We start from the raw sequence: 72,089 nt of genomic DNA on the forward strand, positions 1-72,089 counted from the left end.
GATTTTTGAAAAAAAAAAATTAGGGTCTGTTTGTTCATGTTTTGCAATGCCTATTTTTAAGTTAAATAACAAACAACAACTTTATAGTGTTTTGTAAAAATAAGAGTATTCAACATGATATTTTTTTTTAAATGTTTTTAAAAACAAAAAAACAAAAAACTTGTTTGTTAAAAATGAAATTTGTTTTATAATTACAATAAATTAAAAAATAAATAATTTTTAATAAAACATGAATAGAAATATTATAATAAAATCATAAATTATGTTTTTTTATATATGAAAAAAAATACTAGTTTAGTATTTGTTAGAACATAAGGATCTTAATAATTTTTTTTGTTAAAAATGAATAATCATAACTTTTTAAAAATAATTATTAATAATATTTTATTTTAAATGAATAACAAATAAAGTTTAATTTTTAAACATTTAAGGAGTCAATTTTTTCATTACATGCATCATTTAGTACTTAATTATGAACATAATATTCTAAAATGCTTTTATTTAATATGCAATTAATTGGATTTGTTTTCTAAATTTCAAATTATTCTTAAATTTTTTAAATTTTATTAAAAAATTTAAATTATTAATTATGTTTTATCTGAAGCCTCGCCTATAAATAGAGCCTCAACGTTCGAATTAACTCCTTCTCTTATCATGGATTATGGAGTTCTTTATCAACTAATTTTCTCCCATCCTGATCAAACCGATGGATTTGGAAGAAAATTAGCAGTCTGTGTTTCAACATTCAAAAAATCATATCTTCAATCAATCTTCCAGAAGTCCTTCTTCTTTTCCAGACTCAATTTACTTATCTTGTTGATAAGTACAAAAAAGAATATGTTCTTGAAGAAGAAGCTAGACGAACTTTTGAAAAATATTTCTTAGAAATGCTCAGTTAAGAGATATCAAGAATCTTTTGTACATTTGTAATTATCCAGTAAAAAAAAAAAAAAAAAAGGTGAATAGTGTTTTTTGTCTTTCACTATGACACAAAAGTAACCTAGTGACTCAAATGCAACGTAATGAAAAAGAAAAGAAACATAATTATATTGTATTAATAAGAAACATAATTATTCATGCCTATAATTTAAAAACCTCACACAAGATGCAAGAGAGGGTGAGAAGCAATACTCATATAATGACTATTGTGTTTTGTAAAGATGCTTAATTTAATAGAGTTTCCTATAAAATAACTATGATGAAGGAAAACCTTTTAAAGTATATTTAAGAAAGAAAAAGAAAGACATAAATAAACTTTAAGTCGGATTAATATTAGTTAGAATTAAATTAGAATTAGTATTGGTTAGAATTAAGCAGGATTAGTATTTGGAGTCAAATTAGGATTAACTAATTAGGTTATAAGACAATTAGAATAAGAGTTATAATGAATTATTAGAATTTTAATAAACTTTGGATTTCTTAGACAAACCTATAAATAAGGCTAATCAATGTAAATCAAAGTAATTTTGATTGATGTTAATAATATTATATTTTTTTTTGCAAGTGTTGCAATCCTTCATATTGAGACTCCATTGATTCTCTTCTAGATGAGATTCCTAGAAGGCTTTAATGAGACTTTTAAGGTTTTTATCCTTTTTTTTTTTTTGGCTTTAATGAGACTCTTAAGGTTTTTATCCTTTTTTTTTTTTAAAAAAAAAGAAGTTTATTTTCTCTACCATAAACTTTATCCTTGTTCATCTCCTTAAACCCTAAAAGTTAAAACCCTAGCCCATTTATTTGATTGTAGGCAACCATCTTAGGGTTGTCCTACATCAGTTTTGGTATTAGTGCAAAAGTTTCTAGCTTGAAGGCCTATGTAATTTAGTGGAGCAACTTATGCAAGATGAGTTCCTAAAATACTTCTAACAATCAAAATGTTGCCATATATATAATACGCTTAAGGGAAATTTTAGCCATACAACAATCCCATCAAAATGTTATAAATACAAGAAAATGGAAAAGTTGATGAGATCATGAAGTTATTAGAAAATAGTCAACAAAAATGACCAATTGAAGATGAGACTACAAGCCATCAATTTAGACAATTGCCAAGTAGACCACGCGAAGAATAAAGCAATTTTATGATGGGGAATCAAAGGAAAGACAAACTCTTTGAGCAACACGATGATGTGACAAAAAAAGTAAGACTTAATGTTGTTGAATTTTATGAAAAATTAAACCCAACAACTTTTTATTTTTTATTTTTTATTTTTATTAGATTATGTCGATGGAAGATTACTTTAATTGGTTTGCAATACCTAAATATAGAAAAATTTGTTTTGTAAAGGCAAAGTTGAAAATAGTAGCACATCTATAGTGGCATAATATTGAAAATCAACTTAATAAAATCAGACAACCACCTATAGACACATGGGACGAGATAAAGTTAAAGATTCTCCTAACTGATTATAAACAACTCATGTACACAAAATTGTTTTCTCTTAAACAAGGTACTAAGTCCATTGAAGAATATATCGAAGAATTATGTGAATTGAACATTCAAAATCAAGTGAAAGAAAGTGATGTTCAACTTGTGGCCCATTATAAAGTTGGACTTTGAATAGAGATTCAACTTGAAATGATAGTTGCACACACTTGTATCGTAGACAATGTTTATCAACTAGTCCTTAAAATAGAAGAAGGGATCAAGTTTTAGGCTTTTAGAAGTCCAAGTTCATAAATTGGGTGCACTTTCTCCAATCAAACAAGTAAACTTTTAAGCACATCAAGCTTTAGAACTTATAGTCATGGGAATGGTAGGGGTAACAATTAATAGACTTTAGATATGGCTAATAAAGATGGGAATAAGGATAAATCATTAATGAGTATTGGAGATAGAAAAATAGACGTGACTACTTTATGCTTCAAGTGTGGTAAGCATGGTCATTATGTTATTATGTGCCTAAGAAAAGGTTTACGCTTTTGTTTTGAAGAACTAGAATCTGAATTGGAGAGTTACCCAAAGGAAGAAGAGACTTGCAATGAAGATGAACTTAGTGAAAAATGTGATTGCAATGATGGTATGATGGAAGGTCATGGTCTTGCAGTGCAACCTTTATTAGTTGTCCCAAAGGTAAAAAGAGAAAAAGATTGGAGGCATACTAGCATTTTCCATACGCGTATTTCATGCCAAGGGAGGTTATGTACCATGATCATTGATGGAGGTAGCAATTTGAACATACTTCCCAAAAGCTTGTTAAGAAGCTAAACCTTAAAATAGAGAGACATCCAAATTCATTCTAAGTAACATGGGTTAATGAGACCTCTATTCCAATAAGTTTTCACTGCTTAGTCACATTCCTTTTCAATAAGGACTTTGAAAATACATGACAACTATGAAAAAATATATATTCTTATAAACAATGGGCGTAAGAAAATCTTTTGTCTAATTAAAGAAGTCCCATCAATTAAGAATCCAAACAAGGCACAACCAAAAAAGGTACTTACTATGTGTCAATTTGAAAAGGCACTAAAAAAAATAAATCAAAATCAACAATGAGAACTATAAGGAGGCATCATATGCACATCGAAGATACATGCAGTTCCAAGAAGGTGATCTAGTAATGGTTCGTCTACATCTAAAAGGATTTCATCCAGATACATATTAAAAGCTTTAAGCTAAGAAAGCAAGTTCATTTTAGGCACTAAAGTGATTGGGTAAGAATGCATATTTACTAAAGCTTCCTTCATAAGTGCATTTTTGTCCAATATTTAATGTGGAAGATTTATTTATCTCCCGTGGTCATAAAAGCAAGGCAAGTGCAAAATTGGATCTTCAATTGCCCCCAAATCCTAACCCACATCCTAAATCGAGTATGTTCTTAAATATCACCTTGTCAATAAGGTGGATACCAAAAATTTTCTATGAAATGGTGAGGTAAACCACACTTTGAAAATACGTAGATTACAATAATAGATTTTCAAAAACTTAACCCCGATCTCTATGAATTGTATCAAGCATCTAACTTGTTGGAGCCTAGTTCTTTCAAGCCGATAGGAGAATTGATGGGGGAAATCCTTTTAAAGTATATTCAAGAAATGAAAGAAAAGACAAATAAACTTTAAATAGAGTTAATATTATTTGGAATAAATTCAAATTAGTATTAGTTGGAATTAAGTAGGATTAGTATTTGGAATCAAATAAGATTAGCTAATTAGGTTATAAGACAATTAGAATTAAAGTCATAATAGGTTATTAGGATCTTAATAGACTTTGGATTTCTTAGAGAAACCTATAAATAAAGCTAATTGATGCAAATCAAGTAATTTTGATTGATGTTAATAATATTACTTTTTTTTTTTACAAGTATTACAATCTTCAATGGTAAGACTCCATTAATTTTCTTTTAGGTGAGACTCTTAGAAGGCCTCGATGAGACATTAAAGTTTCTCTCTTCTCTTCTTATCTTCTTTCTCTCTATTTTTATTTTATTTTATTCTCTACCATAGACTTTATCCTTATTCATTTCCTTAACCCCTAAAAGTTAAAGCCCTAGCCCACTTAGTTGATTGTAGGCAACCATCCTAAAGTCTTCCTACATCAAACTTTCTTATCATAATGGGTTCTTATCCCATAACTCTCTTATAAGGGGGCTTCATCTAATAGTCATTATGAATTTGTTGAGTCTATCCACATTCAATGATTTTCATCCAATAATGAAGTTGATAATGATAATATATATATATTACGAGCATGGCTCGTAGCTATTTGAGTTTGTTTTGTTTTGTTTTTTAATTAAATATAAATCATAAAAAAAAGAAAAGAATTTAACGTTAGTTTCTAATTTTAAATTGATTTTTCAAAGACATGTAACTTAAAAAATATTTAAAAAGATTAAAAAAAAAACACTTAACAATAACTTCTATATTGGTTTGTAATGCCCATAATAGTGTTATCAAATTATTAATGCTACCAAAGGTATTAATAGAAGTCCTTTGGTGATTTAAACCATAATAAAGTTAAAAATTTTAAAAACAAAAAAACAAAATCACTCATTTACAAAGAAAAACTTATTTTTTTCCCAATTATTTATTCTATATTTTAATTGCAATTAATGATTGCAACTAAGCTTTTATTTTTACAAATCATTAAATATAATGAAAAGAGACATATATCTAATAAAAATATAGTAAAGTGTGCATTTATCACACTTCCATTCTAAATCGATTTTGGGCCATTAATAAATATACAAATGATGATTTCAAAAATGAAAACAAATCCAAGCTAAAAAGGAAAACTTTGAATTAAAAAATCTTCCAAATCACAAATATTTCTAATTTCTCAACATCACTTGCCTATAAATCAAAAAACCTAATTCCCCTAACTCATTGCATTCGCACCATGAAGAAAACTTACTACTACAAGTTCCTCCCAACCAAAGCAGAAGAAGAAGCGGCAAAGGCCAGTAATACACCATTTCAAATCACCCGTGAGCTAGTTGAAATAAGAGATTTGTACCCAGCTCCTGTGTTAGACCCCTTCAACCCATGGCAAATCAAGAAGGTGGTAACCGATGCTGATATCCTTACTGGAAAGCTTGTATTGTCGCATCAAGAGGTGTTTGAGTATGTTTTTCGATACTGGACTTTGGAGATGTGCAACTATTTGCTAGCGGGTAACAAGTTTTATGCTGTGATATGGGATCACACTGATGACAAGAATCCAGTTAGGTACCACAATGAGAAAATATATCTAGAACAAGGGCCTCAAGATACTTATATGTTGAGGTGGTTGGATTTGGTTCGAAACTCTAGCATTAATCCTAGCGATGAGATTGGATTCTATTGGCAAAGCAGATCTGGAACTTTCCAATTTAAGGTGTTGCGTCGTGGTTTTTGAATAAGTTCATCAAATTCCCATGTAAGGTATCATGTGGTGGGATTAGAATAAGTCGATATCATATATCAATTTCCTTAAGAGTTAGGTTGTCGGTGTCTCTATGTGTGTTGTTTGGCTATGAATTAGCTTTGCTATGGAGCTTTGGGATCTATTTAATTATTAGTGCATCTTTTTAACCAAACCACATACACACAAAGTAGAAAATAAAGAAAAAAAATTGTAACGTGGTTTGACAATCAATATAATCCCCACGTCCATGGAGTGCATCAACACTTAAGAATCCATTAATCAAATGAAAAAGGAGTACAATGGTGAAGTTCTCACTCTTCTCTTAATTACAACGACACACTCTAAAAAACAAAACCCTAAATCATAAAATATATAATGAGGGCAAACTTGTCATTCATCAAATAAAAAGAAAATAAATTTCCAAGGGGCACCGTCCCTTTCAATCCTCGCAAGTTAACCAGATAGCTTAATCCCCGTGGCCTCAATGAGAAGCTTGACGCCTGACATCCCTTATGAAATGCAATAAAACTGATTCAAGCTTCACAATCCAATATATTTCTTTCTGATAATGGTAATTTTAGATTATGTCCTATATAGTTTTTTTTCCCCAAAGTTCCTTATTAGAATTCAATAGTTTTCATAAGAAAGCAAATAAAAATCTACAATATTGGAAAAAATCTATTTATAGCAAACAATATTTTGTATATATATCTTAATAAATTCAAAATTTGATAAAGGGGACCTCTAAATTTTGTTTGTTATGCTTTTAAAAGGAAAAAAATATACCAAAATACTACAGTGGGTTAAAGGATAATTTTTTTTAAAAAAAAGAAGACAAAAAAGATCGAATCTCCACTATGATAAATGCTTTAATTATAATTAATTAGAGTTGTTACTAAGAATTAAATTAATCCCACATTTTGGAATCATGATTTTTATTATATTTTAAAAATGCTTTTTTAAGATTGAATTTTGTGACAACCACAAGAATGCACAATATATGTATATTAATGGTTTCTTTAACTAATTTTAGATACATTTTCTCTCTAAGAAATTTTTTGCAAAGCTTTTAGGTAGAAATAATAAATTAGAGTAAATATGTTAATTCTAAAAGAAGAAAACATAAAATTTTGGAACATGATGGAAGACATATATTTCAAAATTCAGAATAAAATTTGGGAAAAAATAAGAACTACTAGATGATGACTATGATTCATTCATTAAGGACATTTATTACATATATCATATACCCTTTATAATTAACTCAAAGATTTAATTTTAACCACCCCTTGAGCTTGCTGAGCTTGTTTACTTTAAACCATTAGTCCAACATGTAAACAGTCCTAACTATTTGGCTCTCATGTCACTTTAATGCTTACAACTCTGTTTTGTTTTTCTGTTGGGTTTTCCTATAGTACCAAATGGTAAGTTTTTGGTATCTATAAAAAAAAATGCACCATCAACATGTGCAACTCGGGTCTTATTGCTTTGTTCCCAAGTCTCATTCACTTTTACCACATATGAGATCTCATTGCTTTGTATCTTTTCCATCTTATTGTACCTTGGTCTCATTCTTTTGGAATTTAATCTCATTTGTTTCTAACTTGGTTTCATATGTTTGTACCCTTATTCAACAACCTAGGTTTCATCATACACTTTCAATGGTCTAAATTCAAAGTTTGGTAGATATTGATTCAATACCTTTTTTTTTTTTTTTTCCGAGATAGCATATCCTTAGGTCTTTTTATTATGGGCTATTTATTATGAATATTTGTAATATTTAACTTTCATGCATTAAATATGTTAATGTATTAGTTTAAGATTGACGATGTTGTTCTATTTATTATTGATTAGGATACACCTATCTCCTTACATTTTAATGGTTGTCAAAAATTTCGAACTTACTACAACATTGAGTGTAGGAACCTATTTGGCATAGCAAACCTCTTGAAATAGTAATTACATGAAGTAAATTGAATATTACATTAAAATTCTTTCAAGTGGTATCAAAGTAGGTTGATTTTCCAAAATCATATTTTTCTTTTCTAATCCTTACCAATCTTGATAAATGTAATTACAAAGATGGGGTACTTCTATAAACTATACTCTATTTAAAAAAATAAATTATTATCCCCATTGGAAGGTTAGAATGGAGTTCTGCTTGAAAATTTAAGGAGAATGTGTATGGAACACAATGGAGTTTAGGTGGCTACCCCCAATAAAGAATGGTAGTCACTCTAAGTTTGAGTAGGAATGAAATGGAAGGGATAATGAAAGGAATAAGTTGAATTTTAAAGCCCTCTACTATATATTCAACGGTGTTAGTCTTGGTGAGTTTCATAAAATTATCATCGGTAAACATGCAAAAAAGGCTTGGGACATTCTTGTTATATCACATCAAGGCACTTCTACAATGAAGTTGTATAAATTGCAAATACTCACTATAAGTTTGAAAATATTCAAATGAAAGATGATGAACCATTTATTGAGTTGTATACTGAACTCAGTAACATATTTAATTCTTGTTTTAGGTGGTGTTTGTTTTTTGGCTGAATAGAAAAAGTCAAATATTTTGGCTTTTTCTATTCAGCTAAAAGTAACATGTTGATATCATCCAACATAGCTAAAATGAACTTGTTATCAATAAGCTCAATTTAATTATATTGGATGATGTTAACATGTTACTTTTAGCTGAATAGAAAAAGCCAAATATTTTGACTTTTTCTATTTAGTCAAAAAACAAACATCACCTTAATCTTGGAGAAATGATTCCTAAGTCTAGGGAGGTAAGAAAAATCTTGGGATATCTCCTTGAGATATTTAGATCAAAAGTTACCAATATAGAGGAAAGCAAAAATATGGACTTAGTGAGAGTTTAAAAACTTGTAGGTTCACTTCAAACTTATGAGATGACTCTACCCTCAGTTAGGAGGCCTATAGAGGTAGCCCTAAAGGCCTCCTCAAGAGATAAAGAGAAGTCTAGAGATGAGAGTAAGCAAGTTCTAACTCAATTCAAAATATCCATGTTTATGATAAAGTTTAAAACTTTCATGAAATTGAAAAAGAAGACAAACTTAAAACATGAATCTAAGTAAGGAGAGAAACCTTTCTCCAAGCAAAATAAAGATACAAATCCATCCAAAACTTCTCAAGTTAAGTGTTTCAACTGTGAAAGGAAAGGACATTTCAGTAGAGATTATCTTATACCCAAAAAGAACAAGAAATCCATGCAAGTAACTTGTAGTGACTTCGAGTTTGATAATAATAATTTCATAGGCTTAACTAAAAGTGAAAATAACAATAATCTTGTTGTCTTCATTACCTCAATCCTTTCATCTTTTTTTATATTGAGAATCTTGTTGAATTAAGTGTTAAGGAAGAAGGCAAATTTGAGGATTTACAGGATGCATATAATGCCACATATTAAGAAAGCTATGGAATCAAATATGAGAATGTGAAACTAAAGAAACTTTTGAATAAAAGGAACTCTCACATAAAATCCCTAGAATTTGAAAAAACTAAATTGAATGAAAACCTAGATTCTTATGACATGAAGCTAGAAACTCTCAAATGAACATCAAAACTTTACTAAAATGATAAAGTTCCTTAAATCTAAATTTCATTTTGTTTTAGAAAAAAAAAATCCTTAACATCAAAGCTTCATGGATGGAAGAAGAAACTAAGAAATAGATTAACATGACCTAGGCTATAGAAGTCATATGTTTGGTTAGTGTCAGGTTCCCTTCTTTAATGAGATCTGACTATTCTCATTATATGACAAAGTGATAATGGAATCAACATGAAAAAAAAAAAAAAAAATAGAATCTCCCACTAGCCTGCACAACTAACCTTGGAATTGAAGTTAAGGTAAGTATAATCCCACCATTTAACCATCTCACTTATTGAAAACTTTGTAATAAGTTATAAAAAGTGGACTTGGAATCTATCTACAATAATTGGTGAAATTCACCACTAGATATTAAACAAAGAGAAAATGATGTATACTTTCTTTTCTCCTTAGGTAAATCAAGCATTTTATTTCTTGTGTCCCAAAAGGCCACAAAGGAATTACCTACCCCTAAGCTTTCTCTCTTATTCATTTCTTGAATTTTCCTTGTTTAGTGTTGCTTTTCTTCTTCTTGATAAAAGATCCTAAAGAACCTGTGACTCTCACATGAAGCCTCTATGTTCTTTAAGAATCCTCTTAGCCATCCCAAAGGAAACTAACAAGATTTCTAAGATCATATAAACTCTGAATGACTTGTTCATAATAGTCCTAAGGATGACTTGTCTAGCTAACTTGCTCTTATCACCAAATGATCCTTGTAGACTAGAAAGAGATGATCAAAGTCCTAGGTATAGATATGTGTTACTATTGCAACACATTATCTAATGATCCAAGTATGAGACACTTGGTCTTCTGATATGTCCAATACCATAATTGATATACCATTCTTTCTTCTTGCTAGGTTAGTTCATAAAGAATAACTAGTTGTACCTAAACTAGCTTCTATGCAACTAGTTACTATATCCAGATTAATATGAAATTTTAGTCTAAAAGAATAGTTGGGCTTGGTCCAAAGTGAGAAAGAGAGTGATAACATAATCAACATGATATCTAATAACAAAGAAAACAACCATGCATATGACATAATTGAGCATTCAAAGCATAACAATAGTTTTGCAAAAATGTAGAGCTCTTAGGACTACATATCCTTTAGCAAGGTATTCTAGTATCATAAGAATCAAGTCTACGTGGGACAAGTCATAACCTTATTACTAGTTAGAGACTCTCCCAGATTGATCTCTCTGCCTTAACCATAAAAAGGTACCTAAGACAAGATCAACATACCTTAAAGTTTGGTCCTTGGACTATGCAAGTAGGATCATGGTAGGTGATTCAACTACTTCATATTCAAGTTAAGTGTATAGCCATTGTCCTTAAACTATTAATGTCACCAAGTACGGAACCCCATCGTAAGGGTGGTCATTCCCACTATAGAAATATCTAGTCTAGTCCTTGTGAAGAGTCCATATCTCCTAATTCTTAGAGCCCAACCTATCGTGAGGGTGGTGATGAACCCAAATCAAGATGGGCTCGTCAATGAAGGTCCTAGGCTTACCTAGAGCCATTTCCTACTTAATCTTTTAAAATAAATAAGAGCATTTTAAATCCTTAATAATTACCTAGATGAGTAAATTATCTACTTTGAGAATTTTCAAAAATATTTATTTCCTAATTGGAAATCTAGTGTAATAGGAGAACGTCAATTATGAAAAAAAATTTAAATTTCATGAGAGTATTTTTCAAAAATAATAAATTTTAATAGCTACTCTCAAAATTTAAAAAAAAAAATTATTTTCACAAAATTCTCATTCTTTTACACAAATCCAATTAATAAATATTTTATCTAGAAAATACATTCAAAGAAATTTATTTTTGTCAAATTACTAAACCTTTTTGGTAATAACCTTTTAATGATAAATTATCTCTAATGAAAATTTCCAAAATATATATCTTTATAATTAAAAACTTTGGTGTAATAAGGAAATTACCAATTTATGAGATTTTGAAAATCTTGAGAACACCTTATCCATTAAAGGAACTTTGCTTATCATATTCAAAAATTTTCATAACATTTACTTTCCTTATTCCTTACACCTTTCCAACTTAATAAATATTCTCATGGAAACTTCATAATAATTTATTTCATTGAATGCTACCAAAAACCTAACCTTTAGTGATTCCTTAATGATAAAACTTTGTGAAAAACTTCTAGAAATGTATATTTCCTTAAAATGAATTAAACAATCTATTTAGAACATGTTTTCAAAATATTTTAAATCTTCATTAAATTACTAAAATTTTTTACAGAAATTTTGGTAACCTTTCTTATCATAAATCCTCTATCATGAGATTTTACAAATATGTTATTTACTTCTTAAATTAGGACTCTTATGTTATAAGAATTGTTTCTTAATCCTATCCTTGAACTATATAAAACCATCCAAAGTCCTTCTTGGGAGCAGGGGTGAGAACTTGAAAGACTTGGTGATTTCTTCTCTCTTAGGTTGGGAAAGCCTAGAGAACCACCATTACTATAAGTATCGTTCTCCTTCTCTTAGAATGGGAAAGCTTGGAGAACTACCTAGTCAAAAAACTAAATTGATAGTTCGAAAGGAATAGAGAACCACCTATTAAAAAAACTATTTGTATAGTTCAAAAGGAATAGCAATTGACTTTTAACAAAAACCAATTCATAGAAAAATGACATTGAAAAAAGCTTCCCATGAAAACTTATTACTTAATAAAAAACCAAACTTACTATGTAGTTATTTTATCATTCTTTAACACATGCTAAAATAAAAATAGCATAAAAAATAATGAAATAAAAGTTCTCACGACCTTAGGGATCTCATTACATAAAAATTTTGTAATACCATTTGGATAATATTCAAATTTACCAAAATTTTAACCTACAACTTAAAACTAGGGTTAGTAGATAAATTACAACTAAACCCTACATTATTGCATAAGTCCCTAAGTCGCCATGACCATCTATTGCCCTTTCCGTACTACTAGTAAGTTGTCACCAGAGCTTGAGCACCCAAAAATTTTGAAGGGTCATTAGAAGCAACTTGAACCACTAAAAGCACCGCTCAAGCACCCACTTGAGTGCTTTTGTAGAAACCCAACTTCCAACGATGGGATTTTGCATCTCCAACCATTGTTTTCACCAAAATATTAGATGTTTTTGGTTAGGGACTATGCATGAGCATCTTATGATTACCCGAATTGTTTCCAAATGCTCTAAGGATTACATAGATTGATAAAATTGCAAACTTTTTATATTTGAAAGAAAAAACCTATGCTTCAAATCAACGCTTATAACCCAATCTATGAATAAAAATTTGATTTTTAAAAATAAGAAAAATCCTATACTCTTTCAATGATGCTTATCCCAACAAACAACAATCACAATTATGACTATCAAATTAAAATATCATAATATAAAACTCATGTTTTTATCCCTAGGGCCATGGGATAAACAACAAACCCCACAAAACCAATATTAGCACACCCTAGAAAGGTTCTATCATGCTTTTTGCTAACCTAAGACTCTGATACCAGTTATAGGAAACTCTAGATAACTCCATTCTCTATCCAAACCCAAGTTAGGTGCATGAAACTTTTCCTAGGCCTCTAAATCCTAAATAACTAAAGCAAAGCAAGCAATTTTAACATAAACAAACCTAGATTAAAGTGCAATAGAATACATGACCTTGATTTCGATGTTCCCAAATCAAATCCATGTAGTGAAGTTAAAGCCTGAAATATTCGGAGGTCTCATACACCCAAGAACTTGTGCACAATGGCTCTAACTAGATCATGGCACTCCAAAGATGGGTCTTTGGAAGAAATGAGACTATGACTCTTTTCTCTCTAGAGGTGGAAGATGAGTCATTTAAAAAAGTGATAAAAACCCTAAACCCTAAAGGGGTATTTATAGGATTCCCTAACTTAGTTTGAGTGATGTAAGCCCACCAAGGGCTTATGTCATTTAATTTAGCCTAAATTGCATCCTAATTGATTAATTAACCTCTTAGGGCCATCTAATTAATCAATTAGACCAATCTAGAGACCTTGTTCACTAATACATCCATAACCTCGTGTAATTACCAAAATGCCTTATGCACAAAAAGTGAACTTAAAGTTAATCCAATCCTACCAGGTTGTGTTATCAAGGTATATGAGCTCGAGTAGGACCCTATAACCCATAGGAATATTAGCTCCCTCAAAATCTAATTTTGAAGTTGATTTAACATCCCTTTATATCAAATCAACTGCACTCCAATACTCTATGTAAATAATAACAAGACAAAGCTCAAGTCTATGATATACTATCTATTGAATGCAGATTGCCCATGAACCAATGTCCATAGTCTAATAAGATCGGACTATCACCTATCAAGATTACCTCTCTAATCCTTGAGTTACATATCTCACTTATTATGTAATCAATTGACATACTCTAACTCCAAGGAGTATATGTCAAATTTCCACTAAAGGAAATGCTATGACCATAGTCTTCTAGATCACATGTCCTTTGAGTCACCCAATGGGGCACATTGTCTCAAACGCATGAGATATCATGGTGTTTTTCTTGAGAATACCTATTACCAACCTCCATTAACAGTTACCCAATCCATAAGAATATGTGACTGCCTTAAAGTCTCACTTATAAGTCAGAGCTTCCTGTTGACTTTGGCATAAACTCAATATCCTCTCAAGGTTGAGAACTTATGCAGTATAGTAGCTTGGTGAATCATGACATCTGATAGCCTTATGTCATGATTAACCGTAAGTCCTATCTAGTATGCATCACATATACTAGTGCATTCACCATGAGAAAACCATCCCAATGACCAAGACAAGTCATCCCTCCAATTAGAAGGTAGTGTACTATAGTTTCAAATAGATTGCCCAAATCCATGAACCGATTATGAACAACTCATCATCTTGCAAGGAACCTATAACTTATATCCTTTGTGCAACTCGTAATGCACCTAAGTCATGTACAATGCAAGTGATAAGGGTTGAATGTTCAAATCGATGTCAATGCATAAAAGGGATAACCTAGGGATATTGAAGTCTAACTTTGTTATATCATGTCTTTCTTTTAGGGGCTCAATCCCAATAGACATTCTACTCATTAGGAATGATGTAAGGCTATTATTATCAATCAAGGTCTAGTTATATGCTTATTTCTAGAAGAAAATAATGGGTGAGACGTAGTATATTATTAGGATTAAGGTTCTCTCGGATTAAAAGATAATAATATCGTGTTATCCTAAGCCACATACACAGACAAACTTTTGGTCAAGTATGTGATGCAAGACTCCAAAAAGGGTTTACTACCTTTCAAGCATAGTGTCTCTTTCTCAGGATCAATGTCCTAAGACACCTAAAGAGAAAAGACTCATGAAGACAATACATTATCTCAATAATGGGTAGCCTTATGTATGCAATGTTATACACTAGATTGAAAATTTGCTTTGTTATAAGGATGATGAGTAAATATCAATCCAATTCGAGACTAGAGTATAAGATGACAATCAACCATATACTCAAGTATCTTAGGAGAATGAGAGATTATATAATGGTGTATCATTGTAAGGAGTTGGTACCCCTTGGATACATGGATTCAGATTTTCAATTAGATAAAGACTTTTGCAAGTCTACCTCATGGTTTATCTTCACTTTAGGTGGTAGAGCTATTAGTTGGAGAAGTGTGAAGCAATCTTGTAATTTTACTATACTATAGAAGTCAAGAATGTTATTGCTTCTAAAGCAATAAAGAAAGTCATTTGGCTTAGGAAGTTTCTCATGGGACTTAGGATAGTACCCTTGATTGTATCACCCTTAGTACTATTTTTTTTATAATAGTGGGGTAGTGGCATAGTTTAAAAAACCAAGAAACCATCGAAAAAGTAAACACATAGAGAAGAAGTATCACTTAGTACATAGGATGGTAATGACAAGGATATCACTGTGGAAAAAATTGCTTTGGGAGAGAACCCAACAAATCACTTCACCAAGACTTTATCTACTAGAGTCTTTAATGGTCATAAGGATAACATAGGTGTTAGATATATTCTTAGCATGCTTTAGGGCTAATGGGAGTTTGATAGGATAAAGCCTTAGAAAACATGACATGATGTAACAATTTTAGATTCATTAATAAATTTATTTATTTATGATTCTAGTTCATTTTTATTATCTCATATGCATTAATTGGTTATCTAAGTATTCATGCTTATATCACTTGCATTGTAAATGACTTGAGTGCATTAATCCTATCAAGGTGATAAGTGGTTCAAAGTCGATTCATAGATTTAAGCAATATAATAGAGACTATAGTGCACTATCTCCTAATTGGAGGAATAACTTGTCTTGGTTGTTAGGATGCCTTTCTCATCGTGAGTGTACTAATGTGTATGGTTACACACTGGACAAGACGTATGATGAATCATGACATTAGCTATTTGGTAGTTATGATTTACCAAGCTACTATACTATGTGGACTCTCAACCTTGAGAGGATATTAGGTCTGTGGTGAAGTTAATAGGAAGCTTTAACATATGGATAAGACCCAAAAGTGGTCACATATTCCTTATGGATTGGGTCCCTCTTGATGGAGACCAATGGCAATAGGTATTCTCAATGAAGACATATGATATCTTATGGGATTAAAATAGTGTGTCCTCTTGAGTGATTTTAAGGACATGTGATCAAGATGACTATGGTCATAGCAATTCTTTTAATAGAATTTAACATATGCTCTTTGAGAGCTAAAGTATGTTAGTTGATCATATAATAAGAGAATTCTTAACTCAAGGATTGAAAAGATAATCTCAATATGTTAATAACACTACTTCGTTAGATTACAAACACTAGTTCATGAGGAATCCACATGCATTGGATAGTAGGTTACGAACCCAAGCTTTGTCTCATTGTAATTACATAGGCTACTGGAATGTAGTTAACTTTCTTTAATGTAGTGTTAAGCTAGCTTCATAATTGGATTATGAGGAAGCTAGTATTTTTCTATGGGTCTCAATGGTCCTCGCTTAAGCTCTCATTTCATGGTGACACATTTATTAGAGAGTTTTTCCAAAGAATAACCTTAGCCACTCTCAAGAGAGAAAAAGAAAGTCATCATTCTCTGTGTGATTAAATTTGCTAAGGAAAATATCATATAGAAAATCATTGGGTAGATGAGATCTATGATGACTACTATGGATTTGGCATCTCTTTAGATTAGATTCGATTTAGGAACATCCAAATCGTTGATATCAGCTTTTCTTTCTCTAAATCTAGTTCTTTTAATGGTTTTTAAAGCCATTGTTTTTCTACTGCTTAGATCTAGAGAGCTTAAAACTAAATGCATGTGCCCTATTAATCCAGGGTTAAGGAACAGAGTAATCTAGAGTTCCTAATGATTAGATCATAACTATCATACTTGGGCAAGTTGCATGCACATACTAACTTGGTGAATCTACAAGATGTTGCTCCAAATTATCCTAGTTCCTGACTTTCAATAGTTTTTTCCACCTTACACAGGTTTCCTCCATGAATTATAGAGATTAGTTGCTTTAAGATATCTATCACTGGCTTTTTGCTAGCATGCTTCATTGTCATTGCCTTTTATATATAATTGATTAGATCTGTCAAGAAAATGTAGTGACTCATCTTCTTAATACACATCTTCATGATGTGTTTTAGACTTTGACACCCCTTAGTTATATGTCCCTAAATGCAATGTTACACATAGTATTCGGTAGAATATCTCTTAGAGTTATCCCCTTACTATTGTGAGGCTAATTGAAATCTGATAACTTTGAAAGTTCCTTGAAAACCTAGGCTTATGTTGTCATTAACTTGGTGAAATCACATTTGAATGTGTTGAAATCCGTGCAACGATTTATGGTGAAAATAATAGAAAAACGAGAAAGAAGAACACGCAAATTTAACGTGGTTTGGCTAATTGCCTACGTCTATAGGAACAGAGAAGAGGATTTTCACTATGTTAAAATTAGGGTTACATAAAAAAGGGTATTTATACTAAACCTTAGGAATGAAATTCCAAAAATACCCTTGAACCGTACTGCAGGGGGCAACCCCCAACCTATCATTCGCCTCACAACAAAAGAGGTACAAGCCTGAATGGCAAATGCCTTCGCTCCGACATTTGCCCATTTTTCTCCATATGTCTTTTTGCTCAAATATGAGCCACATACTACAACAAAATACTTAAAGGAGTTTTTAGCAAACACCCTAGACTTGCTAGAACCTTGGTATATCTTTTCTCCTTTTTCTTTTAAAGTAGATGTCGAAAGCTTCTCCTCATCTTCATTCATTGCAATTATAACTCTCAGCACAAATGCAACCAAGTCTACTTCCAAACTAACGTACTCATATGATCTAGTGAAGGCCTCTATGCTTGCAAGCATTTCCTTATAGAGGGATCTGCACAAATTTGAGTTAATCAACAACCCTCACTTGAAAGCAATGTGTGTTGTAAAGTCATCAAATTCTTCTACCTACACCAAAGTGATGCTAAACTACTTTACATAGTCCCATATACCTTCCATCTCCATCATAGTAATATTAAAGAGAGAGTCCATGTCACTTTGTTGCCTAGAAGAACACATGTACTAAGACAAAAAGGTAATATAAAGATTCAATGAATGAAGATATGGAGCTAGTTAGGAGGAAATCATATCAAAGTTAGCCCTTGTAGGCTTGTTGGGAATGCATTGCAAAGAAGAGTGCCATTCTCTTGCACTAAAATTATCACTTACTAGAAGTGTATAAGGTGATCACTAGGATCTCTCACTCCTTCATAGACATAAACCCCACAAGAATGCTAGCTTCTACAATGTTGTTAATGAACGGGTTGCTCGCAAATCCCTTCATAATATGATTAGACAATTGTTGAACGGGTTTCTACAATCTTATTCTTTGCTAAGTAGTCTACATCGTGATACTTACCCATAATAATGATCATTATACCTCTACTCATGGTTCAAAATCTCGGTCTTAAGGCGCATCAGTCTTAGCGTCTCAACTTGGTATTAGATGATACGCAAAATAAAGATAAATAAATATTTTAAAAAATATGAAATTATAAAATGTTATAATAACTATAAAAAAACAAATAAATATAATTAAATAAACTTAAAAATTAATAAAATAAAATATTATGACAATTGGAATTGTTTAATAATTTTTTAATATTGAAATTGAAAACAAATCAACTCTTCAATTACCAAACTCAAATTAACAAAAATAAAATAACATGTCACAATTATTACCACACATTAGCATTTAAAAATTACAACAATAAAATAACACATATGATCATGCTATTTATATTATTGATATTAGTAATTAAAACAATAAAGATATTAGTAATTAAAACAATAAAGATATTAATGATATTGACATTTAAAACAATAAAATAATGCAGTAACTCTAATTCTTAAACACCACCAACCCACCCATGGATAGAGAGAGAGAGAGAGGGAGAGAGAGAGAGTAAAAAAAAGAAAGAAAGAGAGGAGAACCGTAGAAAAAGCAAAGAGCTTCCTCTACAACCCACACCACCGCCAATGACACCATGGAGACAAAGTAGAGAAATGAGATATTAGCGCCTCAGATCATCATCAATGGAGAATGAGGGATCCACGAAAGTGTTGCAATCCACCCCACGATGAGGTTAGCAAAGAAATGCCCTCAACCTCCTCTTCTCATACACCTTTAAGACAATTATGGCTTGGACTAAAAAACTTTTCAAAGATTTCATTGGGATATCGTCTTCTTCTCATAGTCAATTGTGTGTCATGATTCTCGTGAAAATTTTTTCCTTTTGAAGAGAGTAATTGATTTTTCAAAGATTTCTTAGTTATGGTTATTGTTTGCTATGATTTGGAAGAAAAAATTTTAGTTTTGAGTTTAACTCAAAAAAAATTCAGTAACTCGGATGATTCGCCCAAGTCAACTTGGTATCTTGACTAAGTCAATTGAATTTAACCAAGTCTTGACTAAGTATGCCTGAAATGGTATTAGGTATTGGACTCAGCGCGAAATGAGCCAAGGTAGATACAACTCGGCCAAGTCCGACAAGTTGTATCAAACTCAATCAATACTTTGAACCATGCCTCTGCTCAATCATACCTCACTGCTATCTATGCTTTGTCTAAATAAAACTAAAATCATAAAGAAATAACCTCACACCTTTTCTTTAAAAAAAAAAAAAAAAATTGTGTATTTATTTCAAAATTAGATGCATATGCAATTTCATGATTTTTAATTGCAACCATTTTAATGGTTTAAATAATTTAAAATTTAGAATGGTAAAATTGGTGTTGAATAACCTTTCCATAGGCGCATGACTTTTAGTGTAATAGTCCTAAGATTCATAATAGTATTATGGGTACCAAGAAGTTAATAAAAGCCTCACTAATTTATACTTTATTTAATTATCAATAAACTTTAAAAAAAAAACTTTATTTAATTTATCAATAGAGGATTTTTCACTCATTTGGGCAGAAAAACTCATTTTTCCGATTATTTATCCTCTAAATTTAATTTTAAGTAATGAATGCAGATTTCTTGTGATCTGCTTTGCCTTATTTTGATTTACATGAATCCTATTTTGTACATATCATAAATGCAGATGAAAACTACTTATCTGCTAATAATATAGGAAAGCATACATTTAATACATTTCCATTCAATAAATTTCAAAAATGGAAACAAATCAAAGCAAAAAAATAAAAAATAAAAAGGGAAATTTCCAATTAATAAGAAATAAATAAATAAATCCTTCAACTAGATACATTTCTAATATATCTCTCAACACCCACTTATCTATAAATCCAAAAAACCAATTGCCCTGACATTGCACTGGCACCATGAAGAAAACTTTCTACTACAAGTTTATCCCAACCAAAGCAGAAGAAGAAATAGCAAGGAGCAGCAACACCCCATTTCAGGTCACCCGTGAGCTGGTGGAAATCAGAGATCTGCATGCAGCTCCGGTCATAGACCCCATGAATCCATGGCAGATCAAGAGGGTGGTAACCAATGCTGATATCATAACAGGAAAGATTGTTCTATCGCACCATGAGGTGTTTGAGTATATTTTCCGATACTGGACCTTGGAGATGTGCAATCACGTGCTGTCTGGCAACAAGTTTTATGCTGTGATATGGGATATCAGTGATGAGAAGTCTCCAGTTAGGTACCATAACAAGAATATATATCTGGAACAAGGGCCTCAGGATACTTATGCGTTGGGGTGGATGGATGTGGCTCGAAAGGCAAGCATAAACCCTAATGATGAAGTTGGAATATTCTGGCAAAGCAGGACTGAGACTTTTCAGTTTAAGGTACTGCGTAATGGGATTTGAATAATTAAGTAGATATGATATGAACTGAGTTGAATCATGTATGTCTGTTTGTGTGCTAGGGTTTGGTTTGGAGCCTTTGGATATCCTTTCATGATGATGAATTAATGTCTGAAGTTGGTTTTGCAGATTTATGATTTCTTTGTCTTTTACATTTTTGTGTTCTTAGATGTCAATGGAGAATCACAAGGTAAAGATACCTAATTAACAAATAATTAAATGCCTATGTGAACATCAATCTTAGATGTTTTTTTTAGAATAAAAGTATGTTTGAAAGCTAAAATGTTTTTAAGCTATTTTTAATATTTTTAAATATATTTTAAAAATAATTTTTATATTTAGTATTTTATTTGTAATCATTTTATATATTTGAATAATTATTTGATTAAATAATCATTAGAAAACAAGTCAAAACAATTGAAAATATATTCTGAAAACAACTTATTTTTTGTTCTTAAAAACATAAAACAATTTTCTGATAACCAAACGTGTTTTGTTTATTTTTTATTTTTTAAAGAATAGAAAACTAATCTTAAAAGTAGTTGTCAAACAAGTCTTTATATTCCTTTATTTTCAACTTTGATTATTTAGGATCATTTTTCATTTTTAAAATTAAAAAAAATAATAATAAATTGTATACTAAACTAGAATCTCTGGTTAAAAAAAGTATTGATTTATTATAAATTCAAGATTTAAAATAATAAAAACATCTTTGAAATGTCAATTTTTTTAAACACTTTCAAAAATCATTATTATAGCTGCGGCCAATGCCCCACCAAAGATTATGTAAATGGTCTGATTATAATACATTACTATTTTATAATTTTAAAAATAGAAAATTGAAAGTGCATTCAAATGGACACTTACACTTATCTTTCTGAAAATCAAATTAGTAAAAATATTGGGATAAGTAATAAAAAAAAAAGGAAAAAAGAAAAAGAAAAAGAAAAAGAAAAAGGGCAAGCCCGGCATTGCTTTATTTATATTCAATTGGCATTGCTTTATTTATATTCAATTGGCATTGCTATTAGCTTTGCTTAAATTTATTTACCTTTCCAAAATTAATTATATCTTTTAAACAATTGATTTTAATTCAATTTTGAAAAGAAAAAAATGGATTAGATATGGTCATAAGGATATGGATGGAGTTTTTGGGCAAAAATGATTCCTTTAAAATAAAAATTCTACAAAATAATTTCATTTTCAAAATAATTCTTGAACTTGTACTAGGCATCTATATCATAATATTGTAGTTAGTAACTATAGTTTTGAATTTTTTTTAAATAGTTAAAACCGTAGTTGGTGACTATGGTTTTAAATTTAAGCCCAAAACAACCATAGTTACTAATTATAGTTTTATGACAAAAAAAAAATTCTCATGTCACGTGGTTGTCCAAGTGGTTATGTTGCAATATTTTGGGAATTATTTTGGTAAAAGGTTTAGTTTGTATATTTCTTTTCTTCAAATACATTATTTTTGCTCAAACCTCAATATGGACACATATATGTATAAACATTTGTTTAACTAATTTTTACATTCATTTTTCTTTTGGAAAATGATTGTCTAGGTTAAAATTTTCAAGGAATATTGAATCCTATAGCAAGCATACGAATCCATATAACCCTTTGTTTAAAGTTGATAACTATTTTATATACTATTTTAAACTCATTTCATTTATTTTAAGTCTTTTACATTAAGGCTATGTTTAGTTCTTGAAAAAATTTAAGGAAAAATATAAGGAAAAGAAGATAAAGACAAAACGTAGAAGAAAAGAAAGAGTGAAGAAAAATCAAAAATAGATTTAAAGTCAATAAATTATTTTTATATGTTAGTTTAAACTTATTTCACTATTTAACACTTTGATATAAAGATTCAATATTTTTGAAATGCATGGTTTTTATTTAATTTTAATTATATTTTATTTTCTTTAGTATTTTTCATAAGACAACTACATATGGAAAAAAAAATCATTTTCCTTATTTTTTTTTTCTTTCTTTAGTACTTTCGAGAATTAAACATTACGTAAAATTAAATGTAAGAATTAATGGGACCCACGCCTTTTTTGGCCAAATTTGTTTGATTTGAGGGGAAGGTAATTTGAAAATGTATAAAATTCTAATTAATTTTAATTATCTGTTATTTTCTTTTTTATTTTTCATATTACAACTAAACATAAAAGAATCATTTCTCTCAATATTTTTTCTCAAAAGAAGAAAAATACTAAGAAAAATGATTTTCCTTAATTTGGATGATATGAAAAATAACGGGGAAATAAAATGGTAAGGAAAATATTAAATAACATATTATAATATTTTTCCTAATACTTTCCTTAAAAAATGATGAGGAAAATATGCAAGAAAAAGAAAAAAGAAAAAACTGGAGGAAAAATTTCACCAACGTCAGTAAATTTCCACTTCTAATGGTTCCCACAATGAACCATGAACATGTTTAGAAAAAATCGTTCATTGTGGCTTTCCTCTTGCTCCACACCTCCACTATAACCACTATTTATCAACCCCTTAGCCTCTTGTCCTGATAATGGAGAAAAATGCCTCTTGGGTAGGCCTTGCACCCATGAGAATCATAGGTGGAAAGCAATGAAAGCTTGAAGGTATGGTGGTTCAAGCCCTAGGAAGCTAAATGAGAAGACAGATTTAGGTCGCGCGCGCACCAGATGCGCACCAAGCGTAGGCTGCACACGCACAAGACACGCACCAGGTGCAGGTCGCTCGCACTCACTAGGCGCAGGGCATGCGCGTACCCGCATGCATCAGTCTAGAGCCCTCACGCGGACTAATCCCGCACCCATACGCTCACCAGGCCGTACCCACGCGCACACTTAGCGCACGTCCTACACATAAGGAACGTTAGTGACAATGCAGATGGAGGGTGAGGTTTTTATGAAATATAATTATCATTTATTTTAATATTCCATTATGTCTTCTCCAAATATCTTGAGAATGGCCTGTATTGCTTTTTAAGGAAGGGGTAGGTGACTCAAGGGGACACCATGGCATGACCTTGGGCGTGCCTAAGACACTTGGATGGCACACTAGCACGCACACATGGGCTCCACAACATGTGTGGTGTGCACCCCATGGCTGCAACGGCACGAGACTTAGTGCAAATTATCTCTTCTTCATGCTGACACAAGGACGCTTAAAGTCTCGTGCACTGAGCTGGTTCGAAAAGCCATGGGCACAATGCCATGGCTCAATAGGGCACTAGACATGCAACAGACTCAGACTCATGACGCCTATGCATGGCATAAGGGCACACTGCCCTATTTAAGGTGATGTAATAGCCATGGGTGCAATGCCATGGCTCAATACTGTGGATCAGTGGCTTGATGGGAAACTGAGGCAACAAGCAAGATTGGTAGTGCATGGCATGGACAAGGCAACAATGAGCCTTGACTGATAAAGGGAGTTGACACGTGCCCTAAGCCATGGACATCTTGACATGTCACGGGCTTGAGCATCAATGTAAGGAAGACACATTAATGCACCAGACACACCTAATCAGCTAATGAAAGCATGTTGCTGGTTTAGAGAGCCTTGGTTAGAGACACTTTGATGAGCATATGAGGCACCTTATGAGAAAGGGGCATCTTGTTAGGGAAATCACCAACAACTCTATGAGAAATGGCTTAAAGAAACAACAATTGGCTAGTGGCTATAGGTTAATTAGTGCAACACATGAGATGGCAGTAGCTAAAATCAGTAGCAGGGAACTAGCAGATAGCTAAGAAGTTGGTGTCTAGTGCAAAAAGACACCTCAGTTTGGAGGGGTGTCCCTAGTTGGGTGGTTATGGGTGGTTACATAATCACCAATAGGCTCTCCTGGTTTGAATTTTGAAAGGTAACTGCAGGCTGGGTATGTTATAAAAACCCCTTATAGCCTTGAAACAAAGTGTTGTAAGAATTTATTGAATGCTTAAGGGTGTAAACATTATAGCATTTGACTCTTACAAAGTGTTGAGACACTTTGAAGCGATTTTGTATCTTGTAATTGATTGAAATAACACAAGTTGGGAAGCATTCTCGTAATTACTTAGGCTTGATTACGTTGCTTTTATAAAGGCTTAAGGGAAAAGTTGGCTAAGAAACGTGTCTTAGCACTGCACACTCAATGAAAAATTTTGGGTGATTCCCAGGGGTGTGACAAGTGGTATCAAAGCAAGTCTTAGAGATGGTTAACAGTAGTGCAATGAAAGCCTGTGGGAAGGTAGTGCACCAATAGGCTCCCCTGGTTTGAATTTTGAAAGGTAACTATAGGTTGGGTGTGTTATAAAAACCCCCTACAGCCTTGCGACAAAGTGTTGTAAGAATCTATTGAATGCTTAAGGGTGTAAACATTGTAGCCTTTGACTCTTGCAAAGTGTTGAAACACTTTGAAGCGATTTTGTATCTTGTAATTGATTGAAATAACACAAGTTGGAAAGCATTCCCATAATTACTTTGGCTTGATTACATTACTTTTATAAAGGCTTAAGGGAAAGGTTGGCTAAAAAAGGTGTCTTAGCACTTCACACTTAGTGAAAATTTTTGGGTGATTATCAGGGGTGTGACAAGTGGTATCAGAGCAAGTACCAAAGATGGCTAACGGTAGTGCAATAGAAGCCTTGTGGGAAAGGTAGTGCACCAATAGGCTCCTCTGGTTTGAATTTTGAAAGGTTATTGTAGGTTGGGTGTGTTATAAAAACCCTTTACAGCCTTGAGACAAAGTGCTGTAAAAATCTATTGAATGCTTAAGGTGTAAACATGTAGCTTTGACTCTTACAAAGTGTTGAGACACTTTGAAGCGAATTTTTTATTGAAATAACCAATGGTTTGAAAATCGGACCGGACCGACCGGTCCGACCGCCGACCGGTGGTGTTTTCGGTCCGGTCTGGCTAATTAGACTGGGATGGAATCGAACCGGGGTCAGACCTCTTGAACCGGCGGTCCAATCAGTGAACCAACCGGTTCAATTAAAATATATTTTTTTTTAAACTGCATCAAAACAATGTCGTTTTAAAGGGTATATATATTCAATCTGCTGGTTGACTGTAAATCTCAAATCTGGAAACCCGAAACCCTCCCTCCCTACCTTAGTCCGCCCCCTACAATTGTTGTCGCAGTGTCAGTTCGCCCCCCACAACTGCTGCCGCCGTGCCAGTCCGCCCCCTACAACTGCTGTCTTCGTGTCAATTTGCCCCCTACAGCTGCTGCCGCCGTGCCAGTCCGCCCCCTACAGGTGTTGCCATCGTGCCAATCCGCCCCCTGCAGCTGTTGCCGCCGTGCCTCTTCGTCGACCCTCGACATCCGACCGGCCGCGACAACCAGACGACTTCCACCGACAGCCGTTATAGGCCGACAACTTGCTGCGTTGGAACTTAGAAGCCGACAAAGCTCGTCCCCTGCTGTTGTTCATCATTTTGAAAAGGTATTAACTAGTTTCTTGAATTGCAAGGCTGTCATATATTTTTTTTCCGTTGGAGAGACTCTTCCTGTTGCATATTTTATTATTTTTCATAATCTTTGGCTTTGATTCTATGTATTGATTGTATTCAGTTAAAAAACTGATGGGCAGTATGAAATAAGTGCTTAAATTAAAATAATGTTAAGTATGTTTGGTAAAAGAAAAATAATGTTACAACTTAAAATTAATAATGCCTTCAAGTAATAAATTAAAATATATAAGGGATCTATTTAGCAACATTTTTAAAAGTAGTTCTCAAAAATCAATGTTTGAGAATAATTTTTAAAAACATTTTTAATTATTTTTTAAAACAACATTCTGTTTGAGAACTCAAATATAAAAAATAGTTTTCTCAACTTTTTTTTTTCTATGAAGTTATTGTTCACATATGTAATGCAAAAATTTCCAAAATATTATTTATATTTTCAATTGTTTCTTAGAACATCCTACAAAAAACACTAAAAAACACCTCAAATTTGTTCCAAAAACAACGTGTTTTCAAAAAAAATTCTCAAAAAACTGTTTCCAATCAAGTGCTTTTAAGTTAGAAAACTTTTTTTTTGTTTTAAAGAACACAAAATTGTTTTCAAGAAATAGTTTCCAAATAGACCCTAACTTTTGCTAAATCCTAACTATCCTTTACTTTAGCTAACCATGTTTCTTTCTTCAACGTGTATATATATCAATTTAATGGTTTAGAAAACATTCAAAGTGTTGTCACCAAACAACATTAATGCTTAGAGTACAACTTAAATATTTTTTTTGATAGGTAAATGAGAGAATATATTAAAAAGCGCTAACAAAAAGGCACATCAATGTACACACAAACGAACGCCCAAAGCCTAAAATGAAGGTCTATTTGAAGAATATGTTTACCCATTGATATGTGATTGTTATAAATTGTTGATGACTTGATTATAAATAATTAATATGTGATTTTTGTTTCTAATTTGATAGAGAGAAAAAAAAATGGAATCAAACTTGACTCCATTCTCTAGTCAAGATTCAACTACCAATTTACAATCAACTAGAAGTAAAACCGATCCTACATGGGAGCATGTTTCTGAAGAAAGATATACAAATGGAAGGAAAGCTCTTATTTGTTTGTATTGTAAAAAGATTACAAAAGGTGGGGGTATTCATAGAATGAAACAACATCTTGTTGGAATGAAAGGAGATATTGGTCCATATAAATCGGTTCCTCCTGATGTCAAATTTCGAATGGAAAATTCTTTGCAAGAGTTTGTGAATTCCAAGAAAGCAACCCAAGAAGCATATGAAGAAAGAAATCCTTATGGTCCTAATGTGTCACAATTTGAAGAGGATATGGCAGAAGGTGAAGAAGAGGTTCAAGAAATGCAAAGTCCTATGGCAGCTAGTAGTGAAAAAAGGAAAAAATCAACAGCAGATAAGTATTTTGCACCAAGAAATACTCAAGGAGCTCAACCTTCCATGAGGAGTGTATTAGCTAGGAAAAAAACTACTTGGAGAGCGAATATGGTGGTTGGAAGATTCTTTTATGATGCATGCATTCCTACTCATACTGTGAATTTCTTCTACTTTAAGCCAATGTTAGATGCTTTATCTACAATTGGTCCTGGATATAAGGGTCTAAATTACCATTGGCTGCGGGTTAATCTTTTAAAGGATGCCAAGAAGGAAGTTCAATTACTTGTGGACTCTTATCGTGCAATTTGGGTAAAAGTTGGGTGTATTATAATGGGTGATGGTTGGACAGATAATAGACAAAGAACACTCATCAACTTCCTTGTGTATTGTCCTGAAGGAATATCATTTGTGAAATCTGTTGATGCTTCGGACATTGTCAAGGATGCAAGTAATTTGTTTCTGTTATTTGATGAGGTGATTGAATGGGTGGGTCCACTCAATGTAGTTCATATTGTGACTGATAATGCTGCAAATTATGTGGTCGCGGGGAAATTGATTTCTCAGAAGAATAAACACATCAATTAGTCACCTTGTGCAGCTCATTGTCTTAATTTGATCTTTAAGGATATTGGTAAGATGAATCATGTTGCTGAACTTGTAAGATGTGCATCAAAGGTGACAATTTTTGTGTATAATCATGTTGCTTTGTTAAGTTGGTTGAGAAAAAGAGAAGGATGGACAGAGATTCTACAACCTGGTGCAACTCGCTTTGCTACTACATTCATTGCACTCAAGAGTCTTCATGATCATAAACATGACTTGCAAGCTTTGGTGACTAGTAAGTTCTTTGTGGACTCTAGATAGTCAAAGGATAATAAAAGTAAAGTTGCAGTTTCCATCATCTTGGATAATAGATTTTGGAATGATTGTTTGATTGTTGTGAATCTTATGTCTCCACTAATGAACTTATTGCGTATTGTTGATTGTGATGTGAAACCTTCGATGGGATATGTGTATGAAGGCATGTATAGGGTTCGTTTGGGCATAAAGAAATTTTTTAACCACAACAAAAGACTATACAAGCCTTATATAGAGATCATAAAGCAACGTTGGGATCAACAACTGCAGAAAAACATTCATTCAACAGTTTATTGGTTTAATCCATGTTTCCAATATGATCAAGAAAACTTTTGTAATAAGCCAACTGTTATTGGAGGTGTCATGGATGTTATTGATCAGAAAGTTCTGAAAGGCAAGCTTGAAACAATGAATGAAATGAAGTTGTTTCGTGATTGATTAGGAAGTTTTGGAAGAGACCTTGCTTATTCTTCACGTGAAGTACTTCAACCTGGTAAAAGATATTTTCATTTATTAGTGTGTTTGTTCTTTTTTATTAGTTACCTACTTACTATTTAATATTTTAAACTTGCTAATGTGTTTTATTTTTTATTTTTCTTATTTTTAATGTGAAATGGTAACTAGATGAATGGTGGAGGCTACATGGATATAGTGCACCACATTTGCAAAAGTTGGCCATTCAAATATTGAGCCAAACTGCATCGTCTTCTGGATGTGAGAGGAATTGGAGTGTCTTTGAACGTATACATACCAAAAGAAGGAATAGATTAGAACATCAAAGGCTTAATGATCTTGTATACATTCATTACAATTTTCGGCTAAAAAATCGGTATAAATGCTTTCTTAGTTGTTTTGAATTTAAATTATTTTATTCATAATTATGAATAATTATATGTTTTTCTTTTTTAGGTTTTATAACAAGAAAAGAATTTATGATCTCATTGACCATGCATGCATTGATGAGACCGATTTTTGGATAGTTGATGACGATTAGCCAATAGAGCTAGATGTTGAAGAATTGGAAACTCTTCTATATGAAGAAGGGTCAATTCCAATAAATGAAGAGGAAGGTTCAAGTTCTCACGTTGGTTAGTAAAATATTTAAACTTATAAAAGTTCAATAATTATATTTTTTTCTTCAAAAATGATTTTTTGTTGATATATATTCAATATTTTTGTAGATAATGAGGATGGTGGTGACGTGGCTATAGAAGGGCTTGATGTGGAGAACTTTGGTTTTCCAGATGCTTATTTTCAATCTCTATATTCCAATTTCCAAAATGAATGAAGACATGATTTTTATATTTATTAGTATGTAAAAATCTTCATGAATATTCAAACATTGACATGTTATATTTTTATTTTGAGTAATTATTTAAGTGTTGTGGACCTATGGTTGACATTTGTATTATCTATTATGGACAATGTGTTAAGTTAACAACTCTTTGATAATTTGGTTATTATAGGATAGTAATGGTTTGATTATTTGATAAATATTGAGTTTATTGACATTATGAATGTATAACATCTTATATTGTATTATAGATATCATATATGATAATTGATGACTTCTACAGGTAAAAAATTTTGTGACAAAACTCAACAAACAAAGTAGATGCTGTCAAAATTTACATAGAATTTATTACTTTTTAAATTTTTTATAATTTATAAACTAATAAAATATATATTTATGACGTCACCGGTTCGATAGCGGTTCGACCGCCGATCCGACCAGTGAACTGTGAACCGGTAACTTTTTCGGTTCAATGACCGGTCCGGTTCTGAAAACATTGGAAATAACACAAGTTGGGAAGCATTCCCATAATTACTTTGGCCTGATTATGTGGATTTTATAAAGGCTTAAGGGAAAGGTTGGCTAATAAAGGTGTCTTAGCAATGCACACTCAATGAAAAATTTTGGGTGATTCTCAAGGGTGTGACAAGTGGTATCAGAGCAAGTACTAGAGATGGATAAAGGTAGTGCAACGGAAGCCTTGTGGGAAAGGATTGCTTGGATGGAAGAAGTGTTGGGAGAATGGCCAAGTGAGGATGGTAGTGTGACCTCGTGGGTAGAGCACACTATGAAGGAAATCCAACTGCAGAGGAGTTTGCCGAAGACGCATGACCAATTCTTTGAGGAGAAGGTTGCTAGTTTGAAGGTAGATATCTAGTGCCTGATGGATCACTTCAAAAGCACTCTATAGTCTTATGGAGAAGACATTGTAGTCCTTAAGAATGCAGTGTTGCAAGGATCTTCCTCAAGCTCTAAACCCTTCCCAAAATCCGGGTCCCAGAGCCTAAGGGCTTCAATGGTAATAGGAATGCAAAAGAGTTAAAGAATTTCTTATGGGGCATGGAGCAATTCTTCAAGGCTGCTTATGTCTCTGATGGTGAGAAATTTTTCATTACTAGTATGTATCTGACTGGTGATGCGAAACTGTGGTGGCGAATGAGGATGAAAGATGATGCAAAATCTGGAAGGCCCCAAAATCATCACTTAGGAGACTCTAAAGGAGTTTAAGGACCAATTCCTCCCCATCAACACTACATGGATGGCTAGAGAGTCATTAAAGAGACTCAGACACACCAGATCCATGAGGAAATATGTCAAGGAATTCAGTTCCTTGATGTTGGACATCATGTTAAAGGATGACAAACTCTTCAATTTCATATCCAGACTATAGGGATAGGCTTGGACTGAACTTCGGAGGCAAGGGGTTCATGATCTTCCTGTTGTCATAGATGTAGTAGATTGCTTAGTGGATTATAAGATGGGTGGTGCTATCTCCACTATGCAAAAATCTAAGTCAAAATGAGGCAGAAAGGCTAACACTAGGATAAGACTTCTAAAAAGTCAGGGTGGAAAAAACTGAATAGGAAGGGTGTTGTAGTGGCCAAACCATTGGAGAAAACCACCAAATTCATGCAGCAGACCACCCGAAAGGCAAGATGATTCATTTGCAATGTCCCACACAGAGCTAGAGACTGCCTCAAAAGAGAGATACTCTTAGCCTTTGTGACTGCAAATGACAAGGGAGATTCTAACTCAAAGACCCTTCCTAGAGTCAACCCATAGCAACTTTTAAATGCTATTCATGGTGAGATTCCTGTCCAAAAGTCCTTAATGCATGTTCATGTAGTTGTGAATGGTTTGTAGGTTAAGGATATGGTAGACAGTGGTGTCGCTCACAATTTTGTGGCCACCAAAAAGGCAGCCAAATTGGGACTAAAACTGGAAGATGACACCAGTCATATCAAAACAGTCAATAGCAAAGCCCAGAAGATCCATGGTGTATCCAAGAATGTCCCTATGCAAGTTGGTGACTAGAAGGGCACTCACAGCCTACTTTGTGTGCCCTTGGACGATTTCGATCTAATCTTGGGCATAGACTTCTTATTGAAGGCTAAGGTGGCCTTAATCTCGTATCTTGGTGGCTTAATGGTATTAGATGAAATTTAGTCCTACTTTGTGCAGGTCTTGAGGGCAAAGGATGGTGATAGGGTCAACTTGAGATGTTATCTGCTATCTAGTTGAAGAAGGGTTTGAAGCAGGGCTAAAAGACCTATGTTGCAACCTTGATCGAGATCAAGGAGGGGCAATCTATGGAAGTCCCTGATTCAGTAGTCGGGATTCTAAAGGAGTTCAAAGATGTGATGCCTGTAGAACTTCCCAAAAGTTGCCACCTCGGCAGCCCATTGACCATAAGATAGAATTGTTGCCTGGAACAAAACCCTCAGCTCAAGCCCTTTACAGAATTTCCCCTACAAAATTACTGGAACTACGTAAATAGTTGAAAGAGTTGTTGGATGCAGAACTAATCTAGCCCTCGAGGGCTCCATATGGTGCACTAGTGTTATTCCAAAAAAAAGCATAATGGCTTTCTATGCATGTGTGTATACAATAGGGCCCTCAACAAAGTCACCATAAAGAACAAATACTCAATCCCGTTGGCAGCCGAGTTGTTTGACATATTGTCAAAAGCTTCATACTTCACTAAGTTGTATCTAAGATCGAGTTATCGGCAGGTGCAAATTGTAGCATGAGATGATGAGATAACCACCTGTGTAACTCGGTATGACTCATACGATTTTCTAGTAATGCCCTTTGGGTTAACAAATATCCATGCTACTTTTTGTAATTTGATGAATGGTGTCTTGTTTGATTACTTTGATGCATTTGTGGTAGTTTATCTAGACGATATTGTAGTGTATAGCCAGACTCTAACAGAACATGAAAAACATCTGAGGATGGTGTTCCAACGGTTGAGAGAGCATATGTTTTATGTAAAACTAGAGAAATGTGAGTTTACTCAGGAACAAATCTCATTTCTTGGATACAAGATCAATGCAAGCCTAATCAGAATGGATGAAAGCAAGGTGCAGGTAATTAAAGAGTGGTCAATCCCTAGCAAGTTGACAAAATTGTGATCCTTCCTCAGTCTAGCCAACCATTACAAAGGGTTCATCAAAGGGTACTCAAAAATAGTGTCTCCCCTCACTGACCTACTGAAAAAGGATAACAAGTGGGACTAAAGCATGTAATGTCAGATGGCCTTTGAAGGCCTAAAGGAAGTCATCTCCACTGAACCCGTATTGCGATTTCCAAATCTTGACTTGCCATTCGAAGTCCAAACAGATGCCTCAAATAGGGTCTTGGGTGGGGTCCTGGTGCACGAAAGGCACCCTATGCCATTCTAAAGTAGGAAATTAAACAGTGCTAAACAAAAATACTCCACTCACGAGAAGGAGATGATACTAGTGGTTCACTATCTGTAGCAATCGAGGCATTAACTGCTTGGGAGCATCTTAACAATGGTCACCGACAATATGACCAACACCTTCTTCAAAACATAGAAGAAGATGAGTTCCAAACAGGCCCGATGGCAGGAGTTCCTAACCGATTTCATGTTTGAATGGCTACATTGACCAGGAAGACACAATATAGTGGTTGATGTCTTAAGCAAAAAGGAAGTGATTGCTTATGTCACTATCCTCTCAGAAATCAACTTTAACTTCAATGAAATGATCAAGCAAGCTACGGAGCTTGATGCTGCCTATGGTAGGCTAAGATAACAAACTAAAAAGTGAGGAATCCGGAGATATTAGCTTGAGGGAGACCTCCTTTTGGCTAAAGGAGAAAGATGGTATGTCCCTAAAGGTGGCTTAAGAAGGGAACTATTGCAGGAGACTCATGATGCTCGATGGGCAGACCATCCCAGTGAAGAGAGGACTCTAGAGCATTGTTAGCCAAATTCTACTACTAACTAAAGATGGGTGAGGATGTGCAGGCTTTTGTGAGGTCCTACCTAGTTTGTCAAATGGACAAGATCGAGAGAAAGAAGGTTGTAGGGTTGTTGCAGCCCCTCCCCATTCCAGAGAAGCCTTAGAAAAGCATCTCCATGGAATTCATCACCTAATTCCCAAAGGGTCGTGACTTCAAATCTATCTTTGTTGTTATGGATAGATTTTCTAAATACTTTGAATTTATACCTACTCCTGATGCATGTCCTACGGAGAAAGCAACTAGGCTATTCTTTAGCAATGCTGTGAAGCATTTTGAATTGTCTCGAGACATAGTGAGCGATCGAGATGCGCGATTCACAGGCCAGTTCTGGATTGAGCTATTCAAACTCTTGGGTTCGGAGTTGAAATTTTCTACAACCAATAATCCTCAAAGTGATGGGCAGACAGAGAATCAATGCCTTATTGGAGGAGTATCTCCGATACTATGTGACGACAACACAAAAGAACTAAGTGGATTTTCTTGACACTGCCTAGTTGTGTTACAACCTGTAGAGGAGTTCAGCAACAAGGATGAGTCCCTTTAAATTGGCTATTAAGGTGTAGCCAAGGATGCCTTTGGAGGTGGCTAAGTAAAAAAAACATGAGGAAATAACCCTACAACATACACATTGGCTCAGTCTTGGTAAAAAATGTTCAATGAGGCTCGATATAGTTTAGAAAAGGCAGCCAGACGAATGAAGAAGTATGCAGACCCCCTTGGAATTTCAGGTTGGGGACAGGGTTCTCTTGAAATTGACTCCTCAAATATGGAAGAAGATTAACAACAAAACAAGGCAGAGAGGTTTTGACTTCTAAATATAAGGTGATAAAAAGAGCAGGACAAGTGGCTTATATGTTGAAATTACCATAAATAATTAAGTTTAACCCGGCCTTCCATGTTAGTTTCTTGAAACCATACTATGAAGACCCGGACATAGAGAAGGTGCAAACAAAGTGAGCCCCTTCCTTGGTCATGAAACAATTTGATCAAGAGATGGAGCAAATCTTGGGTCATAAGACCATGGGACACAGTAGAAAGAATCGACGAATCAATTTTCTTATTCAATGGAAGTGGACCTCAAAATTAGAAGCTACTTGGGAGAGAGATGTTACCTTGTGGCAATTTGAGAAGGCGGTTCAAGCGTACTTACAGTCGATGAGGGTGGGTTTTTCAATCTCTTAACCTCTTGACTTGATAATGGAGAAAAAACTTGTCTCTGCTTACCAATGGATGTGCCAAAAACCTGTGGAGATTACTTATAAGGAAGCATAAAATTAAGAAAAACCCGCTCACAAGAGGAAGGAAAAGCATCCTACCAAAGCTGCAAACAAATTGTTTGATCCTCAAGGTACATCGTTTTTGACAAAAAAATCAATCCCAATGGTAGCTTGCAATTACCAAAAAAGAGTATCAAGAGAATGTAACTAATTTAAATTTTTAACTCCAATAGACAAATTACCTAGATAAACATTTTTATTTTTATTTTTTTGCCATAGCCATTGGAACATTCAGCGCATTGCAAAATCGTTGAGAGGTAATACCTAAGTTTAACTAAGGTAGTACCTAAGTTAGATTAAGGTCGTACCTGAGGGCTATTAAGGTAGTACCTAAGGTACAATTATTGGTTCATCGGGACCCAATACTTTAAGAGTCTCTCATGCTTCATTTTCTACATTGTTTCCTCTGGTTCTTCAAGGGCTTTGTCGATTTAATGGTCTAGGAGAGATGTTTGGTGTTATTTCTTGCTGATAGAGCTATCTTGGACACAGATTTGCGAGTCTAGGATGCATTTGGAGGTTAGGGTTTCAATTTTTGGGTACCTACTCTTTCCACCCGAGCTCCATTTTGTTTTTCCCGGATTCCCTTGGACTCCCATGGCTTCTAGATGAGTCGAAAGACGTGTTTTGACACCGCCTTGGAGTTTTGGATTTGGGTTTTTGAATTGAAATGAGAGAAATTTTGAGTTTTCGAGAGTGAAAAAAGATGAGAGAAAGCTTCCAAATGAAAGAGGGTAACAAAGAGGTTGGAATGATGTTGAAGATGCTAAGTTGGAGAAATAGAGGGGTAATTTGGGCACAGAAGATGAAGCCGACTCAGAGTGCACAAAAATGATAATACTTTTCATATTAAAAGCTTATTCTCATATTTCCCATTGTTGGGTTTCAAAAAAATGCTATTATATTGGGACGAGAAGTCCAAAGTACAACTTTCCCTAAGAAAATACTATGCATTAAAAACAACCATTTTTAATGTATAGTTGTTTTTTTGTTTTTAAAAATAAGACCCTCTTATGAATTTTCAAAAACAATTTTTTTGTTTTTAAAAAGGACTAACTGATGTTTAATCACACCATCAAATAGGCTTTGAAATGCTGTTAATCAATATTTTATATTTTTAAATATTTTTTAAAAATAACTTTTATTTTAAGTATTTTATTTTCAATGATTCTCCATGTTTATATAATTATTTTTTGAAATAAAAATAAAATAAAATATAGTTAAAATATATTATAAGAAAACACTATGCATTAAAAACAACTATTTTTTGTCAAAAAATAATTAAACATGTTTCCAATTTTCCATTTTTAAGAATAAAAAAATGTTTTTTTCTGGACACACCCTATGTTTTGATTGAATAGGATCAAAAAATAATTAAACATGTTTCCAATTTTCCATTTTTAAGAATAAAAAAATGTTTTTTTCTGGACACACCCTATGTTTTGATTGAATAGGAATCACTTTTAGTAATTTTATTCATAAGAAATGAAGTAAACATGGGGTTTAACTTTATTTCGTTGTTAATTTTGTTTTATAATATGCATATGATAGAGAAACCCTTAATTTGGCCAGTATTTACCCTTTATGCCATATGACATAAAAATCCTTAATTTGGCTATTATTTGCCCTTTATGCCATTGAGTGAGTCAGAGAGCACAGAGCAGAGAACAGAGAACCGTCGAAGTGGCACAAACATTTCAAACCAAGAGACTTTTGTTTGTTGGAGAAACGAGACCCAAGCAGTTGGCCGCCTAATTGGTAAGAAACCACTTTACTTAGCGTTACAACTTACGAGTGAAGGAAGACTCTCGTTTCCGCGAAATCTCTTCAAACCATTTCACGAGAGGACAAAACAAAACACAGCCCCTGCAGCCAGCCCTCCCTTTTAAAACTTTCAAAAAAAAAAAAAAAAAAAACCTCTCCCCCTTCCTTCTCTCTCCTCGTCCCAGATCAGAGCTTCTGCCCCATTTCCCATCTCCCACTCCACCTTCCTTTCCAGATCCGATCCATGGCTCCTGTCTCTGCTCTCGCCAAGTACAAGCTCGTCTTCTTGGGAGACCAATCCGTCGGAAAGACTAGCATCATCACTCGATTCATGTACGACAAATTCGACAACACCTATCAGGTCAAATCTTTATGGATCTGCTTGTTTATCGATTTTCAGCAATTTTGTTGGTTTGTGTTTTGGTTTTAGTTTTGGTGCGAATTTGTTTGATCCCGATCCTAGATGATCTGTTCTGTTTTTTTTTTCTTTTTCTTTTTTCTTTTTTTTGGTGGATTCAAGCGTTTTCATGTCTGTGGATTATGAAGATAGAGAGAAAAGAAAAGGATCTTGGTTTTGATGATAAGATTTTGACGTTGTATGTAAATTTCTTTGGTCAGTTTGATTATAGATATGGACCGAATTCCTATTGCATCTGGAAATTCATTTTTTAATCGACTATTGGTGATGAAGAAAATGTTATTCACACCACTGCTTTAACCTGCTGACAATGTTGCAATCAGTGGTTAATATGCAGACGATCTTGGCCAGAAAAAAATAATTGTAAAAGCTTTCTTACGTTATGTAATCAGAGTGGATGGTGAAGTGGTCGTACAGATTATATTTTCCAAATAATAAAGAAGACGCTGGTCTTATCACATATTTTTTTCCTACCTGACATGGTAATTGAACTATAAAGCATTTCCAATTGGATAGCTTTCTGGAACGACATTTATATTACTGTTTTTTTTGTTTGCATGGGCTCAATACAGTTATCTACTGCTGTTTCTTGCATACTTTGCATTTTCTGAAGTCCGCAGAATTTTGATTCTTTTAGGCTTTGTTTGGTTCATGGAAAGTTTGAAGGAAAATGCAAGGGAAAGAAAATAGAGGAGAAAAGTAGGGGGAAAGAAATTCCGAAGGACAATAAAAATAGATTTAAAATCTAATAATTTTTTTTATATATATTACTTCAAATTTATTTTGTTTATTTAACTCTTCTGTATAAAGATGAAATAATTTAAAAATACATGAATTTCTTAGTAATTTTAATTATATTTAACTTTATTTTGTATTTTTCATGGTAAAACCGAACATGATAAAATAATTTTTCTTAACATTTTTTTCTTTCTTAGTACTTTATGGGAATCAAACATAGCCTTATTAAATAATCTTGTTAATCATTGTGTGTATGGTTGTTCTTTGTGTAAATAAACTTCTTTGAGATTCATTTTTTTCTTTCTTGTATCCGTGTTCTTAGATTGTTGGTCAGAACTTATTTTTCCACAATCTAAATATAGGTAGCTGTATACACCTAGCTTATTCTTCTCCATAAGGTGCTTTTGTTTTATTTTCTTTTTCCTAAGCTTGTGTTATTAATTGACATCCAGGCTACTATTGGTATCGATTTTCTATCAAAGACGATGTACCTTGAAGATCGGACGGTCCGTTTGCAACTCTGGTGAGATTTTAGTTCTTGATGCTTTAGACCTGTTTGTATATATTGCTCCCACAAATATATTTTTGTCTCTCCCATTTCAAAAATATTTATTTTCTGAAGTTTTACCGCCATGGTGGCAAAGGCATTAAGATCTGGATGAACTTCTGGTTCAATTCTAATGTTGAACCAAAAAAAAAAAAACGGAAATTCTATTTTTGTTTATTCAAGAATCCAGTTTCTGCCATGCATGTGAAGTTTGTTTGTATGCACATCAATGAAACTGTACTCATGCTTGGAACTGTTTTTTTCCTGATAGGTAACATCTTTTTCCTTTTCTTCTTGTACCTGTTGAGAATTGAACCTGGAAACTTCCCCACCCTCAACCCAATACCATACCAATTGAGCTAGGCCTCAGGGGCTGTGCTTGTGATTGGAACTTTGTTGCATTATGTTAGTGATGGTTCCTTGATATAGTTTTAGGTCTTTAAAATTGTATATAGGCCGTATTTACATTTACAAGTTTGATCATGCCCCCGTGTTGCATGACCACTTCTACATAAATTACATATCCAAGTCAAAAGGGTTCATATATAGCTTTTCTAAATTAAATGCTACCAGCTTTCTTAAAATTCCTCCTGGTCTGTGAAGCCATCAGTGTTAAATCCTTTGTAAGATTTTTTTGATAGGTAAAGTCCTTCGTAAGATCTACTAGGGTCTGATGCATGACATAGAATATTACAATTACATAAAGCTTCTATTTGAATTTCACAGCATTTTTTAATCCTACAAGGGCCTTTCCTCATAAATGTATGGTGCAATTCCTGGATGTATTGGTGTAAAATCTAAATTATTGTACAAATCTAAATCCTGTCAATCACATAACTGCTCTATATTTCTGCATCCACAGATCATACCCTTTTTTCTCCTGTTTAAAATCCTATATTATGCCGCATCAGATTGTGACCCCATTCCATAACAATAATGTTGTGAGGGCCTTAACATTTAACATTCAACCACGACTGGGTAGAGAACAGGATTGTGTTCGGTTGATAGGCAGGATAAAAACCTCTGTGAACATATTATCATTAACATTAAGGCATGTTATTTTGATTTCTTGTCCAAGACAATGATTATTTATGTAAAGTTGGAGATAACTTTAAAGTAAGTTGCTTTAGTCTGCTGGACTTACCCATCATTTTCATTCATTCATTTGATGTAATATGTATTCATATCAAAGAAACCTGGGATCTTAGGATGTGGGATGCATTTTTATTTTCCTCCAGACATTTTTTTTTTTTTTGAGCACATAGGCTTGCCTCAGATAGGAAGTGTTTAAACGTGCTTATTGTACCATTTTTACATCTTTTGATTGAAGGAACTAATGGGGAAAAAAACAAACCTAGTTTTGCTCCAAAAAAAATGAATAATCCCAGATAAACCTAGTTCTCTTTTCTTTCTGTCATGCTCTCCATCACTAGCCTTTGTACAGCAATATTGAGAATAATTTTCATAATTCCAATCACATCACATACAGCACTAGTTCCCCAAACCTTTGATGTGAATGGAATTATGAAAATTATTCTCAATATTTTTGTACAATCTCATGTTTTGAAACATCAAATCCAAGTCTATAATCTGACGATGGCTAATTGTCTGTTTCTTTTCTTTTTTCTTTTTCTTTCAGGGATACTGCAGGACAGGAAAGGTTCAGGAGTCTGATCCCAAGTTACATTAGGGACTCCTCTGTTGCAGTCATTGTATATGATGTTGCAAGTATGCATTTTTCGCTTTTATTTTCCATTATGGAAAAATGTTTCTCATCTATTCATGTCTTTTTCTTTCTCTCTTTTGTTTCCCTCCCTTTTGGGTACTTATTTATTTATTTATTTGTCATGGAAGGTGGAGCATTCCCCATTATTGTTATTATTATTGTTTAATTTTTTATTTGCCTTAAATTCAAAGGTGGAGCTTTCCCCTTCCCCACTCCTATCTCAACCCATAATCACTTGAGCCCAACCCTTAAGCGCATCTTGTCTCATTCTTTTGTATGCTTGTACTTTGTTCTTGTCAAAAAGGTACATAGTTCATTTCCTGGTAGCCATCTGAACAAATTCAGCTTGTATGATGTCAGAATGAAATGTTTGTTAAATTTTATATTTTCATATGAATGATCTGGTTGCCTCTCTGACATGTTTTGGACTAATTTTGGCATTGGCAAACTATTTTTTGTATATGTTGCATCTGTGATGTGATTTTTTAACTACTCTGGCACCTTTTTGTGTTTTAGGCAGGCAGTCATTCCTTAACACTGCCAAGTGGATTGAGGAGGTTCGTACTGAGCGAGGCAGTGATGTTATCATTGTCCTTGTTGGGAACAAAACAGACCTTGTGGACAAGAGGTGATGACTTATTGTCTCATTTGCTGTTTATATTTTCTACTTCAATCTTTGATTGCTTGTACCAGTCAAGGGCTTGTTTTTGACTCCATTAAATATTATAGCTGATCTGTGTTGGCAACTGCTTAGTAACTGGCACCATAGTTATTCTTCTTCATGAAGCAAGCTAAATTGCTTTATGAAAATGAGAAACGGGATCTAATATTGCAATCCTTGTCGCTGAACCAGTAGGATATTCTTTGAGGATAAAAATATCTGGTGTTTACCACTGCAAATGTGATGACAGGAGTTTGATTGGAAGCTCTTACTGAACACAGAGAAGTAGATGAAACTTATGAAGGCATGGAAAAAAAATCATAAAACTATTGTATTTTTGGATGATTTTTGAGATCAAACTGTCACTGCTTTTTGGTATTTTATTTTTGAGGATCTAAAGAAAGGATTGTCAATCCAAAGGCATGAACTTTGGGAAACTAGAGAACTTAGAAGTATTTTTTACTCAAAATGCTGTAATATAAGGAGAAGTTGGAGACTAATGAATAAAGTAACAGCAAAGAGGTATTCCAAATTTTCTGTACATATGGCTTAGGTTTATTTTGGTTAATAATTCAACTAAAGAGGAAGAAATAATTGGTTTTTGTTCATTTCCAAAATTGCTGGAAAGACTATTTTAATCCTTATGGTAAATCCACCAGGAGGTACCAAAGAACTAGGATTGAATCCTGTGTTCCTTAGGGTTGGGGGGTGTTTATGGGTGTGAAAGCAGGCTATCCATTGTGGCATAGTCCATTATTGCTGTTGTAAGAAAATTGCTTTTAGTCTTTAGAAAAGTGGCAAGATAAATTAAAGTGTAATGAAATATGAGGTAGTGTGGGCCACTTTAGAACTAGCACAGGCTTCGTAGAATATGTTGTTGTCTTATTGGTTGCAGAACTGTTGTTTTTCATTGATATTGATGAAGTTGCTTGGCAAAAGCTAGTGTTAATATCTATTTGGATATAAACCAACAAAGTACTTTGATAGTATTTTTGGTCATATGTTATATAACAAGAAAGTGATTTTTGAAGGGATTGCCTGCCAAGTGATTATTTATGAATAACATCAATTGATTCTCTAGATTTTAAAAGTGATTTTCAATAGTTTATCAAACACCACTTAGAGTTTGTTTGATAGTGATTCTAGAAAACACTTATAATCTTTCTAACACTTAAAATTTTTTATCATTTAAGTATTAGAAATGCTAGAAACACACTCTTAATTTGGTAAAGAAACACTAGTAACTTGTTAGTATTAATAAGCGCTTTTGACCTCTTTGAAAATCACTTCCAAATAGAGTGATACTTTATTCTACTTGCATCTGTGAAGTACAAAACTATAACCAAAAGAGAATTCACTTTATATTGAATAAAAATTATTAGATGATTTAAAAGATTAGAGAGAGAGAATTGGACTTATAGGTTATTTGAAATTAAAACCAATATGTCTATTGGCCTTCTAATTCCAAAGTTTATGGGAAGTAAATATAGCAAAAGAAAACCATAAAATAAAACAAGTATGGGCCTTTTTTTTTTCCTCTTTCTTTTTCTGCCTGCTCATTCACTCACGGCTTTGCTATGCTTTGACAGGCAAGTGTCTATAGAGGAAGGAGAAGCTAAAGCTCGTGATCTAAATGTTATGTTTATCGAAACTAGTGCCAAGGCTGGGTTCAATATAAAGGTAAACATGTCTTCATTATTAGGTAGCATTTCTCATACCTAATATTTACAAGGTCATAGAACACTAAGGTGTGAAATTGTGGTACGGCTGCAGTTGCAACTCCACCTAGCTTTCTCTGAATTTTTCTAGTATTTGGTTTTATTGGAAAATGCCAATGATCTGCCCTATGACCATTTTGGAGCACAAGATAAGCCAAAGCTCCAAAATTTTCAAATATTTTTTAGAGTGAACTAGGACCACTATATCTTCACTATTGGGGAAGAAAAATGTTCTGCATTTTTGAATATTTTGTTATTTGGCTTCATTCAGTCCTGCATGGCTTAACTTTTCTTTCTTAGACAAACTATTGACCATCCTGAATGAATCTTTTTCTAGGCGCTATTTCGGAAAATTGCAGCAGCCTTACCAGGAATGGAAACACTTTCTTCAGCAAAGCAAGAAGACATGGTTGACGTCAATCTTAAGTCTAGCAACACAAACGCATCTCAGTCACAGCCACAGGCAGGCGGATGTTCCTGTTGATGATATACAATGTTGTTCTAAGCTCCCACTATGCGGTCCCATTTCCTTCTCAGCTCCTGCGATCCTACAAAACGTCTGTAAAGTTTTCCTCGCCCATTTCGGTAAGCTTTGAGCTTTTGGGTATGGATGATGGTTTAAAAAAGGAAAAGTGAAACAGTAGATTATTAGATTCCTTGGTTATTTCGGCAGTTTTGTCAGATGCATTAGAGTTTTTATGGTTGAAAATTAATATCAGAATCTCTCAAATAAATTAGATTTTGAAGAAGAAATTTGGAATTAAAAGCATCCCTCAGTAAGGAACTTGTGGGGATTGATGGTAGTCTATACTTTCTATATCACACAATTAGCCGAAGGGGAAAAACTATTGGTTGTATGTTGTCTCTGTTTACTCGTGGATTTCTGCGCTTATATCCAAGCATAAGCCTTGATATATATATCAATGCAGGTTTCTGATAGGAATGGCGTCCATGTCCCATCGAGGTTCATGTTTGTTCATTTTTTTTTTCCTTTATTTATTCTTTGTTTCTCATTTCAATATGTAAACTCTTTGAGTACAAAAACTAGAAATAGAAATAGGGATTGTGATAAATTAACCTTTACTTGTGGATTTCTATTTTTTTTTTTTAAATTAGAAATTGTTTTATCATGTATGTAATAATGTAAACTTATTATTTCATTTAACATTGTAGAGTTTAAACTACATATAACTAAATAGAATAAGTAATAAATTGTTAATCTAATCCTAAAATTTTATGAAACTTCCTAGCTCATTCTTTATGGTTATGTTTGGTTCCGAAAAGTAAATATTAAGAATTTTTTTTTTTTTTTTTGTTTAGTTTTGCTATGAAAAATAAGGAAGAAAGTCAAATTTAATTAAAATTATTAAAAAAATTCAATAAATTGACTAAGATTTGAAGTTTTGGGGGACAACATCAAGCTTTTATACATTATTTCAAAAATTAATAAAAACCCTCCAACATCTACTTGCACAACGTTTTTTCAAAACTAATTTTCTTTGAAGTTATTAGTGTCATTCCAAAATTGCCTATTGGACTTGTTATATAAATTCATCCAACTTTCTAAATGCACTTGTACGCACAAATTTTGTAAAAGTCCTGTGAAATTAGCAAAATAATAGAAAAATAATGCGAATTAAAATTGTTGGGGTACAATCTCAAAAATAATATTTTTTTTTTATAAAATGATATTTTTCCTTTGATTCCTTCGTTTCGACTACAACTTGAAGAACAATGATAAACTTGTTTCCTTGAATTTGAAGATCAATCGAGGGCTTAAATGACTTTTTCTTGAATGAACTTGTTAAATAACGAAGAACACGTATGTAATCCTTTAACCATTTATCAAATTTGTAGAGAGATTTGATGAAGTTTTTTATTTTGTTGTGAAACTTCTTTTCCTGTGCAAAGTTGCCTTTGAATTTTTCTAATTTTTGAATTTTCTCCCTCTTGAAAGAAGTCACCTCTATTTATGGGTGAAAGTAGGGAATTTGAATTCCGAATTCCTAAATTTTAGTTGCTTAATTCAAAAGATTTAGTTCCTTGATTTTAGCAACTTTTCTTATTTAGAGGTTTTACCAACAAGATAATAATAATAATAATAATAATAATAATAATATATTTTATTATTACTATTATTATCTTTTTGTAGTTGGAGGTTAGTTTTTTTTTAGGAAAGTTACCTATAAAAGGATATCTATTTTTATTTATTCACTTATCCATGCATTGTCATGTGGAAGCTTTAACATTTCATGGATACTAAAAAGCGAGGGTAAGCACTGTAGGTTTGCTACTATCTCATCATCTCCTTTGGTTTTGCTCAACTCTACACCAAGAGCACTTTCTCCATCTTCACTTGGCCCATCTTCTTCCGAAGTCTCATGACAAGAGACCATATGAGTTGATGTCATCATCTCTCTATCAAAAAACTCTAAAGGGAAGTATTCTCCTAAGGTGATAGGGGTGATGAGCTTTTGTACCAAGAGGTCATCAACCTGTACAATCTTTTGTTTTCTTTTGGGTTTCTTTTCTTATTTCTTTTTCAGGTATCGACAAATATTTTGTTTATATTGTTCATTCCTAGAAAGATTTGGGTATTGATGAGATTCTTGCTTCTTGTGAGGTCTTCTTCGTATCACCAATGTCCAACCTTCTTCACTATATGACATTGATTCATTATCAAAGCAAAAGTGAAGAATGGTGTCATGGCATGACACTTGTGTTTGCTTTTGTTTCGATGACTTGCATTGGATAGTATCGGTGCATGCCCTTAGTGTCTTAGGTGGAACATGTAATAGAACAGGATCGAAAGACCCAAATGTGACTATAGCATGATTTGACTCTACTACTTCATCTAGATCCAAATGAATTCTTCCTTGCTTTATAAGTTTCATTATGAGATCTTTTAAGATGAAATGTTTCTCCATTGGGTGATTGATGATTCGATGGTAATGATAGTAGTTTGGATCATTAACACGACCCATTTTTTTGGATCCTTGCACTTAGGTAGCTCAAGAACTTTTTTTTGGAGTAGGTCTTCCAACATGCTAGGCACATCAGAGTCAAGAAAATGATACTTCTTCTCCTCTAATTCCTTCAAGGTGAACCGACACCTCTCATTTTCTTGGGTTGCCAGCCTCTTTTACTTCCTTCTTTTGATCTCATGTTGAGATTTTGATGGACATTGTATTTACCGTCATTAACTATTGGATGGGTTTTATTGAGGTCTTGTCATTTGTTTTCCCATCGTGTCTCTTTCTTTGCCGGTCAACGATAAGGTCTTTCTTAGCACCATGGTTGGCTATGTTGAGCTCCATGTCATGTGCTCAAGTAGCTAATTCTTCAAAGGTATGGGGTTGTATCCCTTGGAGGATGTATAGGAGACCCCAATGCATTCCTTGTATACACAGCTCCACGGCTGATACCTCGGATAATTTATCTTTGCAGTCAAGGCTTAAGGAATGCCAACGATTGATGTAGTCTACTACTGGCCCGTCTTTCCATTGCCTAGTATTGGTAAGCTCCATCATGTTTACAATTCATCGGGTGCTATTGAAACGATTGAGGAATTCATGTTCCATTTGGTTCCAATTATCGATAGACTTAGGTGTAAGGTTTATGTACTAATCGAGAAGAGATGCAACATTCGAAAGGTGGTCGAGTCCTTGACTTGACTTACCCCTATTTTGTACTTTTGCCTCAACCTTGTTTATGAGGGAGGCTATTTGCATATCCTTCTCCTTGACCGTCTTGGTGAGTTTGGCAATGGTGTGAGTCATCTCTGCTAATTGTTCTTCTACGGATGTAGTGTCGGTTGCCATTACCAGCATAGTCATCAAGAAAGGAGAAGTAAAAAAGTCGAAACGATTAGAGTAATTTTCCTCATTTGACATTCTAGTTGGCGATCCGGAGTGTGAGCTGGTGCTGGAGTTGGTATTGGTAACAGAGCAAGGAGACTTATCCCCAAAGTTCTTTAATGCTAAAGGGAGTTTTCCCTTACTACGAGGACTATGGTTTTTTGCCCTTGGAGAAGCCAAAGTGATGTGTGCTCATCATGTGTCCTTACCGGTTTTAACAAGCAAGTAGAGTCACTTATATGTTTTGTTGAAGGTGAATATGTTGATTTTGCTTTGCTACGAGTTATGGGGCCCATAACGGTGTTGTGTGTCGATTGCGCAATGACGATCTTGTCACTACCCTTGTTGACATGCACAACTTGAATTCTTTTGGATGCCATTGATGTAGTAGTGATCATTTTTCTAATGAAAGAGATGAGAGATAGAGAGGTCCTACCAAGCATGCCAGAAATTTGCACGCACAAATTTCATAAAAGTCATACGAAATTAGCAAAATAATAGGAAAATAATGCAAACAAAATAATTATTAAAATTAAAATTCTTGGGGTACAATCTCAAAAATAATATATATATTTTTTTACAAAAGAATATTTTCCATCTAATTCTTTCGTTTCAACCACAACTTGAAGAACGATGACAAACTTGTTTCCTTGAATTTGAAGATCAATTAAGGGCCTAAATGACTTTTTCCCAAATGAACTTGTTGAATAGCCAATAACACATATGTAGTCTTTTTACTGTTTACCGAACTTACAGGGAGATTTGATGAAGTTTTTTCTTCTTTTCTTGTATAAAGTTGCCTTTGGATTTTCTCCTTCGGATTTTTCTGATTTATGAATTTTCTCCCTCTTGAAAGAAGTCACTTCTATTTATAGGTGAAAGTAAGGAATTTGAATTTCGAATTCCCGAATTTTAGTTGCTTAATTCAAGAGATTTAGTTCTTTGACTTTAGCAACTTTTCTTATCTGAAGGTTTTATCAACAAAATAATAATAATAATAATTATTATTATTATTATTCTTTTTGTAGTTGGAGGTTAGTTTTCTTTTTCTTAGGAAAATTACCCATAAGAAGAATTTTTATTTTTATTTATTCACTTATCCATTTATTTATTAATTTTGAAGACCAAATTAGTGGTAATTTAATCCACTAAAATTTTTATGTCTACAACACTATTTCATGTTCTATTTTTTGAAACTTTTTCATCGAAAATTATTCTAATTGTCAATTTTAAATGAAAAGTAGGATTACATTTTTCATTAAAAATGAATAATAATATTGTTAAACATTTTTGCTTTAAAATGGATAATAACATTTTTGCAAAATGAGTATATAAAAAAAATGATAAAAAATAAATTTACTATATTTGAGATATTCATATCTCATATCTTAGCATTTTATTTTACAAAATGAGTATATACAAAAAAATTGATGAAAAATAAATCTATGATACATGAGACATGCATATTTCATATCTTAACATGAAATTAACATATTCCATATAAAAGGAATAATAAAAAAAAAGTGGATGATATATTTCACCACTTATCTTATTTATCTCATATTTAGTTGAACAGAAGATACGGTAAGTAACTAGATAACTTATCAGAGCTTATCACCAACCAAACATAAAATATGATATAATATTCATTTCATGTTATATCTGATAATCAAACATGTTCTAATTGTTTAAAATCACTTTGTAGATTATTCTTAAAAGTTATTAGACTCGTTCAAGAATCCAAAACGTCAACTCTATTTTGATTTGAAGTCTAGTTGTTAGGACAATCGAGGTTAATGCAAAGAGACGTAAAACATTTATGCAGTTTTCATGTATTGAAGTGCTTCTCAAAATCATCAATTTGTCAAAGTCCAATTCTTTAAGCAAATGATTATTTCCATGAAAACAATTGTAGTCAATGCCAAATTCAAACAAAGTGTGCCACTAATGTCAAAGCCAGAGCATACTCCATTCCTTATTTATAAATAAATATTTATGTAAATGGTATTAAATAAAATATTGTTTCTTCAAGAAAATAATTGCTTCAATTGGAAAGGAATTTTATTTTAAAGTCAACTTTTGTCCTCCCATAACTTTTATTAGAAATTATTTTTTATTTTTATAAATTTATATTTATCCAAAATTTCATTGAGGCCTTTCCAGGTTTGGTATAAATACACTCAATTATTATTGGTTACAAATTCTTTCGATTAATATCTCTATAAATTTAATTCGTTTATCAAATTTATTTTTTAGAGAGATTTTAAGTAAAAATATTTTAGATTTGGGTTTTTAATAGTTCATTAAAAATGAAATTAAATGTTTTTTAAAAATAAAATTTATATATAAAATAGATTTATAGGGGTGTTAACTGAAAAAATTTAAAATATGTGGTGGATTAGTGTATTTATACTCAACTTTGGGGTGTAAATGAAATTAACTTAGAATTAATTGGATTGACATAAAATGGGAAAGCGCGGGACTGAGAGAAGATAATATCATATTATTTGATAATTTATTTTTGTTTGAGTCGTTCATTTTGTGGACCGCTTGAGTTGCCACCGTTGGCTGCAGCAACTGTCGCTTCCGCAAAGATCTTCTTCGCCGTCGCAGCCGCCGCCCTATTGCCGATGCAGCCGGCTCTCGACATGCCGGGTGATTCTCTCCTTATTCCTATATATCTTTCTGTTATTTATTTATTTTTATTTATTTTTAATTCTGATATTTCACCGGAATCAAATCTAACCCTCCGTTTGGCGGCTCAGTAAACACTGAGGAAAGCATGAGAAAATTTTGGATCTTGTGTTTTATACTGTTATGGCTTCCTTGTAAAAATCTAGAAAGAATTCAATGTTGGAGCCAAATACTCGGCTGATCCTATGTTTTCTGGAATTCCAAATAATGGAAGTCGAAGCTCGAAAAATTTAATTTCTTTTGGTTTCCTCCCTTTTCTCGGCAATCGAACGGAGGAAGGTAGAAAATGAGTTTTCTTATTTTTCGATAAGAGCTAGTAGCCTTTTATGGCGGCTTTCAGAGGAATCTAATTTTTAGAAAGGATGTTGAAGAAAGTGATCTGGCACTTTTCTTTTTTTACTTCCCAAAAGATTGAGAGTTTGGTTGTAGACTTAGGTGGTGTTTGTTTTTTGACTGAATATAAAAAGTTAAATATTTTAGCTTTTTCTATTCAGCTAAAAGTAACATATTGACATCATCTAACATAGCTAAAATGAATTTGTTATCAATAAGTTCAATTTAATTATATTGGATGATATTAACATGTTACTTTTAGTTGAATAGAAAAAACCAAATATTTTGACTTTTTCTATTCAGTCAAAAAACAAACACCACCTTAGGTACTGTTTGGTTAGCATTTTCCAAGTACGGCTTTTTTTTTTTTTCTTTTTCTTTTCTTTTCTTTTTCCTAAAAAGCAAAGATAAAAAAAACTAAGCTGTGGGAACTGAATTCTTCTATGTCGAGTTAGTGGCATTTTAGTAGAATTCAGGCAATGAAAGACCAATTTAGACCCTCCTTGGCCTTTCTATTTCTTTTTCTTTTTGTTTCATATTGAACTTGAATTTGGGAGAGCTTCTCAAACCCTAAAAGTTGGGTTGAAGGATAAATACAATTTGTAGGAATGTTTGGATAGAATCACCATGGCATCCACCGATGCAATTTATTCATGTTTTTTAAAGAAGTAAGACCAAGGAAACAGAGTTTATTTAACTAAAATTTTGGAAACTTTTATAATTATCTTATCTTTAATAAAAGCACTTTAAAATCCCCATCCATAAAAAATTTAATAGCATCTTTCTAGTTCTAGTTCTATTTTTTGTATTGCTAAATTCAAAAGTTAAACGTTATCTCAAACAAGACTTTACACTTATTATATGGATGGGGAAGCACAACTGTCTACATTATTTGGTTAGTTCTATGATGGGTTGAAAAATGCTTTATAAGATGCTTGTTTTGGTAGAGTTAGCAATCAAAACAACTCTGACCAATTTTTTTCTTGTTGATATACGTATTTGCTTATGTAAAAGTATTGATAAAAGTCAGTGAACTCTTTATACCCGTTTATCCTCTTCAACATTAAACTTCCATTGATTGTCATATGATTATGTAGAAGCTTGTGGTAGTGACATGGGACTCGAAGAGGAGGGGCGTGACTTAAGAGGAGGGGAGAGTCTGAGGTGTCAAAGCTTAAAGGACAATGGAGTAGAATCAGAGGCAAGGGGAGTGGAGAGAGTGGTAGTGTTGTTATATGAGAAGCTCACACATTGGGGAATCTCAAATGTAGAGTAAATCTTAGAATTTCGGAGAGCAAACTTCATGTTTGTCTTCCCTTTGTTGTAGAACATGAAGTCTTTTATAGTTATACTGAACATTTACATCCATTAATTTCCATGCGATGATGTGAAAGCTTTTGGTGGTGACATGATGGATACTCTCAAATGCAAACAAAATCTTAAGAATTTAGGAGAGCAGGCCATCATCAAAACAAGTGTCCTCCTCGTAGAAAAGGATGGATAAACCAATACACCCTTAGCAGCCATAAGCAATGTGTTATTCTAGAAGCCAAATTAGAATATAAGCAAGATTTTGATCAACATAATGCTAATGGTAAAAGAGTGATAGAATCCACTGTTGAATGGAGTTCCTCTCCAATTGGTTGTGTGATAGTGAATTTTGGTGGTTTCTTTTTGGGGATTCTTGGGCAAACTAGCACTAGAGACATTTTTAGAAATCACAAGGATTTGATGGCTGGGTTTTAAGGTTTCTAAGGCAAACTAACATTAGAAACATTTTCAGAAGTCACAAGGAAGGTGTGTTAAGCCTTTTCAAAACCAGTGGGTTTGGGTATTGCTATTAAAGGCAATGTATTAGCCCTTTTAGAAGGCTTAAGAGAAGCTCTCAAAACAGATTAAAGCAAATTAATGGTGGAAGGGGATTGCTTAGCAGTTGTTCAATAGATGTGGTGCAACTATTTTCAATTTTCAAGGATTGCCCTTGAGTGATTATTACTTTATATTCTAGGATGGATGTGGGATTTCTTCGGATTGTGAAGGCCAGCCACAAAGAGGTTGATATCTCGGGATAAGGAGGGGCAGTTTCCTAGAAGTATAGGATCCACTTTGAATGTCCTTGAGATGCTTTTTACTGGAGTGGCCTATCTTTTAGTTTTCTTCTCTTTTTATTTTTTAGTTTCTTGGTTTCTGTTTGAAGCATTCCTTGTTCTCATATGGTTCTTTTTTGTTTCTTTTGACAAAATTCTTTTTTTTTTTTTTCTAAAAATTAAGTGCTTAAATCAACGCCATAGGTAGCCGTGGTCTTTAGGAACCCTCCAAAATGATTTCCTTAAGAGAGCCTTCTTCTTACCAATTACATTGCCTAAACTAATGCTTGCATTATGCTTGGAGATCTAACCCACCCCCACCCAATACACACACACACGCACACACATGAACATGCACATACACAGTAGTGGATAGGGCTAGGACTGGGTAGGAATTGCATATTGAATTAACAAACTCTATAATGGCTAGAGACCAGAGCACCAACCTCAGGCTTAACAATTTAGCCCAAGTTTCACCTATAGATATTTTGATAAGTGAGTTTCACCCATAGATATTGCCATGCATATCATAAAAACATTAAATTTATAAAAATGCCCTAATTTAAGGCAGCATTTGAAAGCAGCCTTATATTTTCTTTTTGTGGGATAGTAGTTATGTATTTTGAATTAGTTGTTTTTATGTGGGTCTGGTTTCATATTTGATGTGTTATCAATAAAATAATTATCTAATATTTTTAATTTGCATTCTAGAAGAATTCCCCTTTGACATTGACCTATTATGATCATTTTAGATTTTCTTTGACATTATTATTATTTATTATTATATTATAGTTATTTAATTATTTATTATTATTATTATCATTATTATTGTTCTCATGTATTATTGATTAAGAACTTCATAATTATATAGCAGACAGATATGGTGTTTTTTCTTCTCACTTTTTGTCTTATTCCCTTGTATATATATCCTAAACTTAAAAAACATCCCATTTAATCTTGTCATAGGCCTCAACTTGTGTCCAGCTGTCCCTGTCAGTACTAAGGCATCATTTGAATGGGCCTGGATTGATTTCTAAGCCCAACCTGATATATGGATGAGCCTAGGAAATCTGGTCTGTTCTGGTCCGTTCTGGCCCTACAGGCGTAAATAACCCACTCCACACCCTACAAACATTGGGGTGGAACCATTTCATCCTTGATTGCACCCTATATCTCATGCCAATAGGCCAAGGAGATCCTTGACTATCTTTTAGTTTTTCCTGACTAACAATAAACAAAGAAAGAAATGCCATTGGAATTTTGGTCAGAGTGAAAAATCATAATTCTATTCCTAAAGTGATAGAAACTTTTATTTCAATTAGCTAATCTCCCATTGACTTTCTCTTCCAAGGGAACCCAAAATCCAATGCCTTAAGTTCTCACCTCTTAAACATCTCATAGGCCACTCGGTAATACCATACCCAAGTACATTTGCAACTGAAATGAACTTATTTTCACCCATGTGAATCCTTACAATAGATCTCTTTTTAAAATTATTTTTTAGCCATGGAACTCTCTCTGAGTATTTCAAATAAGGTCAAGATTTGAACTGTTGTCTGTTTGCGAGGAGAAGTTGGTGTCATACATTGTTTTTCATAAGAAGAGAATGTTTGGTACATGTTATAGCTGTAACTTCAGAAGGTTGTTAACTTAATCCCTGGCTTGCCCACCTATCTTTTGGAACTAGCAGGTGCACATCTCTAGTTTCCTTAAATTTGATTGTTACTTCATAGAGCATATTAAATCATTTTTTTCCCTTTAGAAAGTGCATTTTTATATCCAATCTTTTACAGTTGCAAATGTTCATTTCAGGAATTTGGTCCCACAATGTATATCCTGCTATCTAGTATGCTCTCTCATGTGTGGGGTGTTTTCTAACACCCTATTTTATGTGTGGCCTTGGGGCCACAGGTGGGGAGATGGACAACCTTGTGGGCAAACAAATTAAGGGCAACCTCATTTGAGCTTGCATGTGAGCTCAATACATTGGGTAAATAAACATGTGGTGAGGTTTGAACTTATGTCCTCCTGCTAAATGAGGTCTGATACCATGTTGAACGATCAGTTTTCTTAAAGTTTTAAGCTGTTAAGTATTTAAGCCCACAATGCATATTATGCTCACAGTTTGGCTACTAATCTAAAACTAGATATTTTGTGTAGAGTTCAACAGTATGAACCAGCACTACCTATAAAAAAAAAACAGTATGAACTAGCATGGTAAGGAATGCAGGTTGATGCTCCTATTTGGAATACACAAACTAACAAGAGTGTAACTAAAGAACAGAGGAGCAGGTCTAGCTCACCAAACGTTCCAAACACATTTGGCTCTCTTAAGTAGCAAATAAATGAGAGATGAATGAAATTGGCTACATTAAAGTGGGTTTTCTCTCCTCTTTGTCTCATCTTTTTCTAGTCTAGGGGCATTGTGGAGGGAATCCTTGCTTGCGCGAGTTTTAAACTGCATTGCTAATAGGAATGGTTTCCTTACCAGTTGACAAAGGTTCATGGCAGGCTTCTGTCTTGCCATCACTACTCCTCTCAATCTCAGTAATTTGGAGCCAATGTATCCAAGGTTGCTATCAGTTGGAAGGAAAATCAGGAAGAAGATAGATCCAAAAAAGGGGGGCGGGGGCGTTTTGGAAGAGGAAGGAGAAGAAGCAGCAGCTCAGTAGTTCATACTTCAATCCTAGTGGTTCTGGTTCTGAATAGTTCCAAACACCTTCTTACTTCATTCTTTTTTTTGATTACTTAAAAATGAGTTAAAGAACCAATGCCTAGCTAACTATCTTATGCATCATTTTATCATGTAGTAGAGATGAGAAAAAATTGGACACTTGATAATTTGGTCATGTACTTGTGTTGTGATACTAGGAAACTATATGAATTTGACACCTAGGCCATATGCACACCAGGTTGCATATGCAAGTCCATCTAACATAGTTGTACCCTATTAAACCCACTCCATTGGACATTTATGTAACATAGTGTGTTCATATCAGTGTTTTCCATCTACTAAAGCAGAAGTTCCTTCACTAATGTTATTAGCTTCTGTACTAATGTTGTAAAATTTGATTAATTGAATAATTGTTCTATGATTGTCTTTAATTTCTAGCAGTTTTTTCCATATTTGAATTCCTAATGATCAGATAAAATCTGTTTCCTATAAACGCTCTAAATTTTTTATTGTTGTGTTACTTCCTCCAGCAGTTTCTGCAGAACCGATCTTGAGCAAAGATGAAACTTTAACGAGGCAATCTTCATTCATTGGACTAAAATGTTGGCAATGGTGGCTTTTGGTGGCACTCAACATTTTTTTCCTCGTTGCTGGCCAAGCAGCTGCTGTTCTTTTAGGAAGATTTTATTATGACAAGGGTGGAAATAGTAAATGGATGGCTACTTTTGTCCAAACTGCTGCTTTTCCAATTCTTCTCATCCCACTCTTCCTTATACCCTCATCCAAGGAGCCTTCAACTACTACTCCACCTTCTTGGACCATCCTTGCATCCATCTACATCGCTCTTGGAGTAGTCCTAGCTGGTGACAACATGCTGTATTCTACTGGGCTCTTGTACCTTACTGCCTCTACTTATTCGCTCATTTGTGCTACCCAATTGGCTTTTAACGCGGTTTTCTCTTTCTACATCAATTCTCAAAAGTTCACTGCTTTGATTCTTAATTCTGTGGTTATTCTATCCTTATCTGCCTCTCTCATTGCTATCAATGATGATTCTGAGGGTTCTTCAGGCATCTCTAAGGGGAAATATGCCATCGGTATCATTTGCACCCTTGCAGCTTCAGCTCTTTATTCTCTTTTGCTCTCCCTTATGCAGCTATCCTTTGAGAAGGTAATAAAGAAAGAAACATTTTCCGTGGTTTTGGAAATGCAAATTTATACATCCATTGTTGCCGCATGCGCTTCACTTGTGGGTCTTTTTGCAAGTGGGGAATGGAAGACTCTCCATGGAGAAATGAATGGGTTTGGCAAGGGGAGAATTTCTTATGTGATGACTTTGGTCTGGACAGCTGTGGCTTGGCAAGTTTGTTCTGTAGGTGTTGTGGGCTTGATTTTTCTGGTCTCTTCTCTCTTCTCCAATGTTATTAGTACCGTCTCTTTGGCTGTTGTTCCTATTGCTTCAGTGATGGTTTTCCATGACGAAATGAACGGCGTGAAGGTAATTGCTATGCTTTTGGCTTTTTGGGGTTTTGCTTCTTATATTTATCAGAATTATCTGGATGATCGCAAGGCAATAAAAGCACAAACTGGTGCTGATGATAACCACCCTGATGATTCTTCATGTTGTTGATTGAAACTTGTTCAGTATTCTTGGATTTACCCTGCTTTTCTATTGTAATGGACGACATTATCAATCAATGCATATTTGTTTACAGATTTATTGGTCTGTACTTGTTTAGATCCATTATTGAGATTTTACAAGTGATTTTTTTTTTTCAATTTCTTCTTTTGTCTGATCAATGTTGCAGTTCATCTCTACATACATATTGGTTTTTTTTCACAAGACCAGTATGAATCCATTGGGGGTTGTTTGATTTTCCCATGGGAATGTGGAAAGTCCCTTGTATGGGATTGGAATCACGAACATTTTATTTTTCATGGCATCTTCCGATGACTCTCTCTAAGAATAGCTTCACAACTTAGGGACTTGGATTGCTAGAGATTAAAGTTCACATAATTGAAGTTTCAGATCGAGAAATGAATTCCAAGGAATTTAGAGCTTGTTTGGTCATCTGATTTAAAAACGATTTTCTGAAACTTGTTTTTAAAAATATTTTTTTGTCCTTTAACTTAAAAATGGTTTCTAAAAATAAGTTTAAAAAAAAATGGTCAAATGAACCCTTATTTCCCTTAATCTTCTTTCATTTGCTACTCTTCTATTCCATGTATCAAAATATTAACAATCTCCTTGTTTTATATATATATATATACACAAATATTTTATTATACTATTAAAATAACCAATAAAGCAAATAAAATGAAACAATAATGAATAAATATAATTAATTATTTAATTAATTTTTATGTAAAAAAAATTAGTAACAAACAAAAAAACATAATTGGTTGCAAATTATTTTTTTCTTCCTAACAATCATTGAGTGAGTAGAGAAAATGAAATGAAGAATAGAGGAAATTCAATGCCCATATCACAAACATTCATACAACGTTGGATAAAATAAACATGCAGTCAAGTGGAGAAAAAGGGAGATTTCCAGCTCAACCTCACCAAAACCTGAAAGCAATATGTGAAGTCAAAGAATCCATGCAGTCAACTTGTGACCAACATAAGATTAAAGCTGTGGTGGCATTAAGAAGCCGTGGAGAATTGGAGGAAACAGAGAACCAGAAAAATATGGAAGAAGATCAGATGAATGAGAAGGAGAAGAAAGCAGCAAAAGATGACATCCTATTGCTGAAAAAGGCTGGTCATTCATCTGCATCAGTTCCTTTTCCTCAAGCCCAGAAAGAAAGAAAGAAAGAAGAGGTGTTTGATATTCTGAAGCAAGTAAAGGTGAACATCCCTTTATTCGACATGGTGAAACAAGTGTTAGTTTAAGTTAAATTTCTCAGGGATTAAAGCACGGGGAAAAGAAAGATGACAATTAACTACAGGGTTCTTGCAGGATTATTATTTCCTTTATTGTTTGCACCAACAGAGTGGAAAGGTTCATTCCTTTGCACAGGATTTCCAATTATAACTGAGACCAGAGCTTCATCAGCCATTAGTCTAGCTTGGAATGCACCATGAACGGCTACCTTGGCAGCTGCAGCTGCTGCCATAGCAATCGAAAAAGCAGCTGCAGCACCAACAGCAGTAGAAGTTACTTTATCCTCAACTTCTGAAGCCAATCTGGATTTTTTTTTGGTTAACTAAGAGATTCCATATGCCCTGAAAGTACTCCATATGAAGCAGCATCCTTGGTCTGAAGCTCATCCAGCTCAATTTCTTTCACCGTGTAGTGTTTCACCTGAAACCATCATCCTTCTCTCTGCCTCCCTTTCCATTATATATGGAAAATGAGGGTCCATATGCCCCTGAATCCACTATTTTCAAATCAACATTATTTCCCTTCATTCTGTCTTTCTTCCAACCAAAATTCGAAATTTTCAAAGAAATATGGACTTAAATCCTTGATTTTTAAAATCGTAACATGAAGTAATTTATATTGAATTTTTTTCTTTATTTTGTGACAAGATTTATACGTGAAATTAAAGAGTTATTGTTAACTTGAGAGATCCATGAATTTTAAAAGGAATTAGTGATAATTTTATTATTGTTTAATAAATTGTGTAATTTTAGACTATAATCATGAATAAACATAATATATCAAATTAAAAAAATCCAAATACCAAAAACGAAAATATTTTATAAAAAAAATTAGAAACATTCAAAGGATTTTTTTTAAAAGAGTTAAAAGTAATAGGAAAATAAAAAATCTCACTAGTTAATTTTCAATCATTTTATGAAAATTAACATTTTTTAATTAAATTATAAAAAATTCATAGTATTTTCTTAAAGCATGTTATTTTCTAAAGTTTAAATTAAAAACAAATTCTTTAAATGTGAATAACTGAAAATAATGTTATCAAAAGTTCAATAGCATATAATTTAGTTGTAAATTAGTTTTTATTTAATTAAATTTAAAAAATTTCAAAATTAAAATAAAAAACAAACCATACATCAGGAAATTGATTTAACAAATCTCTAATAAAAATTTAGAAAACTAATGAAATATAAATTAGGATAGCAGTTGCACCATAAGAAAAAAAATGAGAAAAAAAATGAATATTAAATACATTTTATGAAAAATTCTATTTATTTATTTAAAATTTTATAGAAATCCTAATATATTATTAGCAATTAAAAGAAAAAAGATAAGTGTTATTTGTTTCCTAAATTAGCACTTAATTATAAATAATTTATTTATTTTTTTAGAATTTTTAGGGTAGACAATATTTCTATTTCATTTTTATTTTTAAAATTATTAATCACTTGAGGGATACTTTTTTACCCTTTTGAAAATTTGAGGGTGGCATATGTCAGAGGTGGGGGTGTTTGCATGTAAAATGTAAAACACGATAAAGATTGATGGATAATGTGATGTCCCACATCGGATAGGGGAGCAAGTTCCTGGCGCTATATATGTAGAGACTCCTCTTAACCAAGTAGACGCGTTTTAAAGCCGTGAGGGCCCCCTTGGGCCCAAAGCGGACAATATCTACATGGTTGGGTGCGGTTCGTTACAAATGGTATCAGAGCCGATCCCCGACCCCGGTGTGGGGGTTTGTTTGGCTTTGTTTGTTTGGCCCCGCAATCCCATGGGACACAACGAGGACGTTGTGTCTGCATGGGGGGGTATTTGTGATGTCCCACATCGGATAGGGGAGCAAGTTCCTGGCGCTATATATGTAGAGACTCCTCTTAACCAAGTAGACGCGTTTTAAAGCCGTGAGGGCCCCCTTGGGCCCAAAGCGGACAATATCTACATGGTTGGGTGCGGGTCGTTACAAATGGTATCAGAGCCGATCCCCGACCCCGGTGTGGGGGTTTGTTTGGCTTTGTCTGTTTGGCTCCGCAATCCCATGGGACACAACAAGGACGTTGTGTCTGCATGGGGGGTGTTTGTGATGTCCCACATCGGATAGGGGAGAATGTTCCTAGCGCTATATATGTAGAGACTCCTCTTAACCAAGTAGACGCGTTTTAAAGCCGTGAGGGCCCTCTTGGGCCCAAAGCGGACAATATCTACATGGTTGGGTGCGGGTCGTTACAGATAAACTATATTTATTGATGGGTAAATTATATATAACCCAATTATTAATCATCGAAGGTAAGTTGTGGGAATAATAATTTTGTTTTGTGCTTTTAACCTATTCTTTTTTTATTTTATTTAGAAATAAGCCAAAGAAAGCATTGCAGCAGCCACTCTTCCAAATAACTGTCTCTCAAGTTGTAAGGAGCTGATAGAGATTAGAGAATCTGGGATAGTCTGATTAAAGGATTAAATGTCTTATATATTGTAATGTCCCAATCCCATGATCTCTAATAATGAAGGGTATTGAGGTATTCAGAAAAGCCTTTTACCAAATAAAAGAGGTCTTTATACATGAGAGGTACCCTTCATGAAAGTAGTTGCAAATAGGGTTTGGGATCCCATGAAAATATATGAAATGTGGGCAAATGTATACATATCTTCTTAATTGCATGAAATTGACATATAATTGATTACTACTCAAAAAGTGCTATTTGATAGCTTGTAATTAACTCTTTTAAACACTTTTGAGTAGTAGTTATTGCCTTTTAACCCAATTAACATGTTAAGGACCCTTGCAATCATTTCTTATCAAATTGTGTAAGTTTTGGTGTTTTTGTTAGTAATTTGATCACCAAAACTATCCAAGATTGAGGAGAGTTATTTGGAATCCATGGCAAAGCAATGAAGAGCTCAAATTCATGAAGAACCAAGCTTTGGAGCTCCATAGCCCTTTGCCAAAGTCGTTCAAAGTATGCAAGGAGAGAAGCAAGGAGAGAGGAAAAACAGAGTGAAGAAAATAGAGGACAGCAGCTGCAGTCTTCTTGCACACTTTTGGAGCACTTCCCGAAGTCCATTTTCTACATGCTATATACCATTTCAAAGCTCCGGAAGTCAAGAATCCAATGCTTCAAACGGTGTGCAATTCAGAGTTGAAATGAAGGAGTTACAGCCATTGTAAGCCGATTACTCCAAGCTGAAGGAAGCATTTTGCAAAGTGTTGCAGAATCAGCCTTTTGTTGCGAGAATTTCGCAGCCTTTTTGCACAGTGTTGTGGATTTCCTCCTGAAGATGCCCGACGTATACCGCGAGAGGGAAGCTTGGAACCTCAAGGTGGAAGCCAACTTCGCAACCTTGCGAGGATAGCATGTTGTTGCGAAATGATTTCGCAGCCCTCTTGAGTGTCTGCGAAATCTCGCAGACACCATTTTCTCTTGCGAAATGGGTCCTGGAGCTTCCCGATATTTGCCACCGACTCTTTTGGATATTTTTCTTCAGATATTTTTTTTATAAATTTCCATTTTCTCCTTGTATTCAGCCACTCATGTAATTCCTTAGCTAGGAAGTATCCAAGGAAGGGTAAATTACCTTCCTATATAAACTCCCTTGCATCCACTGTAAGAGGGAATCGATCAATATATGTAATCCAATATATAGAATCAACGAACAGAGCACTTGCTCTGTTTTTTCATATATATTCTTGTTTTCTCGTTAGTTTTCTTGCTAGCCAAACAAACTCTAAGGATTTTTCCTCAGAGGATGAGAGGCTAGGCTTTTTGTCTCTTGGAGTGAGGAAAGCCGGGTAAGTTTCCACATGTATAATTTGGAAGTTTTGTTGTTTTAGTTTTTAATGAAGAGAAAGTGTGACTCGTTAATGGTTTTTATCTTTTTAGTTAACTTAAAACGCCTTTAAATCACCTGGGCCAACACTTGGTAAGGCAAGTGATCTCCGTCCATGGAGATGCACTAGTTTACCCCTTGCGAGCCTTTGGGAGGTGACTTGAAGGTAGGATTTTCTAGAATAGCCAACACTTGGTAAGCTTTTGGACTCCAAGGAGACATCCATTAGTTATCTCTTGCGAGCTTTTGACGGGTAATCCAAGGTTAAAGATCACCTTGAATGGCAAGTGCTAGGTGAGAGGTATGAGCCATTGTAAGGTGCATCAGTGAGAGGGATTTAGTGTTTGAACCCATTAATGGGAAGCATCTGTACAACACCGGTTAGAGAATTAACTATATGTTAATTCTCTAATGCGAGGAAAAGAAACAAGTGACCGGAACTCCCTTTTTGTATGAGGAACCTGAGCCTAGTGATCTGAACTCCAAGAAACACTTTTCTTTGTTAGTAAAAATCAGTTACTATTTTTGGTTAGTTTAAAACCAAACCTTTTCAACCAAAGTTTATGTTTTCTTTTAAAGCTAACCTTGAAATGAAAAGGCACCAATTCAACTTTGAATTAATATCATTTGTGAAGTGAAAACCCATCCCAGTGAACGATCCTAGAGCCACTATGCTATAGTAGCTTTGTCTTTGCTACCCTAGTATATGGTGTAATAGGTTATAAATTTTGTTGATTAATCCCTCAATCAAGGAGCACCAGTTGGACACGAATCAACTGAGACACCAAGTGGGCACGAATCAATAATTGAAACCTATAATGAGACATAGATTTAAGAGGTAGAGCTTCTTAGAAAATGATGACATGTGAAAATCTCAAACTGAAATAATAGACTTGTCTATTTTAAAAATAGTGTTTTTTAAAGTGTACATTTTAGTTTGTGTCATTGTTTCTCCAAGAGATACCGAGGGATAATAGAAGTAGGTGGTGTAACCAAACTCCATATGAGAAGGAAATAAAGAAAAAGATAAGATTTTTAACCTGTTTTGATGATCAATATGATCTCTATGTCCATAGAGTGTACCAACACTCAACAAACCACTAATCAAAATGAATAAGAAGAGTTACAATAGTGAAACTCCCAAAAAATCCTCTCAATTGCGGTTGTGCACTAAAAAAACAAAACCTTAAAGATAAAATGGTTAAATATATAAGAGGGGCAAATTTGTCAATCATCACATAAAGAAAATTTCTCAAGGAGCATTGCTCCTTTAACCCTTGTGAGTTGACTTGATAGGTCGAACCTATCATCCCGAGTGAATCATAACAAAATTAATTCAAATTTCACAATATAATAAAAGGAAAAGTAGGTTTTTATTTTTATTTTTTATTTTTTAAATGAATAAAAAAAATAAATGTCATAATCTTCGAATAAGATTCCATTTCCATAGAGCTATGAAATTACTTGATAGTTCAAATGTCTAGAAGGAGATGAAATATTAGTGATCGCATAACTTTGTGGGTGGAGAAAAGTCGATGCCTCAAATTCATATATATATATATATATATATATATATATATATAGAAGGTGATGAGATATTAATATTTTGTAATAAGCACTCTAGTTGAAGGCCAAGTATGCTTTTGGTCCTATTTGTTTTCACTAATTAAACATGCTTGCCTATTGTCATGATATCATCCGTGTTTGTTATGTTCTGATATCCATTTGATTGATCAGTCATTTGCTATAATCTCTTTAGCTCAATAATAGAGACATTTTTAAGGTTTAGAGAGGTGTTACCTTTTTAGAGGTACTTTCTTAATAGGTAACCTAATCCCTGAACTCAAACTTGGGTTTTCACAGACAACTTTTCTAAAAAAATTGGAGTAATTTTTTTTAGAGTTTTATTTCTTATTTTGTTTTTCTTTTAAGAAATAAAAAATAAGTGATGAATCCATTTTTTATGAAGTACATTTTTTTCACCTTAACAAAAAAATAAAAATAAAAATAAAAGCGAGTTTCGCTAGTCGAGTGGGAACACATTTAAAAAATACGAGTCTATAGGTACAACATGATAGAAAACAAGAAGAAACCTAAAGATGTAAGAAGCTTCAAGCATCTTAACTGATCCAATTCGAAGTTATTGATGTTTATTCCCTTAAGGGCCACCGGGGGGAGGATTCAATCCAATTGGAGGTTTCCCTATTGCTACCTTAGTGAGAAAAAGTAATCGTATGAACAAGGTTGTACCTGTTCCGATTCCCATTGAATGTACATAAATGACTATAACATAGTTTCTCTTATTTGTATTAATAACTACTCTAAGAGGAATGCTTTTATGAGGTGCTAACAATTTAATAACTATCTTTGTAGCTCTAATTTTTTGGTCGTATGATATTAAAATTTAAAATTTATACTAATTTCTCTAAATGTATTAAATAGGTTAATTTCAAAACTAAGATACAATATTGAAAAATTTATATGCAATTGATTTATTGTTTATACCCTCATAATTCTCCACTTGTTTGAAGTTACAACTATTTTTTGGGATCTCATATGATTTGGATATTGATTAAATAATCTCATTACAATTAGGGGCTGTTTCAATAGATGCCCATAAAAATCAAAATCCAAAAATATGAAAATAAAATAAAATAGCATGGGTACGAACAATGTGAGGAATGCTCACATTCCTCGTATCCTCCCAATTCTCCACTTCTTTGAAGTTTTAAAAAAAATTTGGGATCTCATATGGATTGAATCTTTTTTAAATAATCTCATCACAATTAGAGGGTGTTCAATGGATACTCGAAACAATCAAAATTGAAAAATACTAAAAAATTAGCTCTGGTATGAAGAATGTGAAGAATCCTCACATTCTTCGTACCCTCTCAATTCTCCACTTCTTTGAAATTTAAAATTTTTTATGAGATCTTATATGGGTTAGATATTGTTTAAATAATCTCATTACAATTAGGGGATGTTCAGTGAATGCCTAGAAAAATCAAATTCAAAAAATATATATATATATAAAAAATTGCAAAGGTATGAACAATGTGAAAAATCCTCACTTCTTCGTACCCTCTCAATTCTCCACTTCTTTGAAGTTTAAATTTTTTTATGGGATCTCATATAACTTGGTTATTGTTTAAATAATATCATTACAATTAGGAGATGTTCAATGGATGTCCAAAAAAATCAAAATTGAAAAATACTAAAAAATTAGCAAGGGTACGAACAATGTGAGGAATGCTCACATTCCTCATACCCTTCCAATTCTCCACTTCTTTGAAGTTTTAAAAAAATATTGAGATCTCATATGGGTTGGATATTGTTTAATAATCTCATTAAAATTAGGGGGTGTTCAATTAATGCCCAAATAAATCAAAATCGAAAAATATTAAAAAATTAGCAATGGTACGAATAATGCGAGGAATCCTCACATTCCTCGTATCCTCCTAATTCTTAACTTATTTGAAGTTTAAAATTTTTTATGGGATCTCATATGGATTGAATATTATTTAAATAATCTTATTACAATTAGAGGGTACTCAATGGATGCCCGAAAAAATCAAAATCGAAAAATACTAAAAAATTAACAAAGGTAGGAAGAATGTGAGGAATCCTCATATTCTTTGTACCCTCCCAATTCTCCACTTCTTTGATGTTCAAATATTTTTATGAAATCTTATATGACTTGGATATTGTCTAAATAATCTCATTATAATCGGGGGGTATTCAATGGATGTCCGAAAAAATCAAAATCCAAAAATACGATGAATGGAACTCAATTTGAGTCTTGGGAGGTCAGGGAATTGTATCAGGAGTTAAACATCCAACATCATTTCTCTACCCTGGCTTACCCACAAGGAAATGAGCAAGTGGAATCATCATGGCGTTAAGAAAGAGAAATGTGACTGCCTTCCCTATGGATACAAGCATACAATAGCTAGACCAATCATGAAACTTTGTGTGAAGCTATTACTTTTCTTGAGGAAAAAAGAGAAATGGTAGCTATGCAGGCTACAACGTATTGACAGCGGGTAGCCCGAAATTATAATCGGAAGGTGAGACACCATCTAATAAACAAAAGGGATTTGGTACTCCGAGTTGTTTTGGATCCAAACAGGTACCCTAAGGACGGGGAAACTCGCCCCAACTTGGGATGACCCATTTTGTGTCCTAAAAACAACACTTGTAGGAGCCTCCTGGCTCGCCTACCCAAGTGGCACTTAGCTACCCCACTCGTGGACAAGGCATGCCTAAAAAGGTACTACAGTTAATTGATTGAAACTACTTGTTAACTCATTTTTAAGCTTTTTGTTCCTATACATATCGTATAACTAGCAGAATACTCTATATATGAATAATGTAAGTTGACCTATGCGAATAGTAGATTCAGGCCACATCTTTTAAACTTTATCAAGCTACTACAACCGTCCGCAACAATAATAAGTGATGCAATAAGCCTCATGGTTGTATGACTGGACCATTCTTTTTCAGCACGAGTCTGATTATAACACTCGGTTCCATAATAGTGACCCGCCACAAGGGAATCAATACACAATTAATTGGATTATGGGTAGCCTATAGGTGTGCACCTCGAATAGCTGGTGCAACAACTATTCTTTCTCATGTGCAAAGCCTAACCACAATCCAATCTCTATGCTAGCACAACATCGAGAACTAAAAAGCTGCATACACGCAATACTCAACATACAACCAAATCGAGCCACAAACAAAAAATTGAAAGAGGGCGCAACATAGAATTTCAAATACAAGCGTCCAAAAGCATCACACAAATAAAAAAAAACGTATTGTTTTGTTCAACAAACAACCAATATTAAGGGTTGGGAGAGTGCGCTATCATCCTACGCTAAGAACGGCTTCGCGCGGGGAGATTTAAAGATGGTCCTGCTCCCTGCGAAGGAGGGCCTACACTTAACCTTGATGCATCACCTACATTTTGAAGAGGTACCATCGGATTCACCACAACTGTACTCACAACGTCACTTGCTTCAGGCACTTCTGTTGGTGCTTGCGTATTATCAACACGAGCACCGCTATGGGCTCTAGCATCCTTTACTGGTCTAATCTCAAATGGGTCTTCCAAACCCAGTCCCTAAAACGACACATAACTGATGTATGAAAAGTGTATGTGACATTAGATAAAACATTTGGCAGGTACCTCTAGCTCAGACCTAGTAAGGTCCTCACCTATGCCCAAAGGCGTACTACTAATTAGGAATTGGTTCGACGTGTCGTTTGACTTACTGTTGGTCCCGAACTCAGGAGAATCAAAGGGCCTGTTTGTTTAGTGTTTTCAAGAACTGTTTTCTGTTCTTGAAAACAAAAAACACCAAAAACTCGTTTGGTTGAGAGAGTGATTTTTGTTTTTGTTGTTTCCCGTGTTCTCAAAATGACACTGTTTAGAGAACAACAAAATCTTGTTTTCCCCGTTTTTTTACTGTTCACAGAACAAAATTAAACAAAAAAAAAACAATCTGTTTCCCGTGTTTTTTTTTTTCTTCCCGTTTTCATCTCTTCTCCAGCACAGTGGCTCGCCTCTTCTTGTTTCTCAGTTTTGATTCAAGGTTCGTGAAATTTAAATCCAATCGCACAATAGCAAAGAGACCCCTAAAACGGATCCAGAAAACGCAGGGATTTTTGGTTTTCCTTGGGGTTTTTGCTTGGATTTTCTCGGAAATCAAACGAGGATGAATTTTCCCGGAAATCGAATGGGGGATGGGTTTTCTTGGGAATCAAACGGGGGTTGCAGGGTTTTTGCTTGGATTTTCTCGGAAATCAAACGAGGATGAATTTTCCCGGAAATCAAATGGGGGATGGATTTTCTTGGGAATCAAACAGGGGTTGTAGGGTTTTTGCTTGGATTTTCTCGGAAATCAAACGAGGATGAATTTTCCCGGAAATCGAATGGGGGATGGATTTTCTTGGGAATCAAACGGGGGTTGCAAAAAAATAATAATAATAATAATAACATGATTAGATTAGTACCTGTGAGGATTGAGAGTGGCAGAGGAAAATAGGGCCTTTTACGGATTCTCTCGTTGGAGGGCAACTTAGAAAAGGGCTTCTTGATGCCCGATGAGAGAAGTGAGTGGGTGGCATTTTGAATTTTAGATTTAGTAGAGATAAAAAAAAATTAACATCATGAGAACAATTTTATCTCAACTTAATAAAATATGCTATAATTTTTAATAAAGTTAAAGATTAAATAAAAAAATATTAATAAAAATAATTTTATTATGTTTGATTTATTTTAAAAAAATATAAAAAATATTTTTATTTTTAAATTAATAAAATAAATAATTTTTTTAATTTAAATGAACTATATATCTAAAAATTATTTATAAATTTATAATATAAAATTACTTGAAGAAAATATTTTATTAATTAGAAAAGAAAAAAAAAATATTTTAAACATGTTTTTTGTTTTATTTGTTCTAAATTTTTTTTTTATTAACTCAACCAAACATGTTTTTTTGTTTTTGAGAACAAAAACTGTTTTTCAAAATTCAGTTCCCAAACACAATTTTTTTTTTAAAAACACCAAAAACTGTTCTTAAAAACTGTTCTCAAAAATTGTTTTCCAGAACAGTTTTCAAAAACAGCAACCAAACAAGCCCAAAAGATTCGATTCCCAGCTTCAAATGTGCTTCACTCCAATCGAGTACATACCCTTCGTTTTGGTTCTACTCATCACGGGCTAGGAGGTCATTTTTCAATTGGTTAAATATGTTAATATGGAACTCCTCATTTTCTTTTTCCCAATTTTCTTGCAAACGGTGCAAATCAGTCTCACACATCATTTTGGCACGACTAGTATCTTCTAAAAGATCACTCAATTCTTCTTTCTCTTTGGTGATGGATGTGATTTGAGCTTTCAATCGAGTAACCTCCAGTTGGAAATCTGCCTCTGCTAAAGACAATTTGTTTGATGATTCACTTGCTAACAATGCGGATTTTTTGGCTTGGTCTCTAAAGCTCAACTGGGTTACAGTCGCAGTAGTGAGACAACAACACATCTCTAAACCAAATTGGAAGGCCTACTGACAAAGTAAAAGTCTTCATTAAAGCCTATTCAAAACAAAAAAAGACTCATCATGAATTATAATTACCTTGTAGCTTAAATTGATCGATTCATCTATTACAGCTGAATTAGAGATATTAGTGAGGAATCTCATGTCCTTAAGGGAAGATGACTGTTTTGCAGCTCAAATTAAGGGAAAAAGGTCTTAGCCAATTGTTGGCTCTCTAATCATTTTGTTCGGTAGTTTTGGGCTAGGCGAAGGTGGAGCCAAAATCAACACCTTCTTTAAATTCCGCCCTTTGACCGTTTGTGCCACCGAAAAATCTAAATGCTTGTATTGAGCAACATTTTCCCCTTCATCGGTTGTATCTGTCAAGTCGATTGGAGCAGTAGGTGGAAAGAAAAAAGGGGTTTACATGTTAAGGTACTTGCGAAAGATCTAGTAACACGACCATTGGACTGACTTTTACTAGGAATATTGAGGCCAAAGAAGAATATGTGGTACTAGACTCGACATTTTGAGACTTTACTTTAGAAGGGGTCTGTGCGCTAGAGGAAGTCATTTTTTTTCCTTTTCAATTAGTTGGTAGCCCGAGGAGGGGATGGAAGAGAAAAATTCTTTTCCAAATGGAGCCCTTCTTCAGTTTTCACAAATGATAAATAGGGAACTGTGGAAATCAACCCTCGTGACACGAATGTCACGTAGAGTTGAGAGGGTTTCAACAACAACTTTTGGTCTTGCAACCCAACATCAATTTGGAACCATTTTGCGATTTCCTCCAGTCTTGAAACCTTTAAAGAAGGGGCCTTCGTATCTTCTGACCAAAATTTTCATGTAAGGTGCAAATAAAACAAACCACAACTAAAAAGATAGGGATGAAACTAAAAATACCTACCTGGAGTGCCATGTACCCGAGACACCCTTGGGAGGCCCTTTGGTTCAAACACACCAAACTCCCAATGCCCAGACATGACGACTATTTTTTGATTTATCTCCTTGTTCGTGATAGGACCCTCAGTAATAAAACCCTCCATACCACTCCAAGGAGATAAATACCATTCATACAGAATGCGAGACCTTTTGGCATGGTAAATGTACATAACGTCTGTCGTGGTAACCTGAAAGCCCTTTATATGATTTAACACTACCATTGACATAATCAAGTGAATAGTATTCACACAAAATTGATTCGGGGCCAATTACAAATGATGGGCAACCTAAGCCTCGCCTCAAAGTAACCCTTTAGCAAGAATAGTTTCCCTTCACAGGGCTACCTTATGTCGGATTAACGTCCTTCTCTTCTAAAAATCGTAGCCCGATCGACTAAGGAATATTAAACTTCGCCCAAAATTCTTCTATAGAACTTGATGGCTTCATCTTCTTCCTTTTCCTTTTCGACATGGTTAAAACAAACCAAGATATAAGAACCCTAGTAACAATTAATGCAAAGCAAGAACAAAGTAAAGGGGACCTTACCAGATCAGAAACACCATAGTTAAGAAGCAAGACAGTCGCTTGATGAGAGAGAGAACGACAATTAAAGTGCATTTTGAAAAAATGGCGGTTTCATTGGGAAGTCTGATCTCTCAGATGATGTGGCCACATCTTGACCATTCAACATTAACTATCTCGGGCCTTGGAACTCATCAAGTGTCTTACGCCACCACAGAACCTTAACAGAAAGCCTCAGGTCACGTCCTCAGACTGCACACCAGGTCATGATTCTTGAAAAGGACTCATAGTCCCAAGTTTCTCAATAAAAAAAAAAAAAAACCTTGGGACTGGGAGGAAGGGGTAGGGGTGGGGATGATGGGGGTGGTGGCGGGTGACTGGTGGTACCAAAAATAGGTACTTGCCCATCGATTTTACGAAGCACAACACTAAGGTACCATACGCAAACATGTAACTCCTAAATAACCAATTTATTAAAAAAAATATAGTATTTAACCACTTTATGAAACTTATGTTCAAATTGAACTCTACGTTATGTCATAAAAAAATATTTTTTTCATTATTTTAGTTAAAGCCTCAATTAGCAACTGATGCTTTATTTTTGAACTAAACCCATAATTGCCAATTGAAACTTCAATTTTTGAACTAAAACCGCAATTGTCAACTGAAACTTTATTATTGAACTAAAGCCTCAATTGACAATTAAAATTTTATTTTTGAACTAAAGTCGTTATTGCCAATCGAGACTTTAGTTTTTGAACTAAAGTCGTAGTTGCCAACTAAAACTTCATTTTTAAACTGAAGTCTTAATTGGTAATTGAGACTTCATTTTTAAACTAAAGCCGTAGTTGCCAACTGATGCTTCATTTTAAAACTGAAGTCTCAATTGATAATTGAGGTTTTATTTTTTAACTAAAAACGCAGTTGCCAATTGATGCTTATTTTTAAACTGAAGCCTCAATTGACAACCGCGACTTCATTTTTGAACTAAAGTCGCAATTGTCAATATAGACTTCAGTTTTTTTTTAAAATTTTAAATTTAATTAAAAATTATTAAATTGCAATTTATTATTGAAATTAAAAAATATATTCTTAAATAATAAATTATTTATATTTAAACTTAAAAATTTAGTATTACTTTAACAAACATAGATTGATAAATAGAAGATATTATAAATGAATATTTTATTTATTAATAAATTAATAATCTTAAAATAATAAATTTATATAACATATCAATAACATATATAATTGTATAATTTATTAATTTAAGATATTTAATTTGTTATTTTTTAAGATATTAATTTATTTGTAATATGACAAATTTATCTTTATCGAAATAATAATATACTTTTAAGCTGTAGTTGCCAACCGAGATTTCAATTATAATTTTTTTTTTACTTTCAAATTTAATTAAAAACTATTAAATTAAAATTTATTATTGAAATTAGAAATATATACTTTAATAATAAATTATTTATATTTAAACTTAATAATCTAGTATTACTTCAACAAACATAACTTGATAAATAGAAGATATTATAAATGAATATTAAGGAAAAAAACACTATACAAAGGAAAAAAAAATCATATAAATTTTTAAACATTATTTTATTATAAAAATAAAAAATGATTAAACATTCTCCATCATTTTCTTATTCTTTTTAGATAATTTGAATGAAAAATTAAACATTTTATCTTCCTTGAATTTAATACAAAAATATAATTTATCAATTTAAAATTAAACTATATACATATATCTATATATATATATATATATATATATATATATATATATATATATATATATATATATATATGAAAAAATCATCATTTTTATTATATAATTATAAAACGTATTTTTTTCTTAATAAAATTTAAAATTAGAATAAAAAAATGTAAAAAAAAAAAAAAACAATATTTGAGTATATGAAGATCGTATAATGAGCCACAAGGATGAGCTTTTTGGATCAAGAAAATCAAAATGCAATTGCATGTTCTAGTAGTGCTGATAACTTGGATATTGATGACATGCCATTTTGATATACTGTCAAGCAACTTGGAGCAGTTGATCTAACAATTTCATATTGTCAAGTAACTTATCAACATTTCATATTGCCATTTTAATGTATGAACTCCTCGCAAATTGAAACATAGGTGGCCAATATGTTTGCAGAAAGTAATCAGCATTTGCAGCGTAGAATGGTCCTCCTCATCCTGAAGACTAGCCAACCTTCACGGACAAACGAAATGAAAAAACCTATTTTCTTATTCTTTCTTATTTTAATTTTCCCGAGAAAATTTCATTTATTCCTAGAAATTTTCATTTTCCCTAGAAACTTCAACAAATGTCTGCATCTTAAGGGCTTGAATCTTTGGATGATAACAAACCATTTATGCTAAAATAGTCGTGAAGGACGTAAACAAAAGAGAAAAGCAAAAATAATGGGATTTTTTTTTCCTGAAAACTGAGATTACGAGATAGGGAAAAAAAAAAGGAAAGTGCCAAAAACTTTACATAAAACAAGACAAAAAGAAGATTGGGACCAACCTTAACT

At 33.4% G+C, this 72,089-nt stretch overlaps 2 protein-coding genes and 3 long non-coding RNA genes across 7 annotated transcripts; 4 read left to right on the forward strand and 1 right to left on the reverse strand.

Moving 5' to 3' along the window:
- Positions 1–28,688: 28,688 nt before the first annotated feature.
- Positions 28,689–29,519, forward strand: LOC109124060 (uncharacterized). Its single transcript, XR_002031953.2, has 3 exons — positions 28,689–29,029; positions 29,161–29,365; positions 29,446–29,519. It is a non-coding gene; the product is annotated as an uncharacterized LOC109124060 (long non-coding RNA).
- A 16-nt stretch (positions 29,520–29,535) lies between these two features.
- On the forward strand, positions 29,536–29,927 carry LOC132255218 (uncharacterized). The gene is made up of 2 exons (XR_009467880.1): positions 29,536–29,624; positions 29,718–29,927. It is a non-coding gene; the product is annotated as an uncharacterized LOC132255218 (long non-coding RNA).
- Positions 29,928–36,723: 6,796 nt separating this feature from the next.
- LOC100263235 (ras-related protein RABH1b) lies at positions 36,724–43,752 on the forward strand. Of its 2 annotated transcripts, XR_787755.3 has the most exons (7): positions 36,735–37,222; positions 38,470–38,540; positions 40,204–40,292; positions 40,807–40,918; positions 42,541–42,631; positions 43,007–43,254; positions 43,599–43,752. XR_787755.3 is itself a non-coding variant. In XM_010663132.3 (6 exons), exons 1-6 carry the CDS (start codon positions 37,106–37,108, stop codon positions 43,151–43,153), a joined length of 627 nt encoding a protein of 208 aa, XP_010661434.1. In that variant the 5' UTR covers positions 36,724–37,105; the 3' UTR covers positions 43,154–43,752. The 2 variants fall into 2 exon arrangements, 1 of the variants encoding a protein (XP_010661434.1); XM_010663132.3 differs by having other exon boundaries at positions 36,724–37,222; positions 43,007–43,752.
- A 5,012-nt stretch (positions 43,753–48,764) lies between these two features.
- On the forward strand, positions 48,765–56,058 carry LOC100258098 (probable purine permease 11). Of its 2 annotated transcripts, none has more exons than XM_002266737.4 (2): positions 48,765–49,181; positions 54,845–56,058. In XM_002266737.4, the coding sequence occupies exons 1-2, from the start codon at positions 49,157–49,159 to the stop codon at positions 55,942–55,944; spliced, it is 1,125 nt and encodes a 374-aa protein (XP_002266773.1). In that variant the 5' UTR covers positions 48,765–49,156; the 3' UTR covers positions 55,945–56,058. The 2 variants fall into 2 exon arrangements, with proteins under 2 accessions (XP_002266773.1, XP_010661433.1); XM_010663131.3 differs by having other exon boundaries at positions 48,920–49,181; positions 54,848–56,058.
- Positions 49,512–50,043, reverse strand: LOC132255199 (uncharacterized). Its single transcript, XR_009467834.1, has 2 exons — positions 49,875–50,043; positions 49,512–49,650 (listed from the first exon to the last, which is right to left on the reverse strand). It is a non-coding gene; the product is annotated as an uncharacterized LOC132255199 (long non-coding RNA).
- Positions 56,059–72,089: the final 16,031 nt, after the last annotated feature.

This window comes from Vitis vinifera, chromosome 15 (assembly GCF_030704535.1).
Source record: "Vitis vinifera cultivar Pinot Noir 40024 chromosome 15, ASM3070453v1".
In the NCBI taxonomy this organism is placed as follows: Eukaryota; Viridiplantae; Streptophyta; class Magnoliopsida; order Vitales; family Vitaceae; genus Vitis; species Vitis vinifera.

Bases quoted from the DNA above. Each gene is read 5' to 3' on its own strand.
- LOC100263235 (XM_010663132.3), top strand. From the start codon at position 37,106: ATGGCTCCTGTCTCTGCTCTCGCCAAGTACAAGCTCGTCTTCTTGGGA. The intron at 37,223-38,469 runs GTCAAATCTTTA...ATTGACATCCAG, and splicing joins AATTCGACAACACCTATCAG to GCTACTATTGGTATCGATTT. The intron at 40,293-40,806 runs GTATGCATTTTT...TTTGTGTTTTAG, and splicing joins CATTGTATATGATGTTGCAA to GCAGGCAGTCATTCCTTAAC.
- LOC100258098 (XM_002266737.4), top strand. From the start codon at position 49,157: ATGCAGCCGGCTCTCGACATGCCGG. The intron at 49,182-54,844 runs GTGATTCTCTCC...TACTTCCTCCAG, and splicing joins GCCGGCTCTCGACATGCCGG to CAGTTTCTGCAGAACCGATC.